Genomic DNA, 71817 nt, shown 5'->3' with positions numbered 1-71817 from the left:
TATGTTATTTATCTTACCGTGTAATGGGTCTATTATATTTTTTAAAAATTCTGAACAATTTTAATCTTCCCTTAGAAGTTTCTTCTTTTTTTTTTCGTTCTGCTGCGTGGCACATGGGATCTTAGTTCCCCAACCAGGAATCGAACCCATGCCCCCTGCATTGGAAGTGTGGAGTCTTAACCACTGGACCACCACGGAAGTCTCTAGAAGTTTTTTCTTTAAACAAGAAATTCCATTCCTTGCTTAGTTAAATTCAAATTCCAATATTTTGTTCAATAAGCATTTCACTGCTATTTACTGGCTGCATGTAGGGTCAAATTTGTATTGTCCTAAACTTGTAAACATTCACCATGCCTCATGCATGTTCTAAGTAATGGCTAGTGTACACAGTGATCTCTCAGTTGTTTTAATTAATGGTAATTTTTTATGAATTAATAATTTTTTAATTTATAAACAATACTGTATGGGGTTCTCAAAAATTTTTAGGTATGGTAAAGGGCTTTATATGGATATTTTTTATTTCACATTTTTATTAGTGTTTTTTAAAAAGCAAGAATAAGCACAATTATGAAATTTGATAATTACCTGGAGTTGGAAAGAATAGTGAATATGCAGGAAGATAGAATCAGAAATCTCAATTAGCTATAGCAATGGTCTGAACCCAACAAAATGAAAAGAATAATTGAAACATCCTTGGACTTAGAGCTAAAAATCATCCACAGGAAGAAAAGGGAGAGTCTAGCAGAAGTCCGTGTGAAAAATGCTTATTCCCTGGAAACCCTAGGGAATACTTGGGAGCACACACACCATAAATGAAACACTCTCAAAAAAAGAAAATAAAAGAAAAATGCTTAGATTTTTTCATTGACAAGCAGTGGTCAGAAAAAGAGTGAGTAAAGTCTTAGGTTTGTTTTGTTTTGTTTTGTTTGCTGCTTTTTTTTTTTTTTTTGCTGCATTGGATATCACCTATACAAAATGCTGACTAGAATGCATAACCTCAATCCAATCACAAGGAAACATCAGACAAAAACAAATGAGGAACATTCTCTTAAAGCAAAAATAGGGAGGACTGTATTATTCAAAAATTACAATGTTATGAAAGACAACGAAAGGCTGTAGAAATATTCCAAATTGAAGGAGGTTAAAGAGATAAGATAAACTGAAATAGGCCTTACTGGGTGTTATCGACTGAATATTTGTGTCCCCCCCAAAATTCATATGTTGACGTCCTAACCCCCAATGGGACTGTATTTGGAGATGGGGCCTCTAAGGAAGTAACTAAGGTTAAATGAAGTCGTAAGGACAGGATCCTGATCTGATAGATTAGTGAACTATAAGAAGGGACACCAGAGAGCTCGCTTGCTCTCTCTCCATGCACGAGAGAGAAGGCAGCTCACTGCAAGGTGGGAAGAGAGCTCCCACTACAAACCAACCGTACTGGTACCTTGATCTCAGACTTCCAGCCTCCAGAACTGTGAGAAAATAAATTTCTGTGTTTAAGAAAAGAGAAAGAGAGCTTCCAAGTTGGTGAACACATGGAGATTCAAGGAGGGTAATATACTCAGAGAGCATGTAACTCTGCACCCCTTCCCACATACCTTGCCCTATGCATCGCTTCCATCTGGCTATTCCTGAGTTATATCCTTTTATATATTTCTCCTTTTAGGAGAAATTAGGGAAATAAATCATCACTAGAACATCAGAGTAATAAACAGTGTAGGCATGATCGATCCACAAATCAATACTAAAATTAATGGGTGCAAGTTTAAGAAGAAACAAGATATTTGCATAGTCTCAAATTATCACTTTCCCAATCCCAACAAAAAAATTATTAATTGCAAAGGCAAAAACAGTAACTAAATAGTAACTATACAGTGGAGAAACCTGGCAGATACCACCTTAACCTTGTGATCAAGGTAAACATCTAATAAGACGTATCTATAACATGTACCCCAATATGATACATTAAGAAGAGACAGTACTTCTATGGTATTCTCCCCAATAATGCATAACCTCAATCTAGGTATAATATCAAACAATACCAGAAAATATCAGACAAACCAAACCAAGGGACATTCTGAATAACTGGCCAGGATGCTTCAAAATTCTCAAGGTCATGAAAGACTGAATAACTGTCACAGATTGAAATGAAGAAGACATGACAACTAAATGAATGCCATCCTGGTTGGGTCCTGGAACAGTAAAGGACATTAGTAGAAAAGCTGGTGAAATCTGAATAAAGTTTATGGTTTAGTTAATAAAAAAGAAAATAACTGATAATCTAGTAAGAAAAATGTTTCTCTGAGTTCTGTGAGCCACTCTAGCAAATTATTCAAACACAAGGAGGGGGTCATGGGAACCTCTGATGTATAGCTGGTCAGTCAGAAGCACAGGTGACAACCTGGACTTGTGAGTTGCATGTGCTGGGATGGAAGGGGAGGTTTTGTGGGACTGAGCCCTTAACCTATGAGACCTGATGCTATCTCCAGGTAGAGAGCCTCAGAAATGAGTTATTCGCTTGGTGGTATTAGAAAACACACAGCTGGTGTCAGAATTGGGATTTACTAGAACAGCCCTAGATCATGAAAACATGTGGCTTGAGAAGAGAAAGGATGAAAGGACAGGGGATGAGGAACTTTTGATTCCTAGGTGGCCGTGTGGTCACCCACGGTATAGAGAAGCATCCGTGCCACAATCTGTTACTAAAGGTAAAAGTTATCAGTGGAATTTAGAGATAAATCCAACTCCCAGGGAGTTCATTCACCGATTGCATAAGGAAATAAAAACAAATAAGAGAAAGGCAAAATACTCAATCCCTTGGTGGGAGGAGGACAAAAGCAAGCAACTATTGAAAACAGGGAGTACAGTATAAGGAGTTGTTTCATTGTGAATCAGTAGTATCAGCTTCCTGAGGAACCTTTACTAAAATGGATTATGAGAATACTAACTTAGGAGCTGTGTCTTTGGTTTTGAATGGTGCAGATTGGAAGAGTATGTTTGGGTTGATCAAGGACCCACAGCTCACTACGGAACTGAAGGGGAGCAGAGTTTGCCACCCCAAAATGTCTCTTTGGCAGGATTACTTTCGGCTGATTATTTTTAAGAAACCATCAGACATAGGAAAAGCTCTGAAAACTGAGAAGTTACCCTTTTGTAAGAGACATTTACATTTATAAGGGAAATCACCATTTGTGAGGGTGTTTCCCTTTCTGTACCTACCAGTAAGAGACAGATGACTCTAAACCTAGAAATTCTTATCAATGGAAAAGACAGTGACTTAAATCTGCACAAGAACCTTATCCTTGTTTACTGTGCTTTGCTTGATAATCTCCCATAACTGGCTTCCCCCACTCCCAACATCTTCTTTGGTCCTTAGCTGGAGGTATTTAAGGTGGTGTCTTGGGCCATTTCCAAGAGTTACTCTGTTTTCCTGGACACCTCCCATGTATATAGGAGGTATATGTGTTATTAAACTTCAGTGTGTTTTTTCTCCTGTTAATCTGTTTCTTTTGTTTTGGGTTTTTTTTGTTTGTTTGTTTGGGGGTTTTTTTGCGGTATGCGGGCCGCTCACCGCCGTGGCCTCTCCCGTTGCGGAGCACAGGCTCCGGACGCATGGCTCACGGGCCCAGCCGCCCCGCGGCATGTGGGATCCTCCCGGACGGGGGCACGAACCCTTGTCCCCTGCATTGGCAGGCGGACCCGCAACCCCTGCAACACCAGGGAAGCCCTGTTAATCTGTTTTTTATTACAGAGGAGGGTCTCAGCCAAAAACCGAAAAGGGTAGAGGGAAAATTATTTTTCATTCCCAACAGAGTAATCACAGATGGTTATATGTGATCCAGACACAAAGCACTTTATTCCTGAAGGAAGAGCCAGCCCGGTGGACTGGATAAAAGACACAGTAAGGTCTGTTTACCTTGAGAAGGGGGAACTGTCCCCTCCCCCTGTGAACGCCAAGTGGAATACCAGATGAAGCAGCTGATATGCTTTGTATGAAAGCCATGTGGGACTGGCTTTATGTTGACTGGGATATTCACCTGCAGATTGCCCAGGTCATGGTAAATGTTGTGGTTAAGGACGCCCTTTTCACGTCAACACCCCATATAAGCTTGTTGCAAAACCAGAAACCAGTTCAAATTTGCTGGCTCAGTTTCCCCTCATAGGTATTACAGATAATAATAAAAACTTGTTCGATTAATGAACAAGAGAATGGGGAGAGGCTGAGGGGAGAGTGGGGACTCTTCCCAACAAGGTTAAAATTTTTAAAGCATTCTTAAGAAATAAGGTGAACAAAGCAAATACTGATAGCCACAAAACAAAGAGGAAACAGAAAGGGGAGAGTCTCGGGACTCCTCCCAGCAGGTGGAAGTCTTTAGATGGTTATTAAGAAATGGAATGAATAAAATGGACCTTGATGAGTTAAAACCAAGGCTTTAATGCAGCACCACCAAAGGCTGGGTGAGACACAGGGACCCCCTGCTGGTCCCCCAACATTAAGGACCCTAAACAAGTCTGCTCTTTTTACCCAAGTTTAGAGAAATTTTAAAAGCTGGAAGGCAGATATTGCAATGGGAAACCTGACCCACAATCCCCTGCGACAGAGGTTAAGCAGATTAATCAAAATGAAGACTGACAAAAGAGTCAGGGATGCGGTGCTGGGTGGCACCTGGGGGAGTGTGTATGGTCCGTCTTAGTTGCCCAAGAACTACTCGAAGATATGTGTTAGATTGATATGTATAGCCCTTGAGGAGGAACTAGGACTCTGTTTTATTGCTGAACTATTGTCAATACTTTTTAAAGTTTTTCTGTTTTTCCTTTGTTTCTGCATTCCCTCCCTTTCCTAATTAGCAGCTGCCTGTGCCTGCTCTTTGGAACTCAGGAAAGGCCTAGGAAACTAAAGGGTTTTTTCGGTAAACAAGAAATGGGAGACAGAGGGGCTTTGTACCTGGGAGGGGCCCTCGGGGCTCTGCTCAGTTTCAATGAGAGTATTCATACTGAAACTCAGGCAAAAAGTAATATTCCTATAGAAACAGCTTTTCTTTTTCCAATCATGAAAGTGCACATAACCTTTCCCCCAAAACTCAGACATTATACAGAAAAAGACATATAAACAGGTGCTTCTTTTCAAAGATTAAATCATACCAGATGTATAAAATCATGCCATATGTATATTTTGTAGCCTATCTTTTTACCCTTTACAATCATTTCTAATGACTGTATAGTGTTCTATTATATTCTATAATCTGTTTTTTAAAAAAATATTTATTTATTTTATTTTTATTTGGCTGCACCCAGTCTAGTTGCAGCTGGCAGGCTCCTTAGTTCTGGCATTAGAACTCTTAGTTGCGGCATGCTAACTCTCAGTTGTGGCATGCATGTGGGCCCATGGTGGACACAGAGTGCTGAGCCAAAGTCCTCAGATTTGATCAGAAGGTGGTCCCTGGTGTATGAATGCAAAATACCCTGTCAGTAGCAACCATTATTTTCCCTTTAATGCTTTTGGAGAATGATTTGACTCTTTTTTTTTTTACCCTGGGTTGACTGATATTGACAAGTTTATATTCCCTGAGAACAAATGAGGCAGAAACACCATTAAAAGAGAAGATGTGGGATGAGCAAGAATAGCTCCAATTCCTCATTCAAATGTTCAAATTCCTCCCTGACAAGGAAGACCTGGCTCCCCAACCCCCATTTTCACCCATACATTCTGTGGTACCAAGTATAGCAAATGACAGGGCTTAGCTAGCTGCAAAGGTGCAGACACTGGCGAAGGCAAAGAGCTCTTCAGCGTTCCCAGGGGCCGTCCATCAAGGGAAATTCTGTCTCCTCTTCAGAGTCCTTCTCAAGCCTCACTTGCCTGATATCTCAAGCATACATCTATCTGAGGGATAAAAAGCCCCAAGCCCGGGCTTCCCTGGTGGCGCAGTGGTTGAGAATCCGTCTGCCAATGCAGGGAACACGGGTTCGGGCCCCGGTCTGGGAAGATCCCACATGCCGCGGAGCGGCTGGGCGCGTGAGCCATGGCCGCTGAGCCTGCGCGTCCGGAGCCTGTGCTCCGCAACGGGAGAGACCACGACAGTGTGAGGCCCGCGTACCACAAAAAAAAAAAAAAAGCCCCAAACCCTTAGGGACCTCCCTGGCGGTCCAGTGGTTAAGAATCCGCCCTTTCGCGGCAGGGGGAGAGGGTTTGATTCTTGATTAAGAACTAAGATCCTGCAGCCTTGCAGTGTGGCCAAAAAAAAAGCCCCAACCCCTTGACAGTCCCTCTGTTGTTTCTAATCTTGAATTCTCCATCTTTTCCTCTCCCTTGCAGCCAGTGGGGGTCCCAGGACACCGTAGGATGCAGTGCGGCTCCCTGGAAAGAACAATGTTCATGTGTGACAGGTACAAACACTGCTGTGTCAAAGGCTTCTTCGTGGCAGAGCCCATGGTGCCACCACCTGTCCATAAACCTAAGAAGCCATACAAAAAACACACAACCTGCCAAAACAAGAAGTAAAAAATTTCTACAACGATATAACCCCTAGAATCTCCAAGGATTCAAAGTACTATCACTTCCCCATAAATTGTTGGGCTTCCTCCTTCTGGGGCTTCAATTTATGACCAGCCTCAAAGCTCCTGTTTTTTATACCTCTCTGTCATTCACTCAATAAACAATTTGTATCTACCCTACAAGAAGGACTGCCATTTGGACCCATCCGTGCGGTGTTTGCCAGCTTGGGTCTTCCAAGAGCCAATGCCAAGACAGAATTAGACCCGAAAATATTTATTAAGGGGAAACGCCTGTGATGGAGGGCAGTGAGAGGGAACAGGCGTAGGCAGCAGTAGGCAGGAGAGGCTTCAGACTGCCATGCTGGTCTGATACCTGTAAAAGGAGAGACTGACAGAAGACACATTGGATAGGAGGAGCCTGAGGCTGCAGATCTAAGAAAGTCTCAGCCGGGCCCATAGAGAAGCCCAAAACAAGAATTGCTCCTCAGAGGAGCCCCACCCAGGGCAGGGCTGACCAGGCACTGGGTTCAGTCACTGGCTAGCCCCTGGAGAACATGACCTTGGGAGAACGCTATTGTAGAACTGGAAGTACGTCAGCTGAAGGCTCTCCACCAACTACATCCTCAAAGCAGTTCTCCTGAAGGGAGATCTGAGTGGTATACCCCATGGCTGCCACAGAGCATAAGAGAGAGAGAAAGGAGCTGAACGTGTATATATAGCCTGCCACGTAGGTTGACTGATGAGGTACTCATTTGTGTAATAAAATGGACAACATACATAGATCCAACATTGGTAATAGTCTCTGACAGCAAGGCAATGACTTTGGTGACTCAGATGTGCCCACGCATAATATAAAATTGGCATAAACCTGTCGGAAGGCTGAGTGGAAACATGTACAACGAAACAGGACTTCTATTCATTCAATCCAGTTAGTGCTGCTTCTGGGAATCTATCCAATGTAAGTTATTCAAAAGAAGCAAAAAAGCTCAATACAAAGTTTTTTAAATGGCAAGAAAATGGGAAATTTTTAAATGATGAAATATTATATACTAAGAACATGTATAAGTATGGGCAAAAGGAAATGTATAGCATTATTCAAAATAGCTTTTATACCATGGTCACCATTATGTCAAAATTGTCTCTGCAAGTGATACACTGAAAATTATGGCAGTTTTATTTGGTTGGAAAGGAGTATCCTGCATAAATTTCCTCTTACACTTATTAATTTTGTATTAATTAATTATTAATTTTGTATAACATTTATGTAACAGGTACCAGATTCCATCTGAGAAGAAAAAACCACGACACTCAGACCTAAACAATCCAAGGCAATCCTGGAAATCAGCCAACCATGCAAAAAAAAAAATTTTTTTTTTTTCTGTTTGGACTGGCACATGCCACTCTAATTTCCAATCAGGAAGAGGAATTTTCCAAAGGATCATGTTGCCCCAATAACCAGAAAAGGGTCTGAAGCAATCCTGAAGCTTTGTGGCCGGTTCTTTTTTTAAAAAATATCTTTATTGGAGTATAACTGCTTTACAATGTTGTGTTAGTTGCTGCTGTACAACAAAGTGAATCAGCTATAGGTATACATATATCCCCATATCTCCTCCCTCTTGAGTCTCCCTCCCACCCTCCCTATCCCACCCCTCTAGGTGGTCACCAAGCACCGAGCTATCTCCCTGTGCTCTGTGGCTATTTCCCACTAGCTCTCCATTTTACATTTGGTAGTGTATATATGTCCATGCCACTCTCTCACTTCACACCAGCTTACCATTCCCCCTCCCCGTTTCCTCAAGTCCATTCTCTACATCTGTGTCTTTATTCCTGTCCTGCCCCTAGGTTCTTCAGAAACATTTTTTTTTTTTACATTCCATACATATGTGTTAGCATACAGTATTTGTTTTTCTCTTTCTGACTTACTTCACTCTGTACGACAGACTCTAGGTCCATCCACCTCACTACAAATAATTCAATTTCATTCCTTTTTATGGTTGAGTAAAATTCCATTGTATATATGTGCCACATCTTCTTTATCCATTCATCTGTCGATGGACACTTAGGTTGCTTCCATGTCCTGGCTATTGTAAATAGAGCTGAAATGAATATTGTACATGATTCTTTATGAATTATGGTTTTCTCAGGGTATATGCCCCATAGTGGGATTGCTGGGTCGTATGGTAGTTCTATTTCTAGTTTTTTAAGGAACTTCCATACTGTTCTCCATAGTGGCTGTATCAACTTACATTCCCACCAACAGTGCAACAGGGTTCCCTTTTCTCCATACCCTCTCCAGCATTTATTGTTTGTAGATTTTTTGATGATGGCCATTCTGACTGGTGTGAGGAGATACCTCATTGTGGTTTTGATCTGTACTTCTCTAATGATTAGTGATGTTGACCATCCTTTCATGTGTTCATTGGCAGTCTGTACATCTTCTCTGGAGATATGTCTATTTAGTTCTTCTGCCCATTTTTGTATTGGGTTGTTAGTTTTTTTGATATTGAGCTGCATGAGCTGCTTGTATATTTTGGAGATTAATCCTTTGTCAGTTGCTTCATTTGCAAATATATTCTCCCACTCTGAGGGTTGTCTTTTCATCTTGTTTATGGTTTCCTTTGCTGTGCAAAAGCTTTTAAGTTTCATTAGGTACCATTTGTTTACTTTTGTTTTTATTTCCATTTCTCTAGGAGGTGGGTCAAAAAGGATCTTGCAGTGATGTATGTCATAGAGTGTTCTGCCTTTGTTTTCCTCTAAGAGTTTGATAGTGTCTGGCCTTACATTTAGGCCTTTAATCCATTTTGAGTTTATTTTTGTGTATGGTGTTAGGGAGTGTTCTAATTTCATTGTTTTACATGTAGCTGTCCAGTTTTCCCAGCACCACTTACTGAAAAGTCTGCCTTTTCTCCACTGTTTATTCTTGCCTCCTTTATCAAAGATAAGGTGACCATATGTGTGTGGGTTTATCTCTTGGGCTTTCAATCCTGTTCCATTGATCTGTATTTCTGTTTTTGTGCCAGTACCATACTGTCTTGATTACTGTAGCTTTGTAGTATAGTCTAAAGTCAGAGAGCCTGATTCCTCCAACTCCGTTTTTCTTTCTTAAGATTGTTTTGGCTATTCGGGGTCTTTTGTTTCCACACATACAAATTGTGAAATTTTTTGTTCTAGTTCTGTGAAAAATGCCAGTGGTAGTTTGCTAGGGATTACATTGAACCTGTAGATTGCTTTGGGTAGTAAAGTCATTTTCACAGTGTTGATTCTTCCAATCCAAAAACATGGTATATCTCTCCATCTGTTTGTGTCATTTTTAATTTCTTTCATCAGTGTCTTATAGTTTTCTGCATACAAGTCTTTTGTCTCCTTAGGTAGGTTTATTCCTAGGTATTTTGTTGTTGTTGTGGCAATGGTAAATGGGAGTGTTTCCTTAATTTCTCTTTCAGATTTTTCATCATTAGTGTATAGGAATGCAAGACATTTCTGTGGGGCTTCCATGGTGGCGCAGTGGTTGAGAATCTGCCTGCCAATGCAGGGAACATGGGTTCGAGCCCTGGTCTAGGAAGATCCCACATGCCGCAGAGCAACTGGGCCCGTGAGCCACAGCTACTGAGCCTGCGTGTCTGGAGCCTGTGCTCCACAACAAGAGAGGCTACGACAGTGAGAGGCCCGCGCACCGCATTGAAGAGTAGCCCCCACTCACCGCAACTAGAGAAAACCCTCGCACAGAAAAGAAGACCCAACACAGCCAAAAAAACAAACTAAATAAATAAATAAATTTTTGTTGTTGTTTGTTTTTTGTTTGTTTGTTTTTTAGTGGTACGCGGGCCTCTCACTGCTGTGGCCTCTCCCTTTGCGGAGCACAGGCTCCGGACGCACAGGCTCAGCGGCCATGGTTCACGGGCCCAGCCGCTCCACGGCATGTGGGATCTTCCCGGACTGGGGCATGAACCCGTGTCTCCTGCATCCGCAGGTGGACTCTCAACCACTGTGCCACCAGGGAAGCCCCAAATAATTTTTTTTTTAAAGACATTTCTGTGTATTAATTTTGTATCCTGCTACGTTACCAAATTCATTTATTAGCTCTAGTAGTTTTCTGGTAGCTTCTTTAGGATTCTCTATATATAGTATCATGTCATCTGCAAACAGTGACAGCTTTACTTCTTCTTTTCCAATTTGGATTCCTTTTATTTCTTTTTCTTCTCTGATTGCTGTGGCAAAAACTTCCAAAACTACATTGAATAATAGTGGCGAGAGGGGACAACCTTGTTTTGTTCCTGATCTTAGAGGAAATGGTTTCAGTTTTTCACCATTGAGAATGATGTTGGCTGTGGATTTGTCATATATGGCCTATATTATGTTGAGGTAAGTTTCCTCTATGCCTACTTTCTGGAGGGTTTTTATCATACATGGGTGTTGAATTTTGTTGAAAGCTTTTTCTGCATCTATTGAGTTGATCATATGGCTTTTATTCTTCAATTTGTTAATATGGTGTATCGCATTGATTGATTTGCGTATATTGAAGAATCCTTGCATTCCTGGGATAAGCCCCACTTGAACATGGTTTATGGTCCTTTTAATGTGATGTTGGATTCTGTTTGTTAGTATTTTGTTGAGGATTTTTGCATCTATGTTCATCGGTGATATTGCCCTATAGTCTTCTTTTTTTGTGACATCTGTGTCTGGTTTGGTATCAGGGTGATGGTGGCCTCGTAGAATGAGTTTGGGAGTGTTCCTTCCTCTGCTATATATATATATATATATTTTTTTTTTTTTTTTTTTTTTTGCGTTATGCGGGCCTCTCACTGTTGTGGCCTCTCCCGTTGCGGAGCACAGGCTCCGGACGCGCAGGCTCAGCAGCCATGGCTCACGGGCCCAGCCGCTCCGCAGCATGTGGGATCTTCCCGGACCAGGGCACGAACCCGTGTCCCCTGCATCGGCAGGCAGATTCTCAACCACTGCGCCACCAGGGAAGCCCCCCCTCTGCTATATTTTGGAAGAGTTTGAGAAGGATGGGTGTTAGCTCTTCTCTAAATGTTTGATAGAATTCACCTGTGAAGCCATCTGATCCTGGGCTTTTGTTTGTCGGAAAAATTTTAATCACAGTCTCAATTTCAGTGCTTGTAATTGGTCTGTTTATATTTTCTATTTCTTCCTGGTTCAGTCTCAAAAGGTTGTGCTTTTCTAAGAATTTGTCCGTTTCTTCCAGGTTGTCCATTTTATTGGCATATAGTTGCTTGTAGTAATCTCTCAAGATCCTTTGTATTTCTGCAGTGTCAGTTGTAACTTCTCCTTTTTCATTTCCAATTCTATTGATTTGAGTCTTCTGCCTTTTTTTCTTGATGAGTCTGGCTAGTGATTTATCAATTTTGTTTATCTTCTCAAAGAAACAGCTTTTAGTCTTACTGATCTTTGCTATTATTTCCTTCATTTCTTTTTCATTTATTTCTGATTTGATCTTTATGGTTTCTTTCCTTCTGCTAACTTTGGGGTTTTTTTATTCTTCTTTCTCTAGTTCCTTTAGTTGTAAGGTTAGATTGTTTATTTGAGATGTTTCTTGTTTGTTAAGGTAGGATTGTATTGCTATAAACTTCCCACTTAGAACTGCTTTTGCTGCATCCCATAGGTTTTGGATCGTCGTGTTTTCATTTTCATTTGTTCATAGGTATTTTTGATTTCCTCTGTGATCTCTTGGTTATTTAGTAGTGTATTGTTTAGCCTCCATGTGTTTGTGTATTTGACCGATTTTTTTCTGTAATTTCTATCTAGTCTCATAGTGTTGTGGTCGGAAAATATACCTGATACAGTTTCAATTTTCTTAAATTTACCAAGGCTTGATTTGTGACCCAAGATATTATCTATCCTGGAGAATGTTCCATGAGTACTTGACAAGAAAGTGTATTCTGTTGTTTTTGGATGGAATGTCCTATAAATATCAATTAAATCCATCTTGTTTAATGTGTCATTTAAAGCTTGTGTTTCCTTATTTATTTTCATTTTGGATTATCTGTCCTTTGGTTAAAATGGGGTGTTAAAGTCTCCTACTATGATTGTGTTACTGTCAGTTTCCCCTTTTATGGCTGTTAGTTTTTGCCTTATGTCTTGAGGTGCTCCTGTGTTGGGTGCATAAATATTTACAATTGTTATGTCTTCTTGGATTGATCCCTTGATCATTATGTAGTGTCCTTCTTTGTCTCTTGTAATAGTCTTTATTTTAAAGTCTATTTTGTCTGATATGAGAATTGCTACTCCAGCTTTCTTTTGATTTCCATTTGCATGGAATATCTTTTTCCATCCCCTCACTTTCAGTCTATATGTGTCCCTAGGTCTGAAGTGGGTCTCTTATAGATAGCGTATATACTGGTCTTGTTTTTGTATCCATTCAGCCAGTGTGTGTCTTTTGGTTGGAGCAATTAATCCATTTACATTTAACGTAATTATTGATATGTATGTTCTTTTTACCATTTTCTTAATTGTTTGGGGTTTGTCATTGTAGGCCTTTTCCTTCTCTTGTGTTTCCCACCTAGAGAAGTTCATTTAGCATTTGTTGTAAATCTGGTTTGGTGGTGCTGAATTCTCTTAGCTTTTGCTTGTCTGTAAAGTTTTTAATTTCTTCATCAAATCTGAATGAGATCCTTGCTGGGTAGAGTAAACTTGGTTGTAGGTTTTTCCCTTTCATCACTTTAAATATGTCCTGCCACTCCCTTCTGGCTTGCAGAGTCTCTGCTGAAAGGTCATTAACTTACTGTGTTTGGGGTCTCCTTTTCGAAGCCTGCAGGTTCATAGTTCCCGTTGTTTTTGGTGTCTGACCCCAGTGGGTAAGGTTGGTTCAGTGGGTTGTGTAGGCTACTGGTGAAGGGGACTGGTGCCTGTATTCTGGTGGTTGAGGCTGGATCTTGTCTTTCTGGTGGGCGGGACCACATCTGGTTGTGTGTTTTGGGGTGTCTGTGAACTTATTATAATTTTAAGCAGCCTCTCTGCTAATGGGTGGTGTTGTGTTCCTGTCTTTCTAGTTGTTTGGCATAGGGTGTCCAGCACTGTAGCTTTATGATCATTGAGTGGAGCTGAGTCTTAGCATTGAGATGGAGACCTCTGGAAAGCTCTCACTGTTTGATATTCTGTGGGGCTGGGAGGTCTCTGGTGGACCAATGTCCTGAACTCAGCTCTCCCACCTCCGAGGTTCAGGCCTGACACCAACTGGAGTACCAAGACCCTGTCAGCCACATTGCTCAGAAGAAAGGGAGGAAAAAACATAAATAAAATAAAATAAAGTTATTAAAATAAAAAATATATTATTAAAAATAAAAAAGTAATTTAAAAAGAAAGAAGAGAGCAAACATACCAAAAAATAAACCCACCAATGTTAACAAGCACTAAAAACTGTACTAAAAAATAAAATAAAATAAAAGAAGAGATCAACCAAATCAATAAACAAATCTACCAGTGATAATAATCTCTAAATACTAAACTAAGATAAACATAAAACAAGAAACAAATTAGATGCAGAAAGCAAACCCCAAGTCTACAGTTGCTCCCAAAGTCCACTGTCTCAATTTTCGGATGATTCGTTGTCTATTCAGGTATTCCACAGATGCAGGGTACATCAAGTTGATTGTGGAGATTTAATCCGCTATTCCTGAGACTGCTGAGAGAAATTTCCTTTTCTCTTCTTTGTTCGCACTGCTCCTGGGGTTCAGCTTTGCATTTGGCCCCTCCTCTGCACATAGATTGCCTGAGGTCATCTTTGGGGAAGTTGAGGTCTTCTGCCAGCGTTCAGTAGGTGTTCTGTAGGAGTTGCTCCAGATGTAGATGTATTTTTGATGTACTTGTGGGGAGAAAGGTGATCTCCATGTCTTACTCCTCCACCATCTTGAAGGTCCCTCTCTGTGGCCAGTTCTTAAACAACAAGTTGACAACCGGTGCTCAGGGGCACTGCAATTTACAAAGACTGCAGAGCTGTAAATGACACCTATCCTCGAAAAATGCCTTCAAATAACAGTTACTAAGATTACCTAGACATAAGAAAAAAGAGTTACCCTGATAATCATCAGTGACCCCATCAATCTTCCTAGGTTACTATCTAGGGAGATTCTGTGAGTCTAAATTTGGAAATAAAAGAGCATTTGCTGCAGAATTTTTAAAAGTAAAGAATTTTTACTTAATGATGTACTTATGTGTAGAAGTTACAAAGATTTAAGCAGAACTCTTTACTCAGGACTTCCCTGGTGGTCCAGTAATTAAGAATCCACCTTCCAATGCAGGGGATGTCGGTTCGATCCCTGGTCAGGGTACTAAGATCCCATATGGTACACCACAACTAGAGAGAAGCCTGCATGCTGCAGCTAAGACCTGAAGCAGCCATAAATAAATAAATGTTTTTTAAAATAAATTAAAAATGTGGTTATAAAAAAAAAAAACTCCTTACTCTTCTTTTTTTCCATGGCATTTATCACCTTTTTTTAAAGCACTTTATTAGGATATAATTGACATACAAAAGGTGTATATGTTTCATGTGTACAACTTGATGAGTTTGGAGATAAGTATGCACCCTTGAAATCATTGTCACAATAAAAGCCATAGGTTTCTCCAACATATTACCTTCTAATATAACATATAATTTACTTAATTGTGATGTTTATCATTGATTCTCTACCTCCCCTTACTTATTAATAATCAAGATTCACAAGAGCAGGAATCTTCATCTGTTTTCTTAACAGGTATATCTCAAGAGCCTAGAACAGGGCCTTGCAAATAGTAAGTGTTTGTTGAATGAATGAATGAATACCCTCTTCCAACTGTAACATCCATATACAAAAGCCTTTAATTTCTAAGTATTAGATCTTCTCTCACTTGCCTCATAAAACTGAGGGCTAAATCCTCATAATGACAGTACCTACTGTCTGAGATAATATGAGTAATAATTAAACAGCCAGAGAGAAACACTATAGGTCACATTCTGAAGATGATACCAACCAAAAGTCTCCAGCAAAATAGCTTACATATACCAAATTACACCAGAGAAAAAGTTAGGATCCATACCTAGGACCAGTAGATTATCAGGAAGACAAGGAAAAATTACATAAAGTATATTATTAATAATGGTAATAAACTATCCTATAATGCTGATTGCAATAAACCAATCCAGCCACACTGGGCTCCTGGGTATTTTGAACATAACCAGTGAGCTCCTGCACTTCCTTGTTACTAAAGTGACCTTTCCAAGCATCCACATGGCTCCATATCTCACTTGGTTTAGGTCTTTGATCACATGTCACCTTGGCAAGGCCTTCGCTGGCTGCCCTATGTCAAATCAAATACCCTTTCACTCCATGAATTCCCTATTCCCTCTTTCTGTCACATTTTTCCCATAGCTTTAATGACATCTAACATGTTAGAGATGTTACCTATTTGTTTTGTCTATTTTTTGTTCCCGCCTCCACACTAGAATGTAAACCCCATAAAGGTGAATGGTTTTATCTCTTTTATTTAATGCTGAAGCCCCAGGGCCTAGAAGAATAACTGGCATGTAGTAGTGCTCAATGAATGTTTGTTAAATGAATATGTAAATGATCAAATAAAAGAATATTTAAGCTATGTAGCTAAAAATTATAATTCTATCAGTCAGGATAAGCAGGGGCAGCAGGTCTCAAATATTTTTGGTCCAGAGACCAAAAATTATTGAGGACCTAAAAGAGAGCTTTTGTTTATATGAGTTATGTCTATCAATAATGACCACATTTGAAGTTAAAACTAATAAATTTTTAATATCTCTTTATTAATTGATTTTTTTTTTTTTTTCCGGTACGCGGGCCTCTCACTGTTGTGGCCTCTTCCGTTGCGGAGCACAGGCTCCGGACGCGCAGGCTCAGCGGCCATGGCTCACGGGCCCAGCCGCTCCGCGGCATGGTGGGATCTTCCCAGACCGGGGCACGAACCCGTGTCCCCTGCATCGGCAGGCGGACTCCCAACCACTGCGCCACCAGGGAAGCCCCCTAATTGATTTTAAATAGCAATAATAAACTCATTACTTGCTAACATAAATATATTATGAAAAATGCGAATATTTTAAAATAATTGAAGGAGAAAAATGGCTGTGTTTTAATTTCTACAAATCTCTTTCCTAGTTTTCATAGAAGACAGCAGTACTCTCATGTTTGTTTCTGTATTCATTCTGGGGCCATATGTCATTCCGGTTGAAAGATAAGTAGTTGGAAAAGGGAAAAGTATTTAAATAGCCTTTTAAGATATTTGTAGATAGTCTTCTTTGATATTACATACAAACCCAAATAAGTGGTAGTTTCTTAAAAGCTATTTGTAACATGGAGTCTGAAACCATGTCAAAGAAATTTCTTGTACTCTGTTACGTTAAAATGCATTGGTCTATTTTTTTCTTTAAATGGACCTGTTACCCATGCAAGATTTGGTCACTTCATGCATTGGTCATTTGGAAAAGATTGATTTAATGAGTTATACAGGTCTTCCACATTCTGACATGTTTCATTATACACTATCAAAATTTTATATTTGTACCGTATGCTAACGCACATATATGGAATCTGAAAAAACGGTACTGATGAACCTAGTGCCAGGGCAGGAATAAAGATGCAGATGTAGAAAACAGACTTGAGGACACGGAGGAGGGGGACGGGGAAGCTGGGACGAAGTGAGAGAGTAGCATTGACATATACACACTACCAAACATAAAATAGATAGCTAGTGGGAAGCTGCTGCATAGCACAGGGAGATCAGCTCGGTGATTTGTGACCACCTAGAGGGGTGGGATCGGGAGGATGGGAGGGGATATGGGGATGTATGTATATGTATAGCTGATTCACTTTGTTGTACAACAGAAACTAACACAACATTGTAAAGCAATTATACTCCAATAAAGATATTTAAAATTTTTTTTATATTTGTTAATATCACCACTGATCAGAAAAGTCTTTAAGACCTGAGAAGCTTCAAATTCATAGTGGTGGATACAGTTTGGATTTTGTCAAGACCAACATACACTATCTGTCATTGTCCTTCAAGTGACTGGCTCGCTTGAATCATTTGTAAAAAAAAAAAAAAAAAAAATAGTCTAGCAAATACCAAATTCTGGATAGCTAGAGCTTGTCTGCAAGCCATTTATCCCAGTGAAAATGAGGTTTCATGAACAGAGCAGCTAGTCCAGCTCACCACTCAGTGGCACAAGGGCTCTTTCCTTGAAACACCATTATATTTCAAAATGGTTTTTGATGTACTTTCCATTTCATCATACAGAATAGTAAAAAGATGTATACTCGAGGAATGAAATTTGATTTTAAAAAGTTATCATTTTCATCAAGGATATTCTTAAGTAAAACTAGTTTTTGGGGTTTGTTTGGGTGTTTTGCTTGCTTATTCGTTTTACTGGGAAGGAAGTGATGAAGAATAGAGCTGGATACCACCACCTTGATTCATGCTAGAGCTCCAGCAGTTTTATTCACTATTGCTTTTGCACCATGAGTGCAAATGTCAGCAAGGCAAAACAAGGCAAATAATGTCTTTGTGTCATTATGAACATAGTTTGGTCCCTCCGAGGACCACCTTAAGGGGTTTGGGGGGCCCTCAGAAGTCTACTGACCACACTTTGAGGACAGCTAGGCTAGGGTATGCTGTAGTAACAACAATCTTAAAATCTCAATGGTCTTAAAGAAAAAGGTTCTTTCTTGCTCATGTTATATGTCCAATACATGTCAGTGGGGTGCTCTGCTCCTCATTGGACCCAGGCTGGTTGTTAATATTGCCAACTACCATTCCAGAAGGAAAAGGAACTCTGCAGAGCCTCACACTGGCATTTAAATGCTCCAGTGCTCAAGTGATTGCAGGCACCTCTCACAATTCATTGTGAACTAGTCACTTGGTTCCATCAACCACAAGAGACAAAGAAGTAAAAACCTACCTAATTACTACCACAAGGCTCATACACCAAAATTTTTGTCATTATAGAAAATATGAATATTAAAATGATGTTTTAAACCTTAGATTTTAAAAAGTATGAAATTTATTACAGATTTTTGTTTGAAAAAAATTGAGGTTGTAAAAAAGATATAGATAGGATGTGGGAAAGCTCCTTTTATTGTTAGGATTACATCCAACTTCATATAATGGAGAAATCAAAAAGATATAAGCAATATAGAAGTTTATTTCTCTCTTATGCAAAATATTTCTGTAGAAATCAATCAAGGGAATGATTTGACAGGCCAACCATGTCATCAACAACACAGGTTGCTACTTTGCTCTCTCACCATCCCTGATGAATAGCCTCCATACTCAAAATCACCTCATGACACAAAATGGGTGCTGGGTCTCCAGCCATCACACGTTTTTTTACAAAGAATAGAAGGAATGGGAGAGAATGGGTCCTTATCACCACCCCTTTAAGAGACCTTCCCAAAATACCCACACAACACTTTTGTGTGTGTGTGTGTGTGTGTGTGTGGTATGCGGGCCTCTCACTGTTGTGGCTTCTCCCATTGCATTGTGGAGCACAGGCTCCCGACGCACAGGCTCAGCGGCCATGGCTCACAGGCCCAGCTGCTCCGCGGCATGTGGGATCTTCCCAGACCGGGGCACGAACCCGTGTCCCCTGCATCGGCAGGCGGACTCTCAACCACTGCGCCACCAGGGAAGCCCCCACACAACACTTTTGATTACATACCACTCTCTAGAACTTAGTTACATGGTCACCCCAGCTTCAAGGGAAGCTAGAAAATGCTGTCTTTATTCCTAGAGGCAATGTGTCGAGCTAAAATTTGGGATTCTGCTACTAAGGAAAGAGAGACTCTGTCTTTGCCATGGTCCTTCTAGATAGAACGATGGATGGATTAAGGAAATAGAAAACATATTTTAATACACTTTAAATATATACAATTATATCTGTCAATTATTCCTCAATGAAATTCGAAAAAAAAAAAAATTGAAAGCAGGATCTTGAAGAGATATTTGCACACCAATATTCATAGCAGCACCATTCACAAACAACCCATGAGTCCATCAACCAACAAAATGATAGACAAAAGGTGGTATGTACATACCATATGGAATATTATTAATCCTTGAAAAGGAAGGAAATTCTGACACATGCTACAACATGGTTGAAACTTGAGGACATTATGCTAAGTGAAAAAAGTCAGTTGCAGAAAAGACAAATACTGTATGATTCCACTTAACTGAGATATATATCTAGGGTAGACAAATTCATAGAAACAGTAGTAGAATAGTGTTTGCCAAGGGCTGGGGGAAGGGGAATTTGGAAAATTGTGATTTAATGGGTATATAGTTTCAGTTTGCAAGTAGAAAAGTTCCAGAGATTAGTTGCACAACAATGTGTATATACTTAAAACAACTCAACTGTGCACTTAGAAATGGTTAAGATGGTAAATTTTGTTAGAAATTGTTAAGATGGTAAATTTTACATTATGTGTTTTTAACTGTTCTTTTAATTCATAATCAATTTGAAATAAAAGAAATTCATCATGAAAAGTAAATGGATGGATGGGTGGATGGACAGATGGATGACGGACAGTATGGTAGCAAGTAGAGTAAATTGTCAAGAGTAGAATCTAGGTGGTGGAGAAAGGGTGTTCACCATAAAATTCTTTCAAATTTACTCTATGTTTGAAATTTTTCATAAGAAAATGTTGGAGGAACTGAATCTCGTATTAAATGAAGGCTTTGAATAAGCTAACCACTTGTGAGGTTATTTCTCAGTCACAAGTATATTTTCCTTCCACGTCAAAAGGAGTTTGAAGGTCTCCTAAGGCACTTCCGGTTCTTTACTTGTGCCTCCCGGGCAGCTACCTTTGATCACTGCCCCCTACAAAAGATGTCATGGCTTCCAAAAACAACTCTGTGAAGGAGGGGAGGGTGCTTGGGGAGTCTCTCCCATGTATCAACAGTTAGAAAGAACCATTCTCTCACCTGGCATTCAAACTCTCCCAGGTCCCATCATTGGTGCCATTTTTACTTAGACAAAGGATCCCTCTTAGAAGTATCCAACTTGTGAACTGTGAACAAAGTGTGTCCATCTTGATATTTTTAGCAAAAGCTTTGGGCCTTATTTTAGCACCCATAACTCTTTGGGCATGCCAGTAAATAATTACTAAATTTAGCATGAATGTGAAAAGCTGAGTTCCCTAGAGCAATGCAAACCAGAAGAGAATGTTCCAGAGGTTATTCAAGCTCTTCTTCCACAGCATCATTTATCAGTCAAGCAACATGATGAAACAAGTGAGAGATGTGACATTGCTCTATGCCCGTGCCCTTAATCATCATCCAGTGTGTCCTGAGGCTATGAAACACAACACAGAAATTCACTCATTTTCATAGAATCGGGTGGTAGAATTGCAGGCCGATGGCATAAATCTGATGAAGAATGCATTGAGCTGCTTCTGCAAATCAACAAATGGGGGGACTTAAAGAATATGAGATTCAACTTGTTGGATTCCTGTCAGTCCAAGATACATAATTCACAGGGCCCAGTACAAAATAAAATGCAGCTCCCTTGTTCTAAAATTATTAAGTATTTCAAGACAGCTATAGTAGAATATTAAACCAAGCAGAGAGTTCTTTTGAGTATGGGCACCTGTGTGACTTCACAAGACACCCATGAAGCCAGCCCTGACTCCCATGGTTAATGAGGTAATTATTTTTACTGATGTGACAAATCAGAAGATCTGAACTTGAAGCCATTGTAGTGGTGAAAATTGCTCATTTCTTCACGGGGGTGCTGACATTCAGACTGAGTTGGCACACCAATGAAGCAAATGGAAACATTTAGAGGGACTTCCCTGGTTGTCCAGTGGCTAAGACATTGCACTCCCAATGCAGGGGGCCAGAGTTTGATTCCCTGGTCAGGGAACTAGATCCCACATGCCGCAACCAAGAGTTTGCATGCCACAACTAAAAGATCCCACGTGCCACAACTAAGACCCGGTGCAGCCAAATAAATAAATATTTATTTATTATTTTTTTTAAAAAAAGGGGCTTCCCTGGTGGTGCAGTGGTTGAGAGTCCGCCTGCCAATGCAGGGGTCACGGGTTCATGCCCCGGTCCGGGAAGATCTCACATGCCATGGAGCAGCTGGGCCCGTGAGCCATGGCCGCTGAGCCTGCGCAACCCCCGCATACTGCCAAAAAAAAAAAAGGAAAAGAACGTTTAGGGACTGCTTTTATTTCCCATGGCTGAGGCGCCCTGACCTTGCTGAAATGGGAACCTAGCACTATCATAGAGGAGGCTCATAATGTTGGTTGGATTAATCACAGAATGTAATAGCCATGAAGCTGCACTTCCAGAATTTATTCAAGTATTTTGATAAGTAAGAATGCTTCTTTAAACTTTTGCATCTTCCTTTCCTAAGAATGCAAACTATAGAAAGTGCTTGCTATCAACTTGCAGGCATAATTACACAAGGGAGTGATTAAGCTATGGATCAGTCAAGGCTCTTCAGGTAATCTATTGGCTCACACAACTGAAAGGCCAGGGACAGTCTTCAAGGGCAGCTGGTCAGGGCTCACATGATGTCATTAAAACCCATCTTCCTTTCACCTCCAAAGGTAATATGCTACCTCCTGCTGTATTGGATTCACTGTCAGGCTATACATGATGCTTCAAGCAACTACAAGAACACATCAACTCTGAAATCAAACCCAGTGGGAAAGAGAGCTCCCTTCCCCAGTGGAAGTCCAAGACCTGAACCTCATTAGCCCTATCTGGCCTGACTTGGGTCATGTGTTCATCGTTGAACCAGTCAGTGACTTGGAAACAGAATGCTCTGATGGCCTCAGTCTTGGTCATAAATCCCACCCCCAAACCCAGAAATAGAATCAGCTTCCTCATGGACTGAGAATGGGGTCCGGGTGGATTCCCCAAATGGAAATTTAGGAATTGTTATCAAGGGAGTAGAGTAGATGCTGGACAGCAAAAGCAGCACATGTTCGGCACAAGCAGAGAGCAAGCTACCCCCACCGAGCACATACTGTGTCCCCAGAAACCTGGGAATGAGATATGAAGTGAAGAACCATCCTGAATTCTCTGGTTGTGTTTGTGTTCAACTGACTCTCTAAAGCACCTTTTTTTATCTCTCATGAAAAAACTGAAATCAAGGCTGATAGCCAGTATTAGGGACACGAGTCTGGAGTCACACTGAGATGCATCACGATGGAATACACCCCACTGCCCTCAGAAGTGACTCAGGACCGTGAGAGCCAAATGTTCTGATTTGTTTTTCATTTAGAATTGTTTTTACAGTACACATTTCAAAAGAGAAAATTGTTTAGTCAATGTTATACCTTTGTTCTCATTGAGTTGTTCAAAACGACTCTGCCCACAACTATGCACATCTACATAAAACTTTAGTTATTTAAACACTTATTTTTAATCTATAATTTTAATGTTCCCCTTCTAAAACTAAATAAATAAATAAAATCCACCCCAGCCCTAAGATATTGACTAGTAATAACCGAATCACCATCTTAAGCAGCAAGAGCTTGTATCTGCTGATCTTCCCTCTTGCATTATCTCCTCTATTTATCCTCCTACGAAAATCCTAATTTGCATAAGGCAGAAGTAAAGCAGAATAAATTCCATGTGTGCAAGGGCCAATTCATAGCTAATAACAATGATGAACATTCACAGGAGGTGGAGGTAATTGAACCCTGCCCGGGTTGGGGGTGGGAGGGAGGAGGTTCTCAGGAGACGATTCGTAGGTTCAATCCAAGCAGGGAAAAAAAGCTGCACAAAAAAGATTCTGCAATGTGTAACACAGGGACAAACCACTGAGAAGATGAGGGACAATTCAGGGTCACAAGTGTTCTGTTCATTGCCCCAGCACGATGGGAGGCATGCCCAAAAACCAGCCTGCCATCACAAGCTCACAGACTGGGGACAATCTTCTAAGACAGTATCTTAGCCATATACTCCATTTTGCCTCTTCATTGGATCGTTTTCCTTGGGTGGGGGCTTCATTTCCATGGCGATGTGAGTGTCTCTGCAGAAACCTAGCTTTGCAATAGATAGAGTCATTCACCCATTTGATAATTTAATAAATATTTATTGATCACCAACTATGTGCCAGGAAGTGCTCCCCACACCACAGGTAGCAGTAAACAAGCATGACAAATTGTTTACCTTCATGCAACTCACCTTATGGTTGGGGAAATCAGACAACAAACATAAAAAGAAGTAAATGAATGTGTAATACCAGATAGTAACTGCTGCTATAAAGAAAATAAAACAGAGTGATGCGATGTAAAGAACTACCTTAGAAATGGTGGTCAGGTAAGACCGACCCTGAAAACAGCCTTCAGAGCAGCGGACCAGCCAGTGCAAAGGCTGAGCAGGAAATGAGCTTGTTTGGCGGGAGGAAGGAAGGCTTGTGGGACTACAAATAGGGACGCGAGAAAAATGGCGACAAATGAGGATGGAGGCCAGCCCAAGTAGGCAGGGAGCAGGCCATAGCAATGGGCGCATAACGAAAGCCTCCCACTCACCACACTAACGGCCCAAATGTCCAATTGTAAAAACTCACCAAGAGCGATTTACAACCTGGGGTTTCATTCCCGGAGAGCCCGCCCTGAGAAGCCGTTAACAGGTTCCTTTTATTGGGTCTTTACCGCCATCTGCTGGCAGTATTCGGTATGCCCAGGCCGTGGTCAACACAGCGGCTTAAGGCGGGCATATACCTGACACTCCGGGTGGGACGCCACTGTTCAGGGCCCTCCTAATTCCTACTGGTGCCCTAAACTGGATTCAGATCAAGGGTCACAATGCACTTTACAAGATACACAGAGTTGGGCCTGAGAACAGGAAACTTCCATTTATCCGATTAACTGGCCTCACTGAGCATCAGAATAGGCTTTTCAAACAGCTCCTATTAAAATTAAAAAATAGTGCCTGGTCATATAATAGCACCTGGTTCGTGCCTGTACGCAATCCTTACTATGCTAAATTCTCCCCCTTCGGGGCGTTCTTCACCTTAGCAAAACGCTCTGGAGACACCCCAACTGCCTGTTTTTGCCCTCAAAGGTGATACCTAGTCCTTATTTTCCCCTCCTCCTCCGGATCCCCATACACCCATTCTCTTTCACTCCTGTCGCCTTCCGCCGATACTCCAGTAAAGGATGGTGGACAGAGGACAGATAACAGGGCAGGATTCTTTCAGTACCCAGTGCTCCACCTCCTCCCACCAGTACCACCACCCCAAGTATGCTGATTTGGAAGCCTAATCTGCCTAAGGCAGAAGCTTTGCCTAAATTCCAGGATACAAGGGCCACTCATAGCTAATAATAACGATGAGCTTTCACAGGAGGTGGAGGGAATCGTACCCAGTGATTAGGGAGCAGAATAACAAAACTGACACATGTGGGGCTTCCCTGGTGGCGCAGTGGTTGAGAGTCCGCCTGCCGATGCAGGGGACACGGGTTCATGCCTCGTTCCGGGAAGATCCCACATGCCGCGGAGCGGCTGGGCCCGTGAGCCATGGCCGCTGAGCCTGCGCGTCTGGAGCCTGGGCTCCGCAATGGGAGAGGCCACGACAGTGAGAGGCTCGCGTACCCCCCCCCCCAAAAAAAAAAAAACTGACACATGTGAGAAATATCCTCAAATAATATCACCTGGACTCTCCCTGCAAAGTGGTGTCACCAGGATCCACACTCCTACTGGAGCCCTGGGTGACTCCCCTGGCCCCCTGCCCCCTTCCCATGCTCCTGACAACAGTGAAAGAAGGAGGGAGTCCCCTACAATGTCCAAGACCACGAAAATGCCTTTTTTTGCTACGCTTAGCTGCGTTGAGTCTCATTTGGCTCCTGGCATGGGTATGGGACAGTCCCAAACCAAACTGTTAAGGCCACTGGGCCATCTCTCATCCTGCCAGCCACTCTCTGGAACCAATTCTACCAGGTAGATGGGCTTCTCCCACCCACACTAGGAACTCCACAAGCCTGAATGCAAGAGTGACCTCCCAGACAAATGGGAAGGTTATTAACATGCGGAGTAAGTGTGCCTGGGTCTGTGACTCCCTGTCTAACAAAGACTCTATGTCTCAAGGTCGTTCAGAGGCCAATTCCCGTTATTACTACACCTAGGCTCAACCAGGCCCTAATGGCCTCCATTCAGGACCTGTCCAACCTTGCACCTGAGATGACACCCCCTCCCCATAGGATTTCACCTAAGGTGACATCACCCCTCCAGAAGACTCCACAGGAGACAGCATTGCCTAGGACCCCACCCTGAGCTGGGACCCTAATTTGGACTTTGGCACAAAAGCGACCCTGCCTCTCGAGCGCCCCTTGCAAGCCCTCTCTTTCCTCACAGGATCTTCTGCCTGTTGGGCTTTCCCACCAGATGACACCCTGGGACCACTGCAGCAGTTAGATTGGCCGGGCTCTTTTCTCAACCAGTCGAGCATGTCCCACGTCTCCAGCAATGGGGAATGGCCCGTGCCATATGCCAGCACAGATACACTCAGTTAAGACAGGTAGAGTCCAGGCACAACTGTCTGGCAGCCCTGCTGCCCCCGATAAATAGTGACACTTTGGTGCATTGGACCATCGTGTATTTAATCCTTGGCTTCTGCACTTAGCCTCTGAAGATGTGTCTGCCTGCCCACCCAGGGTAGCTTATTGTCCTGCCTTTCTGTTCAGTGCCTCTTTTGTGCAAAATTCTGAAAGACAGAATTCCCTAATGGGATCCCTCCATGGACACAACAGCCCCTAGGCAGAGAGAGGAAAATGGAAAAAGCAGACCCACACGGGCTAATGACTCCCTGCTAGAGTGCTTTACACAAACCTGTTCTACAGATCTACCCCAGAAGACCTAAAGGCTTTAAAATGTTTGGAGGCAGATCTAGATCCTCTAGATTATCTAGATAGGTGTGACCACCACTTCCCTTCCTTTTAAAGAGCAAACCAACTGCTGCTCCCTTCTGTCCCTGGTGGATGATTTCCAAAAATTAAGAATTTCCACTACTTTTGCCCCTCTACCTCCCATTCTTTGCAGGCTACCAAAGACCACTTGACTGCCGATCGCACACCCCTGACACTGCCTCCCTGAAAACTCTGGCCTCTTCTTCTGCCCTCTTCTTCCATTTTTAAGGACCCTGTGATGACACAAGCCCAGAGGACTATTCCCAGGCCTAGAAAGGGGCTGAATTTTGAAATCCCTTGGGACCAGTGACCCCTTTTTGCCTTTCATTTTCTCCCTTTTGAATGGGAGACTCTATAACCTTTATGCCCACCCCACCATTGCATTTTGGTGGCAGATAACTTGTTTCTTGAGTTTCACACGTTCACAGGTGGGAAGGAATTGTGCCCAAGGATGAAGTCTTCTCAGAGCCTCCCTCTACCTGGTTTAGATGATATTTGGGACTTTTAAGCTGATAAGATTTAGATGAGTTGTTTTTACTTTGAGTCGATGCTATAATGGGATAAGACTTTGCGATGAGGTGAATGTATTCTGCTTGTAGGATGGACATGAATCTTTGGGGCAGACTATATATAGGCAGACTAATAGCCCCTAAAGATGTCCACATCCTATCCCCAGAATCTGAGAGTGTGTTATGTTACATGGCAAAGAGGAATTATGATTGCAGATAAAACTAAGGTTGCCAATCAGCAGACCGTAAAAAAGAGAGGGTACCCTGAATTATCCTGGTCGGCCCGGTGTCATCACAGAGTCCTTAAAAGTAGAAGAGGCCAGAATGATGTGATGGGAGAAAGACTCTACCTGCAGTTACTGGTTTTGAAGGTGGAGGAGGGCCCCACAAGCCAAGGAACACAAGTGGACTCTAGAAGCTGGAAGAGGCAAGAAAATAGATTCTCTTCTAGTGCCTCCAGAAAAGAAGACAGCCCTGCTGACACCGTGATTGTAGCCTCCTGAGATCTGTCAGACTTCTGACCTACAGATAACTCAGATAATACATTTGTGTTATTTTATTTCAGTTTGTGATAATTTGTCACAGCAGCAACAGAAAACTAATACCAAGAGCTCAGTCCCTGCCTCTATAGGCAGAAAAGCACGATAGTTTGGGTTACTGTTCAGCAAACATCCACTCCCCTTACCCTCCCATGGGTGGGTAAGAGGAGGTGTGGGGGGAGAGGGGGAGCTACTTCTCTGCCTGATTGATTTGGGACCTGGACATGTGACTTCCTTTGCCCAGTGAAATGCTAGCACATAGGCAAGCAGAGGTCTTAAGTGTGGGCCTGACTCGTTTGCTCCTGGGACTCTCCTTGAGAAAAGCACACCTGAGATAGCCCCAGAGCCCAAGGGCACCCCTGAGCCTAACCCACAGTCTGAAGCCAAGCCCAGCTGACCCACAACCTAAAGCAGAGCCACCCAACCAGCCTAGCTGAGTTCAGCCAAAGTGCAGTGGACCTGAGGACCCCGAGTAAATAATAAACTCTTACTGCTGCAATCCACTGAGTTCTGCAGTTGCTTCTCATGCAGCAGTGTTATTGGGGCTAAAGCTGACTAATACAGAGAATTCCTGACAAGACACACAATCAGTCCTTCTTTTATCATGAAGGCAGAACTGGTGTGTATCCGCGTGCGTATGCATCGATACCTGCGCATGTGAGGATAAACCCACGTGCAACTCTGAAAAGTGGGAGCACATCGACGTACAGCTGTGCACGTGTGGGGTTACTCTCTGTCGCATCTGGAGGCACGATGGCTGTGTGTGATGTGAGGGAATCTGTGTGTTCTTATGTCGTTTCTTGGTTTTCCTCCTCAGAACTCAGTCCAGCTTCTGGCCAAAAACCTATGTCTGATTTTCTAAGTATTTCTTGATTGAAGCATAGTTGATTTACAGTGCTGTGTTCACCTCAGGTGTAAAGTGATTCATATATACATGTATACACTTTTTCAGATTCTTTTCCTTTACAGGTTGTTAGAAGGTATTGAATATAGTTCCCTGTGCTACCGGGTAGGTCTTCGTTGTTTACCTATTTTATATATAGTAGCGTATACCTGTTAATTTCTTAGGCACAACCGTAGGCCATTACAAAGGCTCTCCCCGGCAGGCCTGGCAGGAAGGGTTAGCCTCCCCACACCAGCATGGTACACCGCCAGTGCACGCGGTCTCTCAGTGGGTCACAGCCAAGGACTCAAGCCCCTGCCCCAACCTGCATTCCTATCCCAGCTTTCTTCAGAGACCTTTAGTGGGAAGGGGACTGCCTGCGGCCCAGGCCCTCCTCGGGTGCTTCACCCTTATGCGGGGAGGGGGAAACCTGGAAGACACGTCTCCACTCTGCCTCAGGAGTCAGGACCTTCCTGCTCCTAGTCCTTCCCACACTCCTTTACCCGCCCCAATCCCCCCTCCCCGTGGCCCCCAGGTCCATAAAACTGAAGGAGCCCTTTGTTCGGGTCTCCCCCAGCAGTGACAGCATCCCCAGTCTTGATCCACCCGACGGGATGGTGCCATTCGTTCCAAGGGGAAAAATCCAAGGAAGGGATGTCAGTGCTTCTCCAGTTTAGCCTCTTCCTTACATGTGGAAGTGAACGATTGAAGCCTGACTGTTACTTTAATTTGGACTTGTCTTAATTGGCTCCTATGACACCTGGCGGCTCAGCTCTCTCCACCACTTACTGACGTTAGCCTGGTGACTTTCGAAAAAGTCACTTTACCTCTTCATGCTTTGGGTTCTTCATCTGTGAAATTGAAATGCTAACATACTTACCTCCTGGGGTTGTTCCTGTGAGGATGTGATGAGTTGACAGACGTAAAGCATAAGTTCTAGCTAATAAGCATTTGCTATTATGATGTTCAACACTGTCCATTTCTGTTTGCAGATCCATAGGGTTCTGGGGGTGCCTACTGGCTTAGCCTGGGTCATGTGCTCCACGCACCCCTGCTCTAGGGGTCCAGCACATGATCTAGACTAAATTAGTAGGCACTCTCCACTTCCTAGGCTGGTTCCCGGTGGGCATGTGATATGACCCTGTTCAGGCATAGCAATCTTTTTTTTTTTTTTTTTTTTTGCCGTACGCGGGCCCCCCACCGCCGTGGCCCCTCCCGCCGCGGAGCACAGGCTGTGGACGCGCAGGCTCAGCGGCCGTGGCCCACGGGCCCAGCCGCTCCACGGCACGTGGGATCCTCCCGGACCGGGACACGAACCCGCGTCCCCTGCATCGGCAGGCGGGCTCTCAACCACCGTGCCACCAGGGAAGCCCCAGGCATAGCAATCTTAAGACTTTGGCTTAAAGTTCTGGGACAGAGACACTCTCTATTTCCAGCAGGACAAGAACAAGGAATCCTACACCCCAGGAGGTGCTGGCAGCCACACTGGGACCACAGGGAGTGCCGACCTCAGCAAGAGGAAACACCCTGGAGAACAAAGTAGAGAAATTGAAACTAGGTCCTTGGTGGCGTCACTTGATTTCTGGTTAAAGCCTCACCTCACCTAGAATATGTACGTACCTGAGCCCTTTATTGTTTTGGCCAATTTGACTTGGATGTTCTGTTACCTGTAACCGAAAGCCTCCCAACACACAGAGTGGATCTGTGAGCGGCCAGAGGCTCTTGGGTGTAGTAGTAGTGGGAGTAGTCTGGGTCCCCAGGGAGGCCAATTCTGAGACAGAGCATAGGGTACAGGACGCTGACTACTGAGAGTCCCCGGGATCGGATGAAGGAGGGAGGAGAGAGAGGTACACAGGGCCGCGCAGAGGCAGGAAAGCCGCAGTGCAGGTGCAGGGCAGTTTCAGCCAGCCCTCCAAGGAGCCCCGGAGCGTGTTGGCACACTAAGCATCGTGGAAGGTGGGAAGAGGCCCGGCTCTCTGCAGCCAAGGCAAACCCCGAAGGCACTGGCAGCTGGAGGCCACCTGCCAGTGGCCCTCCCGGTAACCGGAGCCAAAGCCCTTGCTTGAGGGGGGTCCAGGAAGCACCCCTCTTAAGTCCACCGCGAAAGGGTATGTGGCAGGGAACAGTGTCTGACTAGGCACGTGAGGATGAGTTGGTGTTCACGTCCATACACCGTTGGGGTGGAAGCGGTGGACAGACAGACGGCTGGACTGGAAAAGAGATGGCCAGCAGCAGTGAAGGTCCAGCAAGTTCCCAGGTGTATCAAACTCAAGGAATCCCCCCTCCACCCCGGAACTGGCCCCAACAGGTCTGGGCACAAATCAGGTGGGAAACTGGAGTCGCACTGCCCCAGGGAGGGGGTGGCCCGGAGCCACAGAACTATGGAGACTCAGGCAGGGGGTGGTGCTCCAGCACTTCTCAAGAAGTTTGGAGCCCCAGATGCAGGCAGCACGGTTGCCCACCCTTAATCTTAAGACAAAATCCATTCCTACCTAGGCTTCTCAGGAAGCCCCAGGCACTGGTAAAGAGCAAAGGCAAACCCAGCTTTATTGGTAAAAAGGACTTGACTAGGAATTCCTACCTGGCTCAAGTAGCAGCACCAACCCAAAGAATGGAGGGAGAGGGGGACGCAGGAAGCGGAAAGAAAAAAAAGGAAGAATGGAAGGAAGGAAAGGAGGGAGGGAGGGAGTATGAGGAAGGAAGGACCTGCAGACCAGGGTCTGAAAGGGGACGTGGTCTTGGAACGAGAGAACTCAAGGCTCTGGGTGTGGGGATGAGACCAGGGTGGGACGGGTGGCCCGTGGCCCCGCCATCTAGAAGGGCAGCAGCTCTTCCACAGGGATGTTGAGGATGATGTCCATATCAGGGGTGCACCTGGTAGGAAACAGCAAAGAGGGGTGTGAGACACTAAGCAGGGGCGCCAGAGCTGCAGGTAGGGGAGCACGGCCTCAGAGGAGTCCTGCTCTTTAGAACGCCGGTACTTCCTTGGGGAGCCCAAAACACAACCTGTGGCCTTACAGCAAACACACACACACACACACACACACACACACACACACACATACACACACACACACGTCAAAATGAAAAAGGAACTGGTTTGGCAGCACTCATGTTGCACAGAGCTCTGAGGTCAAGAGGGAGCAGGAAGGAGCTCAGCTCTGAAGTGCTGGGGCCCCTCGGGACGAGCTCTCGTCTGGAAGCCTAACTCTGTGTCACCTTGAGCACACTGGTTCTCCTCTCTGAGCCTCTGGACTTCACTGGGCACCTATGTAACAAGCACTCACTATGTGACAGACCACAGGCGAGCCTCGTTTCCCCATCTGTCAAGTGGGGCGGGTCCACCTTCAGTCACTGATGGGAAGATTAAATGAGACCGTGGCAGCACGGAATAAGTGCGCAGTAAATAACAGGCATCATTCTTTCCATAAAAGAAGCAAGAGCAGTGGGTTCCCATCGGCACTATCTTCCCGTCTCAGTGACCAGCACGAACATTTACAAGGCTCCAGGATCACATTCTCCCTTCCAATTCTCTCACCCACTCTCATGGTACGTACTGATGCATGCTTATGTATTTAGACATGAAATGTCAGGATGTCTGCAATTTACGACATTTCAGAAAAAAGAAGGGAGAGATGAAGATGAAGCCAATGTGGCAAAAATGTAACTATTTCTAAATCTAGATGGGTAACTGGGTATTCATTATAATACTCTCTCGACTTTTCTGTATATTTGAAATTGTTCAAAATAATAGTAAAAAAAAAAAAAATGCATCTCTGTACTGGTAATGCCCAAATTTCCATCTCCAGTCAAAACCTGTCTTCTGATATCTACACTCATACCCCCAACTGCCTACCTGACAGCTCCACGTTGAGGTCTCTGTAAATTAAACTCAGTGTCCCAGTCAACTGCTGACTGACCTGCGTAAGCATCCTTCACCCCCCCGGCCCCAGCCTTCCCTCTCTCTGGATCTGGCACCACTACCCACCCTGTTACAAAAGCCAGAAACCCAGGGGTCCTTCTTGACACCTCCCTGTCCTTGACTTCCCGCATCCAAATATCACCAAGGCCTACGGATTTACCTTCTTCAATACTTCTCCACTCCATCCATCTCTCCTCTCTCTTCTGCCACCCCCACTGGCCAAGCCACTCCCGAGCACCCCCTACACACGCGACGGCCATCACACCCGACCAGACTCCCAGCACCTCCTCTGGCCCCTCTCCAATATCTTCTCCACCCTCCTTTTCAAAGTGACTTTTCTTGGAGTGCAAATCTGATGTCACCACTCAGCTTAAAATTTCTCTGCTTTCAGGGTCAAGTACCAAACTCTTCCCTTGGTCTACCGGGCCCTGCATGGAGGTTCCTGGGGACTGAGCTGTCCTGCTTCCTCCCGTTACTCTCCCCATCACTCTGCATTCCAGCCTCATTCAGCTCCTGGTAAACACCAAGTTCCCGCCTCCACAGCCTCGCTGCTCGGCTTGTGATCCAGGGACCGGCAGTACCAGCCTCGGCCAGGAGCTTCTCAGAAGTGCTGACTCCTGAGCCCCGCTCCAGACCTACTGGTTCAGCATCTGCTTTGTAACGAGATCTCTAGGTGATTCCTGCGCACATTCTGGTTGGAGAAGCTCTGCCTGGGGATGCGCCATTCCCACATTTTAGGAGGAGAAAGCTTCTTCCCATTCCTGGTGTCTCCCTGCCCGTGGAAGGGCATCAACAGGCCTACTGCTCCTGGCCTCTCTTTACTCACTCTGTCCCTGGAAAGGGGTACAGCGACCGGAACAGTGAGTCTGGAGAATAGGATGGGGCATGGGTAGCCCTGCCCTGTTCTCTCTCAGCAACGAGCAGCCTGCAGGGACTACACTCTCCTCTGCTCCAACACAGCTGGCCAAGAAGCTCGATTGGCCTAATTCTGGGTTCAGTGTTCAGAAGCCAACATATCTGGAGATAGAAGCTGTTGATACATTCTCTTTTTTTTTTTTTTTTTTTTTTTTGTGGTACACGGGCCTCTCACTGTTGTGGCCTCTCCCGTTGCAGAGCACAGGGTCCAGACACACAGGCTCAGCGGCCATGGCTCACAGGCCCAGCCGCTCCGCGGCATGTGGGATCCTCCCGGACCAGGGCACGAACCCATGTCCCCTGCATCGGCAGGCGGACTCTCAACCGCTGCGCCACCAGGGAAGCCCGATACATTCTCTAAAATCAGCTTTATCAGAATAAAAGTGAGAGTCTGGCCCATGTCTGCCTTGCCCCTTTCAGTCTTATGTCCATGTTTTCAGAGCTCAGATAAGGACAACGGTGCCTACTCACCACACCCCCAAGACGCCAGCACCACCACCTGGAAATGGTCTTCCTTCCCCCTTCAGCCCCTTTTGCCCAGTGAACTTCTATGCATCATCCTTCAGACCTTGGTTTAAACTGTCACATTCTCAGGGAAACCTCTCTTGACCCTCCAGACTCCTCTCTGTCCGGGCTACGCTCCGCCAGCGCCACATCCATAACTCTGCTTCAGCAGCTCTGGGGTCAGTAGCCATGGGACATTTGTCGGTGGCTCGTTATCAATTAATGTCTGGTCCCCTCCTTGGCTCCGCGGAGGCAGAGCCAAGGGCTGCTTTGCACTCACAGCGCCTGGCCCTCCATAGGCACATCATACATTTGACAGTACTTTTGTGGGGTTTTTTTTGCGGTACACTGGCCTCTCACTGTTGTGGCCTCTCCCGTTGCGGAGCACAGGCTCCGGATGCGCAGGCTCAGTGGCCATGGCTCACGGGCCCAGCCGCTCCGCGGCATGTGGGATCTTCCCGGACCGGGGCACGAACCCGTGTCCCCTGCATCGGCAGGCGGACTCTCAACCACTGCGCCACCAGGGAAGCCCGACAGTACTTTTTAAGGAAAATAAGAGGAGAATGAAGAATAGGAGGTAGAGGAGAAGGAAGGAAAGGGAGAGGAAGAGAAGGAGATAGACATAGAAGCTAAGAAGAAGAAAAATAATTTGCAGATGGTAAGATCTGCCCCACATAGAGAGGCATGGCCTGGTGGGATCCTCACCTTCAGACCCAGAGGGTCTGACCCAAGGGAGGGCAGGCAGAGAACTGGTTTTGGAAGGAGGGAAGTCCTTCCTTTGGGGCCCGGAATTCTGCCCCACAGAGAGAACACCCTTCTCTCCCTGCAGTGTGCCTTCCAGGCGATTCTTCTCTAGAGCCTACCACCCCACTCAACACTGTCTTCCTGCACACCCCAGGAGCTTAGGGGCATACCCACTTGGTTGAAACGTGGAATCTGGAATTGGAAGGGTCCAGAGAGATTACCTAACTCAGCCTGCTGTGCAGAGATGGGACACTAAGGCCCAAAGATGGGAAAGGTCACATCTGCTACACAATCAGTGGCAGAGCCAAGGCAAAAACCCAGCCTCCTGCCTTCTCCACCAGGCTGCCTTCCCCGAGAACAGACAGCTTCTTCGATTCCAGAGCATGGCTAGTTTAAGAGATAGCTACACAAGGATCACATACTTGGATCTCCGAAGCAGAACGTCCGCAAATACGATCTCTCGGGGTTCCCAGATCTGAAACTGGAGCTGTTCTATCTCAGCCCTTAAAATGGGTATTTCCTCCTCAAAATGGTCTATAAACTGAGGAGAGCAGGGGAAAGTGAGAAACAAAACATTCCGCAACCAAAGCGAGAAAAGGGCAAAGTGAACAAGGATTATTCCTCATTCATCTATGGAAATGGTCTGGGCTTTGTCACTTTTGTCGCTGGGACTTCTGGACTCCAGAGGGGGGCGCCTCACTGTGCAGGGCAGGGCTGGCTCACAAGTTACCGGCGATGTTTGACGGTGCTGGAAAGGGTGAGGGGATCGTGGAGAATGGAGACAGGTTGCAAATGGGTGGCAGCACTTGACAGTGAGAATTAATGGGGGCTGGTGAAGATGAGGAAGGCCATTCACTCGGATAACTGATGAAGGTGCAAGATAACGAAAATTACCGCGAGAGGGTGGTGAAGGTGGACTTCATTAACACTGGTCATGAGTGATGGTCAATGGCAATAATTAAGAGGTGAAGACCGGGGTTGGGTAGTGAAATTAAAGTGATGGTCGTGTGGTGATGCTTGGTGATGTTGCTGACGGGTCATGGCTGGTGGTGTTGGTTAATGAGGCAAACCCTAGGCCAGCACCAATCCCCTTCTCAGACGAATGACAAGTGGCATTAATGGCACTGCCAAGGAGGAAGGCTAACACCAGAGTCAGAGACCTCATGAGCGCCAGATCAGGACAAGCCTGACTCCCACAGGTCCTGGGGACCACCCACCCTCCTGCTCTAGCACAGGGGTGACGACCACCTTTGCTGCCCACTCACTTCTCGGACCTTGTCCATGTATTTCAGTATGACCCGGCTATTCCAAGTCTTCATCAGGAGCGCCTCCTGATGAGCATGCTGTATTTTCTGCAGAGGAAGGAGAGGTCTGGCCCCCAAGTCTGGCCCCAGGGGCTACCATGCACTGGGTAGCATGGTGGTGGGGGGGGGGGCGCTGGAGGCAGAGGACAGGGAAAAAAGCAGGGCTGGGGGCAGGACCTGGATACCTGCCACAGTGGCTGGCTACTCACCACCACCAGAGACCTCAGTAGGTTTTTTTTCTTATTCTGAATCTGGTTGGACATGGATGCCAGGACCATTCTGCACATCTCACTGAGGTCATCCAGCTCATCCTGGGGGTCAGCGGGAGGGTGTTGGCCACCAGCCCTGCCTCCCACATGGTCTGGCGAGGCAAGGCCATGGGCTCACCTACCTGCTGGCTGTCCTTAACCTGCTGCAGCTGGCGCACAAGGTTGGCAACCTGGACCGACTTGATGGGATACTCACGGTCCATGTAAGTGCTCACGAAGCTCACTTTCTTGCGGACCTTCTCGATCTTGGCATCCAGCTGTTCCACCTGCTGTTCCAGGTCTGAAGAGATCAGGAAGGACAGAAGGCAGGAGCCCCTCAAGAACCCCTCTGGGGAGACCCAAGAGGCAAAGCTCTCCTTGACCAATGAATTGGGGTCTGGGCTGAGGCAAGTTCACACAAGGCTGGGAGGTGGTAGACAGTTAAGCCCCTAGAGAGCTCTTTACCTTCACAGGAGAAGAGGCAATGCTGGGTAGGAAAGAAACTATCCCAGTGCAAGATCCCGAGGCAAGCCCCCAGCTCTGCCACTGGCACTTCATGACCTTCACCAAGACCCTCCCTCTCTGGACTTCAGTCCCCTCATACACATGCTCCCAAGGCAATGAGCCCAGTGAAATGGGGCAACACTGACTCCCAAGACATGACCAGGGCAGGATTAAGACAGTCGATCCTGCCACCCTCCATGGAGGGGATCCCCAGCGTCTGAGGCTGCCTGACACACCACCCCTCCCCTCAGAAGGCTTCTAGTCTGCTCAGAGGAAAGAAACCACAGGCTCAGCAGGTCTGTGGCCAGTGACCTGTCCCAGCCACTGACTCCCAGAGGGACCCTGGCAAGAAAGAGGGAAGCTGGGATTGGATGCTGGCTCCTAGCTGTATAACCTCCGACAGGCTACTTCACTTCCCTTACCCTCAGTTGCCTCATCTGTAAAATGGGAGAAAAGAAAAACTTCCCTGCCTTACAGGCAGTCGGAATGACGGAGAGTGAGCCCATAAAAACAAAGCATGTAGGGCCTGCAAGCACTAAGTGCTTGCTAAGTAAGCTGTCAGCTGTGCATCTTAGCAGTCTCATCGGCCTCAGAAGGGAGGTGATGGGCCTGATGGTTTCCGAAAGGGAGGTGCAAGGGGAATGCCCAGCAGCTGACCTCCCCAGAGGACCAGGCGAGGGTCAAGGAGTCAGCCCCAGGGATTCTTACTGTGTATCTTGGATTCCTCCTTCTCCTCCCATTCCTGAAGCTCACATGTCATCTGGTGCAGCTTCTTCTTGTTTGAGTACTCCAAGGTGTCAGCTATGGTCTGTGGGAGTTGGGGGTGGGGAGGGGGGTCAGCTCACCCCAAGCCTCCACTGGTGCGGCCAAAGCACGGACTGTCAGAGGACTCAGCACTTCCTCAGAGGAGTCTCCAAACCCAACCCCACACATACTGTGTGCCAGGCACAACTCCTCTTCGGGGTGGGTGCCGTTGTGCCCCAGTTTTACAGGGCTCAGAGGTTAACTCAAAGTCTTCCAGCTAATATGTGCTGATGGGGATGAGTCCCCACCACTCCCCCCCACCCCCAGTCTGATTCCAAAGCCCACGTAGGTGGGCGGGCGTGGGGGGCGGAGTGTGTAAGAGATGTATCCTCCACATGGAGGAAGCAGCTTGCACAACGGGCCGGGAAAGGCCGGGAGAAAGCAGGAGAGGGCGCCCAAGCGCTCAGGAGGGCGGCGTCGCGGGCTGGACCGCAACACAGGGCAGAGGCAGGGCTGCGGGGCCACGGTGGGGGCTCACCGTGAAGACGTCCTGCTGCTGCAGCATCACCCGCACTTTCAGGGCCGAGCTGTCGTCCGTGTCCTGGATGGTCTTGATCAGTTTCCCACAGAGCTTGGTGAGGAAGTCCTCGTGGTTGCAGAGCTCCTGATGCGCGGTTCGCCGGTTCCTGAGCATCGTCTGCAAGCGGAGGAACAGGGAAGGTGGGGGCAGTGTTCCGTGATGCGCGGAGCCGGCCGGAACCTCCGGGAGCCTAGGGACCACTTCCCTCCCTCCGCAATCCGCCCCCTTGTGGCCTCGAGTGGTAAATGCCACCCGAGCTGGGCGGCGGTTCCCCATTGTCTGCGGGTCAGAGCACCTTGAATTATTTCATCCTTTCTGAAACACCCATTTTCCCATAATTTTACACTCTGAGATGGGGATATATCTTACAGTTGGTGGCGTGTTACAGTCTAATTGACAAATATTTTATTAGTGCGTAATTAAGATAAAGGTACGCCTTATTATCAATGGCTTCTTAGAATCGATGAACTATATAGTACTAGCAATAATAGAAAACTCCCAAGTGGGAAAGAAGATGGCCGAGGAGACGGGCCTTGTCTGGAGAAGAAGCAGGAGAGGCAGAGTGGATGACAATCGCTACCATTTCTCTGTCAGGCAGCTGAGCTGAGTGAGGATTGTTTCATACAACAGCCCCTGGGGAAAGAATGAGCCTCTAAGGGATTAAGGGACTTGCCTAAGGGCCCCCAAGCAGGTACACAAAACCTACAATAATAACAAGAAGAACAATTGCTGAGGGCGCCTCACTCGGCAGGCGGCTCAGGATATCAGCTTACCCTCCAACAACCCTACGTTCCCCAGCTCTATTTTACTGATAGGTGGATGTTCAGGCAGGTTACGTGACTGCCCCAAAGTTGCACAGACAGGAAGTAGTGGCACCGAACTCGAAAGGCAGACTTCTGACCCCCAATGTCTATCTTTCCACTACACTAAGATGAGGAACTGAGTGGGCCTAAAGCTGCAAGGCGTGGCGGAACCTCACAGTGATCAAGACTTGAATGTCAGGCCTCGAAACACCTTGGTTCAAATGCCAGCTCTGCCACTTCCCAACTAAGGGAACCTGGGCGAGTTAGTTAGCTTCCCAGAACCCTGCTATACTCATTCCGTAGGTTAGGAAACTAATACCCGCTTCAGAGAGCTGCTGCTATAAAAAACAGACGAGGTAATATTCACAATCCAGCCGCTTAGTGGCGCAGTGCACACACTCAGAGACTAGTCACCATTCTCACCGGTTCTCACCCTCCACCTCTGCCAGGCTACGTGCTCTCTTCTTTATGCCTTCCGTTCTTCCTCATTTCTGTCCTTTGCTAGAAACGACCTCTTCCTAGCCCTCAGCTTCCATATTCTTCACACAATACTGAGTAATAGTGCAAATGCATAGAGTACTTATTATGAACTCTAAAGCATGCTAAGCACTTCTCATGCACTACCTCACTTGGGTCTATTATTATCCCCACCTTAGAGAAGCAGAACTTGAGGGTCAGAGAGATGCAGTACCTCACCCAAGGTCACAAATCGCAGAGCCGTTGTCCTTGAAGTCTGGGCTCCTAGCCACTCCACCATCTTGCCTTCACATCTCCAGACCAAAACATCTCCAAATATAGCCCACAGGGACCAGAAGCATCTTGTGAAAAATGCCAGTCTCTGAGTCTCGGGCCCACTGAGCCCCACTCCCAGGTGATTCTGATAAAGTGTAGAATTAATGACCTCTGCTCTAGAAATGGATCTTCCCTGACCACCAGCTCTAGGGTAGAAACTGCTTTGTGTCGGTCCTGACCCTTACCCAATCTGTAATTACATAATTACAGTCTGTAATTATGTCTCCCCTTTTCCCAATTTATTTTTCTCCTAGGACTCATCACTACCAAACATAACATGTTTTTCTTATTATCTTGTTTCGTGTCTGTCTACTCAAATAGAATTTTACAGCCAGGAGGGCAGGGGCTTTGGTTGTTTTGTCACAGCTGTATGTATCTCCAGCACACGGACAGTGCCTGGAGCTCCGTAAGTGTGGGTTGAATAAACTGATGAGTACTATTCTTTGGGGGTTTTAACTCATTTATTATGTGTCTCCCCACTAAAGTATAAGCTCCATCATAGCACAAATTCTAAGGGCTGTGTTCATGCCTGTGTCCCCAACACCCGGCTTGGTGCTTGGCATATCGTAGGCATTCTCTCAGGAGTTGTTGATCGAATAAGTGACTGTCTTAAGGCTGAGAGGCAGAGTCAGGATCCTACTTCATATCCAAGAGCAAACCAACTGAGTCATTTCTGCTCCCTTGCTCTGTTTCCCCCTTGTCCCTACAGCCCGTTTTGCACACAGCAGCAGCAGCCCAAGGACTCCTGTAAAAATCTAAGTCAGATCATATCCCCACTCTACTCAGAATCCTCCAGGGTCTTCCTGCCTTACTCTATACAAACACAAAGCCTAATCATGGATTACAGGGCTGTATACAAGCTGTCTCCTTCCCCCCACAGCCCACCATCTTTCTTCCTCATCACCTGGCCCATCACTGACCTCACACCAACCTCAGGGCCTTTGCACTTCCAGTTCCTTGGCCTGGAACATTCCCCCTCAGATGTCACCACCTTAGCAGCCTTCCCTGACCACCCTCCTAAAACAGTTATGGCCACTCCCTTCTCTGTGCCTCTTTAGCCCCTAACCTTATTTTACACTTCTTCATAGCTCTTACCCTCACTATACATATTACATTTTTATCTGTCTTACTTATTGTCTGTCTCCCCCAGTAGAATGTGAGCTCCCTAAGGTCAGAGGCCACATCATTGGTGAATCCCCACACCTAGAACAGGGTCTGACACATAGTAGGTGCTCAAATATTTGTTGACTAAACAAATGAATGATTACAAGAGACAGTATTAGGAACTGGTTAGGAGCACAACTTTTAGAGCCAATTGTCCAAGTTCATGTTTCAAACAAAAACATATAAACCCTTCTAAAGTCAGGATAAAAATAACATCAGAAATATGAGTTCCTACTGTACGAATGCAGGGCTGCCTCTAAACCATTTTTGCAAAATTGAAGGTTAAAGGAAAAAAAAGGTTTCAAGGCAAATAAATTTTTCCCTATTTCTTTATATAACAGTCATTGTTCATTGACTCATCACATTAGAAACTTTCCTGAAGAAATTAAGAATTCTTCTATAGTATTTTGTAGTATTTATAGTATTTGGTATTTTACTTTCCCCTATGGACACAAAAGCCCCCTCTTCTTCTAATAATTTCAAATACTTTGAAACAATGTTCAGAAGCCATAAAAAAACAATGGATGGTAAGAAAATCAATTATCAAAAGTTCTATTAGTTGATGTGAAAAAAAATTTTTTTAATTGGGGGTAGGAGTTTATTAATTTTATTTATTTTTGCTGTGTTGGGTCTTCATTTCTGTGCGAGGGCTTTCTCTAGTTGCGGCGAGCGGGGGCCACTCTTCATCCCGGTGCACGGGCCTCTCACTCTCGCGGCCTCTCCCATTGCGGAGCACAGGCTCCAGACGCGCAGGCTCAGTTGTTGTGGCTCACGGGCCTAGTTGCTCCGCGGCATGTGGGATCTTCCCGGACCAGGGCTCGAACCCGTGTCCCCTGCATTAGCAGGCAGATTCTCAACCACTGAGCCACCAGGGAAGCCCGATGTGAAAATTTTTAATAGTAAGCTCCTAAGCCTTGCTTTAAGATGCACTGTATTCCACGAAAGGCTAATTTACTGGAAATGTTAAAATGAACAAGCCACTAAAATTGTGTTCCTAATGCAGTAAAATATAAAGTGATTCTGCTCAGAGGGAGCACAGTCCTGCCAACACCTTGATCTTGGACTTCTGGCCTCCAGAACTGTGAGACAATAAATTTCTATTGTTTTAAGTCAAAAAAAAAAAAATTAGTGATTTGTTTCCCTGGGATCCTCGAAAGGTGAACAGTGAGTTGGTTTTATTTGTTCTTTCATAGACGTTCATATATTTCATGTTTTAATGCATTACAGTCATTAATGTTAAAAAAAAAAGTGATTCTTATCATTTTCCTGAGTCTTAAACACAAAGGCAAGGGACTTCCCTAGTGGTCCAGTGGTTAAGACTCTGTGCTCTCAATGCAGGGGGCGCAGGTTCGATCCCTGGTCAGGGAACTAAGATCCCACATGCCTTGCGGCGTGGCCAAAAAATACAAAAACAAAGGCAAACTGCTGTTTGCCTTACTGGCTTTGACCCCTGGTACTGCATTTTCTAGCTGCGTGGTCTGTGTCATCTCCCTGCACCTCGGTTTCCCCATCTGTAAAAGAGGGATGAGGATAAGAGTGCCCACGGGGTTTGCTGTGAGGAGGAGGAGTCAAGTCAGGCACCCATGAAGTGCTCAGGGTGTGTTTGCTATCACCATGCCCCACCCCCTGCCCTGGGCCCTGGTGCCTGCGAAAGATGCTCCTCATACCCTCATTAGTCGGATTTTGGTCTGTGTCTTCCCCGAGTCCAACTTTCCTCTGCGCAGTTCTAGTGGATTCCTCGGCTGGCTTGTCATCCACAAGGTGGGCTTGGATTGCAACCCTAGGGTACAGGCAAGGACAGAGAGAGTGTGAGGGTAGAGGCAGGTCTGGGGTCAGGTCCCAGCGAATGCACCAGCCATGAGAGACCCCAATGCCATCCACTCATGTCCTTATAATGTATGACAGTGAGACTGAGGAATGAAGCTCACATCCATCAGTTAGCTCCCAGGCCCCACTCTGAGCCTTGTTATAAAGGACAGAGAAGCCCAGGAGACTTCCACATACCACAGTCACTGTGGGGTTGAACAGAGGGGAGGAGAGGGTTAGCAGCAGGAGATGGCCAGACATCCCCAATCTCTCCCACCAGGCTGGCCCGTGGCAAGCTCAGAAGGGGTAGGGGTTAACAGCAAAAACTAATGAACCAGACAGCCTGGGTTTGAATCTGGATTCTGCCTTCTACTAGCTATATGACCTTGGGCAGGTCACATGACCTCTCTGTCCCTCAGCTTTCCCATCTGTAAAACAGAAATAATCACCATGCCTACCTCACAGAGTTGTAGTGAAATTAAATAAGAAGTTACTATAAAGTATTTGGAATAGTGCCTAACCCATATTCAGTGCTAAATATAAATTACTAGCTGTCACTGTTATTACCAATGACCTGAGAATTGGGATCAGGACCACAGCATCAGATAAAGGCACAGGAGCCGTGCAAAATGCTAACCAGCTGTCTCCGGAATACCTGCAAAAGTTGTGGTCATGTCAGATGAGAAGTACATGAAAATAATTCAGATCAGAAGAAGGCATTCGGAGGGCATGTTCTGAGAATCCCTGCTTCCTCTCCACGTGTCCTGCACAGTTATGAGGCAAATCACACAGATCATCACAAACGCTGCTGCTGCCTTGTCAGCCCCCGCCAACATCTCTGTTGGAGGTGCAACCCAGTTCATTTTTGAAAAATATTATTTCTTTTATGGATCAATATCCTTAATTTAGTATTGTGTTGAAGTGGCCAAGTAAAATTAGAGTAATTTTGTGTTAAAGTTATGAATTATCTGTATGTATCTGGTATTTAATTGTATTGTTTGAGAGATGGAGTGATTAATAGATTAATTTTGTGGTTCTAATTTAAAATGTGTAAGTGAGATTTTGATTTAGATTTAAGTTGAAAGGTTTAATACACTTATTAAATGCGTATAAATTACCACAACTTTTAAATGAACATAAGATTATCCATATTTAGAAGTTTATTTATTAGATATACAAGAATTACATTAAATACCCAATGGTTTTGTTAATCAGAACAAGTGAACTTTTTGAAAATGAAAGTGAATATATTAAATTTTAAAGGTGGCTTAAACGATTTAGGAGAATTTAATTAACCAACTTCCAAAACCCCCTTCACAAGGGTTTTTAAAAATTATAACATTTGTAAGCTGAACTTAAATACTTAGGAAGATTTGTCGCTTTAATAAGGAGTATTTCTTTTCATTAATGGTGGTGGCCCTGATTTATCTTTTTTGTAATTAAACTTTTTATATTTAAATAAATTCAGATTACATTTACTTAAAAAATAATGCAGAGAAATCCTATGTTCCCTTAACCCAATTTTTCCCGACCATAACATCTTGCAAAACTAAGTACAATATCACAACCAGGACACTGAAAGACAGAACATTTCCACAACCACAAGGATCGCTCATGCTGCCTTTTATTGCCACACCCACTTCCTTCCCCTTCCATGCTCCCCCTACCTCTGTCAATCACTAATCTGTTTTCCATTTCTAGAAATTCTGTCATTCCCAGATGGTTATACAAATGGAATCATACAGTATGTCACTTCTGAGATTGGCTTTTTTCACTCAGCATAATTCTCTGGAGATCCATCCAAGTTAGTGAATGTATCAAAAGTTCTTTCCTTTTTCTTGCTGAACAGTACTACATGCTATGGAATGGATGTACCATAGTTTGTTTAACTACTCACTCATTAAAGGACATCTGGATTGTTTCCAGTTTGGGAGTATTATGAACAAGGCTACTCTGAAACTTTCATGCACTTTTTTTTTTTTCACTTTTTTAAATTGAGGTACAGTTGATTTACAAGTTGTCTTAGTTTCTGGTGTACAGCAAAGTGATTCAGTTATACATATATATATATATATATATATATATATATATATATATATATATATATATATATATACTTTTCATATTCTTTTCCATTATAGTTTATTGCAAGATATTGAATATAGTTCCCTATGGTATACAGTAGGACTTTGTTTTTTATCTATTTTATATATAGTAGTTTGTATCTGCTAATCCCAAACTTCTAATTTATCTCTACACCCACCTTTCCCCTTTGGTAACCATAAGTTTGTCTTCTATGTCTGTGAGTCTGTTTCTGTTTCGTAAATAAGTTCATTTGTATCATATTTTAGGTTCCACATATAAATGATATCATATGATATGTCTTTCTGATTCACTTCACTTAGTATGGTAATCTCTAGGTCCATCCACGTTGCTGCAAATGGCATTATTTCATTCTTTGTTATGGCTGAGTAGTATTCCTGTGTGTGTGTGTCTGTGTGTGTGTATACACACCACATCATCTTTTTTTTTTTAACATCTTTATTGGAGTATAATTGCTTTACAATGGTGTGTTAGTTTCTGCTGTATAACAAAGTGAATCAGCTATACATATACATATCCCCTCCCTCTTGCATCTCCCTCCCACCCTCCCTATCCCACCCTTCTAGGTGGTCACAAAGCACCAAGCTGCTCTCCCTGTGCTATGTGGCTGCTTCCCACTAGTTATCTATTTTACATTTGGTAGTGTACATATGTCCATGCCACTCTCTCACTTCATCCCAGCTTACCCTTCCTCCTCCCAGTGTCCTCAAGTCCATTTTCTACGTCTGCATCTTTATTCCTGTCCTACACCCCTAGGTTTTTCAGAACCTTTTTTTTTTTTATAGATTCCATATATATGTGTTAGCATACGGTATTTGTTTTTCTCCTTCTGACTTACTTCACTCTGTAGGACAGACTCTAGGTCCATCCACCTCCCTACAAATAACTCAATTTCGTTTCTTTTTATGGATGAGTAATATTCCATTGTATATTTGTGCCACATCTTCTTGATCCATTCATCTGTTGATGGACACTTAGGTTGCTTCCATGTCCTGGCTATTGTAAATAGAGCTGCAATGAACAGCAGTAATTCTTTTTGAATTATGGTTTTCTCAGGGTATATGCCCAGTAGTGGGATTGCTGGGTCATATGGTAGTTCTATTTGTAGTTTTTTAAGGAACCTCCATACTGTTCTCCATAGTAGCTGTATCAATTTACATTCCCCCAACAGTGCAAGAGGGTTCCCTGTTCTCCACACCTTCTCCACCATTTATTGTGTGTAGATTTTTTGATGATGGCCATTCTGACTGGTGTGAGGTGATACCTCATTGTAGTTTTGATTTGCATTTCTCTAATGATTAATGATGTTGAGCATCCTTTCATGTGTTTGTTGGCTATCTGTATATCTTCTTTGGAGAAATGTCTATTTAGGTCATCTGACCATTTTTGGATTGGGTTGTTTGTTTTTTTGATATTGAGCTGCATGAGCTGCTTGTAAATTTTGGAGATTAATCCTCTGTCAGTTGGTTCATTTGCAAATATTTTCTCCATTCGGAGGGATGTCTTTTCATCTTGTTTATGGTTTCCTTTGCTGTGCAAAAGCTTTTAAGTTTCATTAGGTCCCATGTGTTTATTTTTGGTTTTATTTCCATTTCTCTAGGAGGTGGGTCAAAAAGGATCTTGCTGTGATTTATGTCATAGAGTGTTCTGCCTATGTTTTCCTCTAAGAGTTTGATAGTGTCTGGCCTTATATTTAGGTCTTTAATCCATTTTGAGTTTATTTTTGTGTATGGTGTTAGAGAATGTTCTAATTTCATTCTTTTACATGTAGCTGTCCAGTTTTCCCAGCACCACTTATTGAAGAGGCTGTCTTTTCTCCACTGTATATTCTTGCCTCCTTTATCAAAGATAAGGTGACCATATGTGTGTGGGTTTATCTCTGGGCTTTCTATCCTGTTCCATTGATCTATATTTCTGTTTTTGTGCCAGTACCATACTGTCTTGATTATTGTAGCTTTCTGGTATAGTCTGAAGTCTGGGAGCCTGATTCCTCCAGCTCCGTTTTTCGTTCTCAAGATTGCTTTGGCTATTCAGGGTCTTTTGTGTTTCCATACAAATTGTGAAATATTTTGTTCTAGTTCTGTGAAAAATGCCAGTGGTAGTTTCATAGGGATTGCATTGAATCTGTAGATTGCTTTGGGTAGTAGAGTCATTTTCACAATGTTAATTCTTCTGATCCAAGAACATGGTATATCCCTCCATCTGTTTGTATCATCTTTAATTTCTTTCATCAGTGTCTTATAGTTTTCTGCATACAGGTCTTTTGTCTCCTTAGGTAGATTTATTCCTAGGTATTTTATCCTTTTGGATATGCTTTTGCACTGGTTTTTGTGTGACCATAAGTTTCACTTCTCTGGAACAAATGCCCAAGAGTGCAATTGTTGAATCATTATGAGAAATGTGTGTTTAGTTTCATAGGAAACTGCCATATTCTTTTCCAGAATGGCGGCTCCATTTCACATTCCCACAAGCAATGTATGCATGACCTAGTTTCTCCTCATTGCCAACATTTGGTGTTATTGCTATTTTTCATTTTACCCATTCTGATAGGTGTGCAGTGACACCTCATTGTGGTTTAATTTGCATAGCCCTAATGGATAATGATGTTGAACATCTTTTCATGTGCTTATTTACCATGTGTATTTCCTCTTTGGGTGAAATGCCTCTTCATGTTTTTTGCCCATTTTCTAACTGAATTGTTTTTCTATTGAGTTTTGAGGGTTCCCAATATATTCTACAAAGCAGTCCTTTGTCAGATATGTGGTTTGCAAACATTTTCTCCAAGTCTGTAGCGCGTCTTTTCATACTCTTAACAGAGTCTTTAAAAGAAGAAAAGTCTTAAATTTTGATGAAGTCCAACTTGTCCATTTATTTCATTTTTCTTTTATGGATCCAGCTGTTTGTGTAAAGTCAAAGAACTCTTCACTTGGCCATCAGTCCCAAAGGTTTTTCTCTCTTATGTTTTTTTCTAAAAGTTTTACTGTTTTACATTTCATATTTATTTTTTACTTCATTTCTCCAGTGGTTGACTGTGGGTCCTGGAGCCAAACTGCCAAATATCACAGCCTGGATGTGCCCCTCCTACCTGTGACCTTGGGAGTTACACCTGTCTGTGCCTCAGGTTCCTCATCTGTAAGAGGAGGTGATAACAACAGCACTCACCTCATGGGGTTGTTAGGAAGATTAAATGAAGTGATAGGTGTAAAGTGTTGAGAACAGTATCTAGCACGTAGTAATTGCTTGGTATATGGTAACTGCTCTTGTTCTGTTTGTGGGTGTGTCTGTTACATACCTCACCGCTTCCCCAGTGAAAGAAAAGGCAAGAGTTTCCTTGTAGATGCTATTTGAATAGGGTCTAGGACCAAAGACAAAAATTCTGTCACTACTACCAGGTCTTGTGCTCATCACTTTATATCAATGACTCTCAATAGGGGTGTTTTAGATATATTGGCAGGGGAGGATTTGTGGGTTCTCATTGGGGGCCCAACTGGCATCTACAGGTGGGGGCCAGGGACACGAGACATCCCCCAGAACAGGACAACCCCACAGAACATAGAATTCTCCTGTCCTGCATAACTTTCCTAAGTCCTACTAGATATGACATAGGTAAAACCCCTATTTATAACAATCTGATCCCAGAACCTGACTCTGTTTTACATATAGCCACAAAGAATATTTTTCAGGTTTTTACTATAATGCTGAATTTTCCAAGAAAGCAGCTACAATCAAGGGAAGATTGTGCTTTTTTTGTTTAGAACTTTACCAAGAGATGGGCACCACTTTGGAAATCGCAGTTGCAATGAAAAATCCCTCTTGGTATTTTATTTGAGTCCCTGATTTCCCACTGAGTGTCACTCTGCATTTGCAACTGTTATGTTCACCATGACTCCACATCTATGAGTAAGCTTCTAATGACTTTCTAATGTCTTCTAGTGGACTCCATCCTGAGCATTTACATACTGAAATATACTTCATTTAACTATAAATAACTTTCCATTTCCTTTACAGTTATGGTATTAAATTAGTATTTAAAAATTATATATGTAGGTAGGTTATATTATCTATGAAGTTTATTTCAGAATACCAAAGGAATATTACAAAATATTTGTAGTATTTGTCATTAAAAGGAGTGTTGGGTCTGAATAACAATGCTTTACACAGATCTTCTCATTTAATTCTCACAACAATCCTATCAGGTAAGGATTAGTGTCCTGACTTTACAAATGAGAAAACAAAACTCATTCATCTCCCTCACTTTCCCAAGAGAGTAGATGGCAGAGCCAAGGTCTGAAGCTGTGTCTGCCTGAGCCAAGACCTCAGAACTCCCCTGGAAGGCATGACAGTGATGTGGCAGAGATTATCCCAAGTTCACCAAACCCTGTTTTCTTTTCCTCCTGGACACACAGCTGGACTATATTTCCCATCTTCCCTTGTGGTTAAGGGTAGGCATGTGACTGAGTTATGGACACTGGAATATGAGTAGAAGTGATGTGTGTCACTTCAAGTCTGTGCCCTGAAAAAGAAATACCCACAGGATCATCCATAATCTTGCTCTCTCTCTTCTCTCTCTGCTGGATGCAAAAGTACCCAGCAGAGGACTTCAAGGTCTTAAAAAATGTCATTGCCACAAGATGAAGGAGCCTAGATCCCTGAATGATCCTGTGAAAAAGATTACTCCCTCCCCGCTAGATCCACCAATGTACTTCGACATAAATGAGAAATACGTTTCTGTATTAATACTTGAAATCTGGGGATTGTTTGTTACAGCAGTTAGCCTACCCTGATATAAATGTTGTCACCAAGGGCCAAAAGCATCCACTCCATCCTGTCCCCAACTCCACCAGCACCCAAGTGCCTCTTGCCCACCTGGCTGGATGGTAGTCCAGGTCTTCATTTTGCTTTTCTTAGTGTTGACAGTTCGTGGGATTGGAGGCAGAGTAGATGGCTTGGCTTTCTGCTTGGACCGCTGCCATGGAACATAATCCTACCAGACATAACACAAATCAGTCACACAGCAGCTCATGGGCTCAAATCCCAGCTTCCCCCCTTACAGATATCTGTAACCTTGATCAAGTGGATTTACCTCTCTGAGCCTCAATTTTCTCATCTGTAAAGTGGATCTAATTATAAAAGCTACCTCCACAGGTTGGTACAAAAATTCCAAAAGATGATATTTGTAAAGCATGTGGTAAGTGTTCCATAAGTGTTAGCTATCACTTTTTCAGCAGCCAGCCATAATTTACTAAGCACATCGGCTGGGAGGTGCTAAGAACTGTGAGAAACAGAAGGCATGGAAAAGACCCAACAGGAAAGCAATCAGAGATAAATAAGAGAGCAGCATAATACACCCTTACATCCTACTAGGTGGTGAGAAAACTGAGCTTCAGAGCCACGTCCCGGGTCCCACAGCAAATGCGTGACACAGCCGGGCCTGGAATTCAGGTTTCTGGATTCTATTGCCCAGGACAGTCACCGCCGTGGGCGTTGAGAGCAAGCTGACTGCAAGCCCAGGGTAAGCAAGCCCCACCCACATACCTTCCCTAGCCCTCCTGGACTCACCAGAACCTGGAACTGGGAGACTGTGGAGCAAATCCCAGCGTGGTTGAGTCTGGAAGGAGTTGAGGCGGGAAAGAACTCCCATCATTCCCAACCCACGGGATGCAAGCAGCAAACGTGAAACTGGCATGGGGTCTCGAAGCCGAAACCTCACGCACTAGGGACACAAGCCAAGCAGCATCTGGAGAGCCCGAGGGAGAGGCGGGGCTCGGGAGATAGGTCAGGGGGAGGGCGGGGTCAAAAGACCTTGGGACAACACCCGGCGAGGACCCAGACAGAGATAGGTTGGGCACACGCATGCGCGGTCCACCGCCCCTCCATACGCCTTTTACGTACTTCGGAAAGACGCGCGCCATTAGGGAGAATGGAAGAAGAGTCCGGAGGCCTTGGGGCCCCGATCTTTTGGGATGCCTATTTTTTAGGCTTCTCCAACTTCCTTGTCTCAGCGTGGGTCGCGCGGTAACCAAGGCCACTCAAACTTCCCAGCGAGACCTGCCGCTATCTTGCCTTTCTTGGTCTCCAAGGAAACGGACGCAGACTACCGAGCGCCTAGAGGAACTAATATCGCAAGGGAAAAAGTACCTCTCTCCACATTCTTCTCATCGTGGTTTCAGATTCCCCTCAGCTGGCCCGGCCTATCATGCTAAAGAATTATGTCATATTTCTCCTCTCAGCAAACCTCCATCACTTCCTTCTCCATCCTTACTCTTGGCTAATGACGTTGCTTCCTATTTTACGAGGAAAATCATGGGGCTCGGTAAACTCACAATTTCACATCACTTCATTTACCCACCTACATGCCTCCCTCCTGAGACTTTGTGTAAACTGCCTACTGACACCGATTCCTACAATTGTGCACTGAATCCTGTCCTCACTCATTTTCTCTACGATATTCCCCGGGCAATTCTCCCCGTTTTCTCCATCACCGTTTCTTCTGTATTATTCTCATCGCTCTACCAACATATTTTAATTTCTCCTGTTAAAAAAAGTGACCACTTAGCATCCAGCTACCCTCCCGTTTCTGCTTCACTTTACAGCAAAACGTCTAGAGAGGTTTGCCTACTGTTTCCCATTCCTTTCCGCCTGTTCAGTCAGGCTTTCACTCTCCACCTCTCCTCTGGAACTGCCCTTGTCAACGCTACCAGTGACCTCCGTTTTGCTAGTCCCATGGTCACCGCTCAGTCTTCATCTTACTCAGCCTGTCTGCAGCATCTGACACAACGGATCACTCCCTCCCTGACACGCTTTCTAAACTGGTGTCCAGCAAACCACTCTCTTGTGTTGCTTCCTACCTACTTCTCTTCTCCTTTCCTGGTTTCTCCTCTTTTCCCTTTACTCCCAGGTCGCCCCAGGACTCAGACCGAGCCCTCTCTTTTCCTCTGTCCATTCTCACTACATTTGTGCTCCCTTCCGGTCTTGTGACTTCAGATGCCAACTCTAGATGCCTCCCAGACTCACTTCTCTAGCCTCTCCATCGAATTCCAGACACATACATCCAACTGCCTACTCAACATCGCCACTTGGGTGCCTAAGAGGCAACTCTGACACTGAATATTTCCCCAAAAGCATTCTTCCCCAACTCAAAGTGGCAACTCTCTTTCCGGAGTCATTCTTTTTCATTCTCCACCCCCACTCTCCCGCTCCACACGGCATGAGGGATCTTATTTCCCCCCACCAGGGATCAACCATGCTGCCTGCAGCACGGAACCCTAACCACTGGACCTGGACCTCCAGGGAATTCCCCCGCAGTCATTCTTAACTCATCTTTTGACTCATCCTCATCCCACAACCAAATCTGTCAGCAATACCTTCAAAGTAATCTGGAATAAGACCGCTTACTACTACCACCACCCGTACAAACATATACCCCACTTTCACTCTGGGACTACAGTACCAGGTCCCACCCTTACCCCACTCCAGTTCTCTCTCCACACCCCAGATTTGCTAGATAGAGCACAGATTTTAAAGTGCATTCCAGTTTAAAAAATAAATTGGAGGGAGCAAATAATTTGAAAGCACTCCCACTTCAATAGTGGAATGTTACTATAGAACACAAGGCCAGAGCTCCCAACCTTCTCCCCCTCTTAAAAATTATAGGAAAATGTTATAAATAGCACTGAACACTGTGGTCAACAGAAGGGGCTGCTATGGCAAAAGCAATCAACATGGATACTCTGGCCATTCAAGACCCTCCCAGCTGCCCCTAGGGCTGAGGGAATCACTATGTCAGGCACCCCATTTGCAGAGCCACAGCACTGCAGCAGGGAAGCTCTGCCAGGAAACCGATAATAGGAGGTAGCAATATGTGGTAGACCTGGGGTGTTGTCTACCCAACAGCCATTCCTCCCCTTCATCCCAGCTAATGGACCCTCATCTTGTTCAGGTGCTCACTTGCTTTAGAGGAGGCAGGTCCCAGCCCCAGTCCCAGTTCCAGCTCCAGTTCCAGCTCTGGTAGTCATGATTGGTCTGAGCTAGGTTTGGTGGGCCCATTTCCCTTGCCATTACAGGTTTGGTCATAGGCATGGGATAAAAGTCTGACGAAGGAGACAGGGTGGGAAGTCTACTCAGCAACTTTGGGGAAAGACTGTCATCACACTTTTATAAAAAGACATTGCAGAAAAACATTCTCTTGTCTATTACTAGACATCATCATATCTGTGTGACATTGCTGGAGTTGTGGGACTGTGAGGACAGTTAGCTGAAGAGGACATCCTGGAAGTGGAAGAAGAAAGTTGAAGAAACCTGTTCCTTAATAGCAATGCTGAGTCATTAAATTAACCAATCCTGTCACTTATCTAGAAAATAGTGGAGATTAAATAACAAATCGCCTTACTTAGTGTGCCATTGTGAGTTGAGTTTTCTGGTACTTTCAGGCCAAAAACTACCTGTGAAAGAACAACATTGAATTCACTCCCCGGTCTCATCTCTCTGTTGTCTTCTTGTTGCACATGGATGCTATTCTTCAGTTGTCTCTGTTCCCTCTTCAAATCCTATCCAGTCCTAAGTGTGAGCATAACTTCCTGGGGTGACTTGGAGTTGCCAGGCCAAGCTTGACTTTGCAGACAAACATGGCTTCATGGGGACTGTGGCAGATAACCTTGTGGTAAGTTGAGTTTTTCATCATCTGAACAAACTACAGACCCTGGGGCTAGTGCTGTGTGTCACTGCTCTGCATCTAAGCAGTCAACAGTGCACTGGGTTGAATGGTGTTCCCCCCACGTTCATGTCCTTCCCAGAGTTTCAGAATATGACCTTATTTGGAACTAGGGTTGTTACAAATGTAATTAGTTAAGACGAGGTCATACTGGAAAAGGCTGGGCCCTTAATGCAATATGACTAATGTCCTTATAAGAAGATAAGAGACCCAGACACAGTGAGAATGCCATGTAACGAGAGAGGCAGAGATCAGACTGGTGCATCTACAAGCCACAGAGCCCTGTCATATTCATGGGCCATCTTCAGCTTGGCCACATCTGTGTGAGCCCTTGTCAATCTGGATGAAGAAATATCATCAATACTAGTCTGCAAGATTCTGGGTTCCCTGAGCACAGTGAAGATGTCCAACAGGGTGTCCTCCTGGACCCACTTGGTGGTGAGAGGATATAGGAGGACAAACTTAGTCAAGTAGTCCTAAAGAGCCAGAATCAATGTGCATAGCCTGATAGGATTTGCTTGCATGCTGATGAGATAGATTTGGCATCTTCAGTTGAGCATCTTGGAAACTATCAGTTTGGACCCCAAGTCATACTCTACAAGGTGCACCTTTGCTGGCAGGGTCTGCTGAGAGTCCAGTACAACCTGATGATATCACAGTAGATGCTCTTGTACCTGTGTTCCAGCTCACTCTCCATGCACATGCACCAGCCACACGCAATGCCAAGACAGGCCTCAGAAAAATGTCAAAGAGTTTGTCCACGTGGACATAATACTGGGCTTCTGATCATGTCCCCTTCATGGACTCTACCGGCTTCTCATTCCCATGGAATAGGCTGATGTTGATCCAGGTCCAGACCCTGAGAGTCAAGTGGCTCTTTCTTCTCTTGGTCTTGGCCTCCTTCTCCTGGGTCAGCTGGCTACACTGCTCTTTCATGAAGAGGTTGCAGTTTATAGACTTGCTTTCCAACATCTGTTGCAAATACTGAAGTAACAGCTCACACATGTGGCCCCACGGCACCCAGCCTTTGCAAGTCCACTATCTTCTCCCTCTGGGACATGATTATTATGCCAGAGAATAAGCATTTGGAGGAAGGCTCACAGCCCAGAGAGTGTAGATATCCATACTAACATTGTACTACCGAGTGAGAAGGAAACAAAAGACAAGCAGCAAAACTCACAAAGGAACAATTTCATTGGAGAGGGAGTAGAACATGGTGAGTCAAACATGAGTCAGGGTTCCAATCCCAGCTCACCCGTAAGCAAGTTGCTTCATTTCTCTGAACCTCAATATATTTGTCAGTAAAATAGGCATAATAATGCCTAGTTCACTGTTTCGTTTTAAAGACTGACTAGCACCATTGTGGTAAAGACTGCTAATGGCCTCCAATATCCACTCTACCTTCTTCTGTAGTATTAGAATTTTTACTGGGCGCATGGGCTGACCATTTCACGATCTCATTTCCATGGATGGACCTAGAGATGATCATACAAAGTGAAGTAAGTCAGCCAGAGAAAGACAAATATCATATGATATCACTTATATGTGGAATCTGAAAAAAAAAAAAGATACAAATGAACTTATTTACAAAACAGAAATAGACCCACAGACATAGAAAACGAATTTATGGTTACCAAAGGTGGGGAGGGATAAATTAGGAGGATGGGATTAACATATACACACTACTATATATAAAATAGATAACCAACAAGGACCTACTGTATAGCACAGGGAACTATACTCAATATTTTGTAATAACCTATAAGGGAAAAGAATCTGAAAAAGAATGAATATATGTATATGTATAACTGAATCATTTTGTTATACACCTGAAACTAACACAAAATTGTAAATCAACTATACGCCAATAAAATTTTTTAAAAATTTTAACCAAAGAAGTGAAAGATTTGTACAATGAAAACTACAAAACACTGATGAAAGTAACTGAAGAAGACACACACGGTGTGTGTGTGTGTGTGTGTGTGTGTGTGTGTGTGTGTGTGTGTGTGTGTGTGTTGGAGGGAGGGCAAAGTTTTCCCAAAGTTAGGAAGACTATTTAAAAATAATTATATGGGCTTCCCTGGTGGTGCAGTGTTTGAGAGTCCGCCTGCCGATGCAGGGGACACGGGTTCGTGCCCCGGTCTGGGAAGATCCCACATGCCACGGAGCGGCTGGGCCCGTGAGCCATGGCCGCTGAGCCTGCGCGTCTGGAGCCTGTGCTCCACAACGGGAGAGGCCACAGCAGTGAGAGGCCCGCGTACCGCAAAAAAAAAAAAAAAAAAAAAAAAATTATATGGATAACTTCCCTATGTGGAGGAAATCCCAGGGGAAATACTTTTATGACTGTAACAGTTGAAACAAAGTTTTTTACCTGAAAAAATATTGTAATAATGTATGATGGAAAATCTTTATAAACAGACTCCTAATAGCAGTAGTACCTCAATGTGTCTAATTAAATAAGTTTCAACAGCCTTTCTTGTCAGTATCTGGCTATCAGAACTTGGAGGACTTTCTCGTGTTAGGCAGACTCTGTAAAGTGATGAGGTTAACAGGTGACTCCTGTCCATCAGGCAGTGGGTGTGCCTCTGTTGTCCTGAACACTGTCTTTGATTTGTATGTGCTAGTTATTTACCTGACGACCTCACCATAAGGCCCTCCTTGGTTCTGGGTCCCTAAACATTGAGTGACAGTTTATAGTTTTGTCTCAGTTGTCAATATAAAAATAGCCCAATTATCACCTATCTTAACAAATATTTTTAACCTGAAATTTATCTGTCTCAATATTGATTAGTACCACCTCCCTGATGGAAACAGCTACTGGTCTATTCTTATAAACAAACACACCCAGCCCTTTACTGTCCTCCCAGATCTCTCCCAGAAAACAGAATAATGTCTACATGCAGTTATTTTTGCTGGAGATTAAAATTTTTCAACAGAAGTATATTAATATGTCTATATCTCCAGAAAAATAACTTCTGGTTGAATATCATTGTGTAATTTCTTTATAATTGCTTAGGCTCTAATTAGCAATGATTTAATAAAGTACATTTGAAACATATATGTTATAATGAAACCTTTTAATTTTAAGGAAAAATTTTTAATGAAGTATCAAGTGCATAATGTAACAGTTTTCTCTGGACCATGTTACCCTATTAAAATTGCTGTATTGTTAATTAATTAAACAGGTGTAATCAGCATCTGGGAAAAAAAAATAAGGAGCCTAGCTTGTGTGCTAATACAACCATGAATGTAAGTTGTCAGTACACAGTAACTTTGACGTAGCTTATCTCCATTTCACAGACATGAGGCAGAAGCACGTAAGTGGCTAACCATTTAAGCTTTAGAGTTGGCTTGATGGGGCTTCAGATTTTGACAATCACTAAGCTACTACAAGCTTTGTGACACTGGGCAACTCACTTCCATGATCGAGCCTAATTTCCTCATCTGTGAATAGGAACAATAATTCTAACCCACAGACTTTTTTTCTCTCTTGCTCTTCAGAACCTGTTCTTTCAAAGTCCACCTCAAATCATGCCTCCTCCCCAGTCTCCCAACTAGCTTTTTTTTTTTCCCAACTAGCTTTTTAAAAATAGTGCAAATTCCAAAACTCTGTCCATAAGAACCCAGACTGAGATGCCAAACTGACCAGTTCTGATAACCCTCTGTGGTGATAATCTGCCAGAAATGAGTAAAGGCTGCCATCTTCAGATGGCTTCGGTGCCCATCTGCACTGCTTTGCTCACAGGATACCTGCCTGGCCCCGCAGCTCCTGGTTTAGTGATCTCTACAATAGACCAAGGTGACTGCTGGAGCACTGCTGAGGAGAATGGCTGACAATTTTCGAATAAATTCAGTGAGAAATAAATATAAATGTTCAGTCTTTTATCCAATTCACAGTGCTGATAGGTGATCATCAACAAGAAATAAAAGTAAAAAGAGAATATAGAAAACCTGGATCTGCAAAAGTTGACTTGAGAAAAATGGCATTGATGGAAACAATGGCCATACCCATACCAACAAAAACTTATAATAGAAGAAAATATGGTTAGTAAAATTGAGATGGAGCCAGACCCCAGTCCACAGATCAAACCTTTTCAAAATACAAACAGATATTTTAATAGTCAGAAACAAAACAAAAATGCCTAATATATGTTGGTTACATGAGGGGTCCTGTCTAGCGCAGTAAGACAAGAAAAAGTGTAAGATCTAAACAGAAAAAGAAAACAACCTTCGTTATGTGCAGACAATATGATTGTCAACATAGAAAAGCAAGTTGATTCCAAAAGCCATTGGAAATCTTAAAAGATTTCAGCATTGTTGTTAGATATGAGTTCAATAATTCAATTGTGTTTCCTTTAAATACTGAAAACAAATATGTGATTTCTAAAGATACCATTTACAACAGCAACCAAGGCACCTTGGAATAAATCCCCCCCAAAATTATACAAACTCTTTAGGAAGAAAACTAAAATGTTATTGAAATTCATAAAATAACACTTACATAAATGAGAAATCCAGGAGGGTCACTGATGGGGAGAGTCAGCATTACAATATGGCAATTCTGTATAAATGCAATGAAAACCCAATTAAAATCCCCAAAAGTGGTTTCCTGGAATTTAGTAAGCTGGTTCTAAAATTTATACAGAGGATCCAAATATAGCTGAGACAACCTCGAAGAAGGAGAAGGAAGAATGTTTCCCATTTTAAAAAAAAAGCAACTAGAGTTAGGCTTCACTTTAAAAACAGGAAAATCTGGCCACAGTGGGAACGATAATTAGCTGGAGTTGACTAGCAGCTGCCCCTTCAGGTAGAATATGTGTCCTCCAGTTCTCCCAGCACTTTTTCTTATTTAAGGTACCTGTCTTGTAGATATTTGATTGTGTGCTAGTTACCTGGGGTGGGGAGTTAGGGTGAGAGGAATAAAAGAGATTATTTAAAATACATGGGTTCTGTTTGGCTATGTAAATACCCTCACCATGGAAAGATCTGAGCAGGCAAGCAGAAGGAATAAAAGAGTGGAATGTGTGAATCTAGGACTTTGATGCTTCTGGTTAATGATCCCAGTACGATCCTGGGGATGTGTGGCAGAGAAAGGATGGATGAGAGCACGTCGGGAGCTATAAAGGGAGGGAATCGGAAGGTCCAAATAGCACAAGAGTTGGAGATGCTGTCTTCCTGAAACCAGTACTGTAATCGGAGTAAAGGGAAAGATCCTAAGAACTCACAGGGACTCCCAGATGCTAAGCAGAACTGCAAGAGAAATAGGAAAAAGTCCAACACCGGCAGAAAGGAAGAATAACCTTCCCTGGAAACCTATTGTGGACTAAGCTCTTTGACACAGGTTATCTCCTTGGACCCCCACATTCGTCCTCTGAGAGTAGATATTAATATTCCTTTGTTATGGATGAGCAAATTGAGCTATGAAAACTGAGGTCATTGACCCCACGTGACAAAGCTGAGATCTGAAGCAGTCAGATTCAAACTAGGTTCTCCCTGACTCCACAATCCTTTTCTTTCACTAAACCCAGAAAGATCACTGGAGCACCCTGAAACACAAGCAGCTATGGTAAAGAAAACAAGATGACAAAAGGTGGTATTAACCCCACCCCCTCAACTACCCAAATTTTATCAATGCTTCTGAAGCACCAGTTGAGACAGATGAGGGAGGAATAAGGATTGTGTCCAGTGCTAACTTTAGTTAGGGAATCTGTGTGAACGGCTTTCCTGGAGAGTCTGATCCAAAGAGTCCTTTATCCAAAATGTCAAAGCAAAGAAGTAGAAGAAGTATAAGCCACCTACGCGTGGAGGCTGCCTGTTAACTCTGCCACTTGGCCAAGTGATTTAACTCCCATCTCCAAGCCCCTGCCTCCTGTAAAATGGGTATAATTACAACATTGTTTTGGAAGATTCCATGTGATAAAGCTTGCAGTGTGCTTAGAACAGTATCGAACACTTAAGCGCTGAATATAATTGTCGTCATGAACATGATGGAGGTCTTTTTAATAAATAATTCAGTATGACTTACTTGGAAATGTATCAAAAAATAAGGAGTGATGGATACAGGCGTAGTGTGATAAGGTAAAGTTTTAATGAAAGATAAAATAGTTTAAAAGTTAAAATGTTCACTGCAAAATTCTTTCCACTTTTTGTATGTTTGAAAATGTCCATAATCCAACATTGGAAAAATAATGCATTGCGATCTGCTTTGGGAGGAGGAAGGGCTAAGTTTTGTCTTTGTTTTTTTAATAGAAAAGGTACAAAAATGAAAACAAAATGGGCGAAATCTTCCTCAACTCTCTCCCGCCTTCGGGCTGTGGGCCGTTAGTAAAACTGCTTGAATGAAATCATCGAGGACCGCTTGCGAAATACCAAATCCTCGAGAGCGAGGCCCAAGGCTGCCAAACCCTCGCGAGGGACAGGGACGCGCTCCAAGCTCCGCATCCCACTTCGGTGCCGAGGAGGTAGGGTTGGAGCGAGCACTAACGGAAACGCGGCCAGGCCGTTACCAGGGGGTTCCCGGCCCGCGGCCGCTGACCGCCGAGCGCCGCAAGTAAATACCTTAGCGGGGCGGGGGAGAGAAGCGTCGAATTTCAAAAAAAAAAAAAAAAAAAAAAAAGCCCAAACCCCCACAGCCCCGGGCGGGCGGGCGCGCGCCATGGGCGCCCTTTGGCTGCGGGAGCGAGTGGAGGATGCTGGGAAGGAGGTAAAATGGCCACCGGCGGCGGCGCGGAGGAGGAGAGGAAGCGGGGGCGGACGCAGCTCCTGTCTCTTGCGCGCCCGGCTGCCCGGGCCGAGGAGGCCGAGGGCGGCCGCGAGAAGATGGGCTGGGCCCAGGTGGTAAAGAACCTGGCCGAGAAGAAGGGCGAGTTCCGCGAGTCGCGGCCTCCGCGGCGGGAGGAGGAGGGCGGTAACGGCGCGCGCGGCGGGCTCAGCGCCCCCACGGGCCTGGCGGCGCCGGGCCTCGGTGACTTCCCCCCGGCCGGCCGGGGGGACCCGAAGGGCCGTCGGAAAGAGCCGGCCGGCGAGGCAACGGACGCCCGCAAGAAGAAGGGCGCAGCCGAGGCAGGCAGGAGGAAGAAGGCCGAAGCGGCGGCCATGGCGGTCCCGGCCAAGCCCGACGCGGCTGAAGACGCGGCCGAGCGGCCCCCACAGGACGAGCAGGCGACGGCGGCTGGCCCCGCGGCGGGCCCGGGCAAGGGCCGCTTCCTCGTGCGCATCTGTTTCCAGGGAGACGAGGGCGCCTGCCCAACCCGGGACTTCGTGGTGGGCGCGCTCATCCTGCGCTCCATCGGCATGGACCCGAGCGACATCTATGCGGTCATTCAGATCCCTGGCAGCCGGGAGTTCGACGTGAGCTTCCGCTCGGCGGAGAAGCTGGCCCTATTCTTACGCGTCTACGAGGAGAAGCGCGAGCAGGAGGACTGCTGGGAGAACTTTGTGGTGCTGGGGCGGAGCAAGTCCAGCTTGAAGACGCTCTTCATCCTCTTCCGGAACGAGACGGTGGACGTGGAGGACATCGTGACCTGGCTCAAGCGCCACTGCGATGTGTTGGCCGTGCCGGTGAAAGTGACCGACAGGTTTGGGATCTGGACCGGGGAGTACAAGTGCGAGATCGAGCTGCGCCAGGGGGAGGGCGGGGTCAGGCACCTGCCGGGGGCCTTCTTCCTGGGGGCCGAGAGGGGCTACAGCTGGTACAAGGGGCAGCCCAAGACGTGCTTTAAATGTGGTTCCCGGACCCACATGAGTGGCAGCTGCACACAGGACAGGTGCTTCAGGTGCGGGGAGGAAGGGCACCTGAGCCCTTACTGCCGGAAGGGCATCGTGTGTAACCTCTGTGGCAAACGAGGACACGCCTTTGCCCAGTGTCCCAAAGCGGTTCACAATTCCGTGGCAGCTCAGCTAACCGGCGTGGCCGGGCACTGAACACCCGCCTGCCTGCCAGGGTGAACACAGAGCCAGCTTACCCCTCTTAAGTGCCAAAACTTTTTTTTAAACCATTTTTTATCGTTTTTGAAGGAGATCTTCTTAAAACTACAAGAGACATCTCACTTTGCCTTCCTAAACTGAGTTTACTCCATTTCAGCCTTTCCTGAATTTGGTGACTCTGTCATCAGTAACGACTACCGACCGAGAACTGTAGTGTGCAGATATGTCTCCCCTCCCTTTTTTAAAATTTATTTTCATTTTTGTATTTGGAGATTTTTTTTTCTGGTACTTTTTACTCCCCACCCCTTGTCTTCTCCCCGGATTTTCATTCTTCCAGCTGCCTTGCTCATCTTTATGCCCCAGTGCTAGGTAGGGGCCCGGCACATGGTTGGCACTCCATCAATGTTTGTTGAATTGAGAACATTGTTGACCCTGGCTTCTGTCAGGGTGTCTATCTTTTGCAGCTCATCCCGTCCCCTTTTAATTTGCTGCTTCTAATCTATGTGGTCTGAGAATTTGTGAAACCAGTGTTGTTAGAAGTGTATGTAACCTGAGTCAATAAGCTCTGAATGGTGGCCAAGGGCCTCTCTTATGGCATTAAAATGCATGGACTTTGTGACAGCGCTTTAAGTGGCTCAGAAACCATTCTTCACAGAATCATGGAATCTCGAATTTTCCTGCTGGAAAAGACCTAAAAATTGGTCTAGACCAATCCACTGGTTTTCCAACAGATGAAACAGGACCAGAGAGGTTAAATGACTGGGTCAAAATCACATAGCTGTCTGATGCCCGAGCTAGCCTAGAGTAGAGTTCCCTGACCCCAAGCCCGGTGCTCATTCCACTACCTCTCACACCTCACAACATTTTCCTCAACACTTGAGGGCCCAGAAAGTCTGCTCTTTCCAGAATAATGAGCCCAGGGGAATGCTAAGAAATCATCTGGGGAAGGAAGCAGAAGATTTGGCAGGAGCTTCAGAATACTTGGGAGATACGGAAGGGACAAAGGAACATAATCAGGGTGTACTCCTTGCCCCCTGGGGTACCATATTTGGATTAAAGTGGCCCTGCTCCTTTGTGGCCTTCCCCTTCCCTGTTCATTGCCATCAGTGAGAAATAGACGTGCTCCTGAGTAAAGAAAGGTTTACATTTGCATCTTAGCCTCACTAGCTAGCGTCCCCAGAGAAGCAGCTGACTGGAGCTCATCTGCAACCTGCAGACTCTCAGGAGAAAAACGGAATTCCAAGGGAGCTGTTAACTCTAAAATGTACTTGCGAAATAGGCCAAGCTAGAGGGCATTGGGTCTACTAAGTGTTATCAGGTTAAAGTAGAAAAGACAGTACACTGCTTTTCTTTTAGTTTTTGTCTTTCCTTTATGTTTTGCTATTTCCTTGTGGCTTAGAATGTAAAGTCGATTGTTTAAAGTTTTGTTCTGAATAAATATTTATCTTTTGTATTGCTAACACTGCTGCACTATTTCCTTTCAAAATGTTAGATGCATAGGTTCACAGACCCTAGTTCAACCGAGCCTTCCCACACACCATTTGTTTACTCTGCATATACATTTCGAGCCCTGCAGGGAACACTTAACACCTACTATGTTTTCCCAGGCCCTTGGGAGTTGTTACCTAAACCTTTGCATCAAAATCACTTAGCATACTGTTAAAACTAAAGTGTTAAGTCCTAATTCAGTTCCCAGCAATCGGAATCACTGGAGTGAGTGAAATATTTTTAGTAAACACCCCAAGCAACTCTGATGAGCAGCCAGGTTTGAGACCACAGTTCTGAATGGTACTAACATGACTGAGAGGGATTGCCCTCATGAGATTACAAACCAGTGCGAAAAACTGAGGTAGGATGTCAGTTTCATCATCTTAAGAGTTCTTGTAAGTGTACTGAATTGGATACAAAGTATTCATGGGCTTTAGAAAAAATGCCATCTCTTCCAACTATAAGGGAGGAAGAGAGAAAGGGTCCAGGAAATTTCCCATAGAGCTGACTCACTCCTCCAAGCTAACCCTGGTGACTCCAGACACAAACCCTCTGAGGGATTTTCTAGCCCTGAGATGCTAAGGTGATCCGATCCTAAGAATTAATGTTCCCAGTGTATTCGTTCTCTGACTCAGTGATTTGAGGGTATTTCCAGAGCTGATGTGGTACAGTTGAGGCCTGGTTGGCTCTTCAGAATCCTGCTTTTCAGAGCCAGCTCAGCCTTTCTCCTTCCTGTCTCCCAAGGCAAACACAGTCTTCCCTCCTCCTTCCTTCCCTCCCTCCCTCTGTCCTCTCTCTCCCGCTCCTCTCCCCCTCCTCTGCCACGGGTTTCCCTCCCTCACAGTGCTGGAGGCCTGAAGTGGGGGGAAAAAGCCTGTATTCATCATAGTCCCCTCCCCCTTCCTCCTAGCAGGCACTGTGCCAAGGAGCCTCCTTGGAAGGAATCTTCCCTCTCTCTGCCCCTCCCCCCCAACTCTACTGGAGAGAGCAGAGGAAGAAACTGTTTCCCTGCCCTTCCCCTCCCCGCCCCCCCATCCGCTCCAGGGCCTCCAGCCTGGCAGTCTGGGGACTGAGCCACGGGCTGGAGCAGAACAAACCTCCCCCAGCTTCCTCTCCTGATCTAGCAGCCCCCAAATTACAATCCCTCACTGTTCATGGGCTCCTGGGAAGTGTGTTGAGATCCCCAGCCTGAGGCTGGCTGACTAGCTGACATTCATTCGTTCAGCTTACAACAATGCTGAAGGCCATTAAGAGCCAGACCTGACACAAGGCACTCTGCATACACCCGTGAATAAGACTCTGCGTTTGCAGAGGGAGCTACAGATAAGTAATAAGGAAGCAATTTTTAAAATAATATTAAGGATTTTTTAATGTTCTAGAAAAGAGTATAGAATTGTCTCAAATGCAGTTCTACTGGAAGAGATGATGTCTGGACTGAAACCTGCAAAATGAAGGAGTCAAGTGAAGAAGGAAAAGATATTCAAGCAACAGAAGCAGCCTGTGCAATGACCTGGAGGCTAGCGCACAGGGTGTGTTCAGGCTGGCTGCAGAGTCACAGGAAGATGTGGTTGGGAAAAGGCCAAGAGGAAGTGACGGGGCTTGTCAGTGTAATAAGAGGCTTGATTTTTGTCCTAACACCCTCCACTCTGGCCGCCTTCATTCCCTTCATTTAACACTCTTAACACTCTTTAAGCACCAACTCTTTCAAGGCAATGGATTGCAGCAAAATAGTCAAGGCCTTTGGGGCTGGAATTCTAGAGTCACACAAATATATAATCTGTAATAATGCATTGAAAGAAACATACAGAGTGACATGTTTAATAAGGAAAACTGATCTGTACTTGGGGGGGTCAGGGATAACTTCCCAGACAAAATGTTTGAACTGAGATCAAAAGACTATATAAGAAGTTGATCGAAAGGTGGGAGTGGGGGTTAAGTAGTGGTAAGGGTGTGAGCCTAAGTTTGCATACGGATAACAAGTATAACAACCCTATAGTGGGAGGAGGCACAGTGGATTCTAGAAACCAAACGAAAGCCAATGTTTAGAAACAAACCACTCTAGGTATCTAGGAAAGTGATGGGTCTAGGCTGGATATTAGGAATGATTCCTAGAACACCATGGAACTGACCTACCAGGGGAGCTACTGCCTCTCTCACAGTCAGAAAGGAGCCAGGAGGCCATCACTGGAAAGGCCGAGTTTGAGGACACACTGCAGAAGCTGCCACTCAAGGACAGGATGCCACTGCCAATGCTACTGCTAGAACAGTGGAATGTTAAGCCCTTGAAGCCAGAGATCATACACTAGAGTCTCCACAACCTCACTTAAAAGCAAAAACAGCCAAAATTGTTTGACTTCTGCCTACTTTCACCTTCCAAACCTCATGTAAGTGTACCTAATTGCTGGAGCCCTAGCTGCAAGGGAGTCAGGAAATGCTTTTGCTTTCCAGCATGAGTAGCACAGAAAGCACATTAACAGTGGGAATGGGAGCTGTCTGCTGACCAACCACATCTGGCACAGCCAGTGTGGCTACAATGCAGAGAGGGGGAGGGAGATGATGGTACAAAATAAGACTGGAGATCTCTTGGGGAGGTCTGGTCAGCCATGTGTAGAATTTGAGTCTAAGAATGATGAGGTGCCATTGAAAAATTTTTGAGCAAGGAAGTGACATGATCAGGGTTATATTTTTTAAAGACCATTCAGGATACTTTGTAGAGAATGGGTCAGAGAGAAGCCCAAGTGTAGAGAAGTCCAGTTTACCAAGGTGACAGATGAGGGTGCCTTGGACCTGGATGATGCAGATAGAGAAAAGCAGGCAGGGTAAAGAGATTTTTAGGAGTTTAAGTCAACAAGACTTAGACATAGGCTGGAGGAAAAGTAAGTACCAAGGATGACACCCAGGTTTCCAGCTTCTGCAATTGGATAGATAGTGGGGCCACTCCCTGTGGTGTAGAACAGAGGAGAAAAATCCAAGTTTGGGATGAAGGTCTTCAGTTTGATTTTGGCTGTGTTGAGTTTGAGATCCCTGTAGAGGATGTCTAAAAGAAGGTGTGGGATGGGTGGTTCAATATCCACAGGCCTTAAATTCTAAGGAGAGCTCTGGGCTTGAGATATAAACACAGGTGTCCTATAGTAATGGTTTTCAAACTCTTTAACCACATTCCACAGGAGGTATACATTTTACATTGCAGCCATCATATACATATACATGTGTATACTTATATATAAATAAACAAATTTATATATAGAAACAAGTTTATATAGAAACAAGTTTATATAGAGAAAGAAATAATATCTCTGTGGGTGGTATGCTCTGATATTTTCTATTCTATTGCTTCATTCTTTTATAAATGCTTATATGACCCATTAAATTGATTTTATAATCTCCTAATGGGTCATGAGAAAAAGCATAGGGAAGAAAGATTATAGCAACTCGGACCATACCTTATGCAACTCTGACATGAGAGTTTTCCCTGATGGAAAAAGATATCGTGACAAACTAATAAAGGATAGCCAGAAAGGGAGAAGGAAAACAAGAGTGTAGAGACATATAAACCAAGGGAGGATAGTTATAAGTAGCAGGGATTAACTGCATTGAGTACTGCAAGAGGTCAAGTAAAATTGCCCTTGAGAAATGTCAAGATTCATAAGTCAGGATTGAAGAGTGCCCATTGGATTGAATAATGTGGAGGTCATTGGTGAAAGCCTTTTAGAGTGTTGGAAGAAAGAGGTGGACTAAGGGACAAGTAATCTTCCTAAAATGCCAATCTAGCACTCTGACCCTTTTACTCCCTCTGGGCCTTCTCTACTGTTCTAGGGAGTCAGCCTAGCATACAACTCCTTTTGCAAGAGGCTTCTGGGCCCCTTTGGGACTTTATTCCCAGCCAGAGTGCCCATTTCCCTACTTCATGTCAACTTCAGGTATGGCTGACAAAGAGTAACCAGAAGGAGTTCAGTATGATGGAGTGTGGAATGGTATAAGAGGAGGCTAAGGAGTCAGATCATACCAAGTTGAAGGTGGAATTCCACAAGAGCGTTACCAGACGTGGGCAGAGCCAGTGGATCCATACAGCACCACTTGCTGGCTTGTCAGAGTGACTAAGAATATTTGGGGGAGGACATGTTTCATGAAAATAAACAGATATATTATAGAGGAGAATGCAAGCTTTGCAGAGTTTTAAAATAAAACATGGACCAACATCTTTGGAAAGCAGTTTGTTTGGCACTATCAAAATTTCAAATTTACATAATCTTTAACACAGCAGTCATAGGAAATGAATCTATAGCTAAACTTGGACAGGTGCACAAAGATGTTATATATCAGATGTTATGTATGTTCACTGATGCATTACTTAAGGTACCAAGGACTGGAAACAACCTGATTATCTATCAGTTATGTATCAATAGTAGTTGGCTATAGCACATTCAAATAGTGTAACTCTATGCAGCTGTTAAAGAGAACAGCTATTAAAAACCATCTAAGACACATTTTAAAGTGAACAAAGCAAGATATGGTATGCTACTGTTTACATTTTAATTTTACTTTTTTCAGCTTTGTTGAGGTGTAATTGACAAATAAAATTGTAAGATATTTAAAGTGTACCATGTGATAATTGATATACATATTACATTTTAAAGTGATGGAATAAATATATACATATGCTTATTTATGTGTAGAATAATCTGGAAGGATATTAGTGAAATTGATAACTGTTGCTTCTGAGAAGAACTGGATATTTGGGACTGGGGCTGGAAGGAAAATGTATTTTCCACGGTATATCCCTGGGGAGTTTCTTTGGTTTTGTTTCTAACTATTTCATGTATTATCTCTGGCAAAAAAAAAAAAATTTTAAAAAATGCAAAACACAACACAAGACTTCAAAGAAATTCCTGTAGACTCTGTAGAAACAGGAGTCCATTTCCTCTATCTTTAAAAATAAGACATTTTGATGGGAAAGTTTAAAACTCTAGAGCAGCCAAGCCAACTCACTTGTCTCCCTGCTTCCAAGCTTGGTCTCCTTCCACCCAGGAAAATCATCCCCAAAACAAAATTTGATCATATTAAGCCCCAGCATAAAAGACCTTCAAAGACTTTGTGTCCTCCCTGGGGCCCACCAGGCCCTGCCTGGCCGCCCAGCCTCCTCTGGGCCTCACCCCTCACCCTGGCTGGGTTTCTGCTAGTCATTCCAGGAATTCACCCTCCCAGACCCGTGGTTAACCCTTACCTTCCCTGGCACTCGACTCTAATGCCACTTCCTAACGGCAGCCTTCCCTAACCTTCTGAACAAAACCCTCTTACACTCCCCTCCTTTTAGTGGTCACTGCAGGTACAATGATATGTGTATTTATGCCATGGTTTGATTAATATCTGCCTCTGTCTCTCAATTTTGAGCTCCCAGAGGGAAGAGACCAGGACTTTTTTTGCTCTTAGTTATAGTTCCAACATTTCACACGTGTGCCTGGCACATAGTAAAAGCCCAATAAATATTTACTGCATGAATGATCTAGAAATTACTTGGCTGTGGTTACAGATCAGGATATGTACCTCCTTATCCTTTTTTTATTCCTTTTTTTTTTTTTTTAAGTATGCGGGCCTCTCACTGTTGTGGCCCTTCCCGTTGTGGAGCACAGACTCTGGACGCGGCGCAGGCTCAGCGGCCATGGCTCACGGGCCCAGCCGCTCTGCAGCATGTGGGATCTTCCCGTACAGGGGCACGAACCTGTGTCCCCTGCATCGGCAGGCGGACTCTCAACCACTGCGCCACCAGGGAAGCCCTATTCCTTTTTTTTAATTGAAGTGTAGTTGATTTACAATGTTGTGTTAGTTTCAGTTATACAGCAAAGTGATTCAGTTTTACATATAAATATTTTCAGATTCTTTTCCATTATAGGTTATTATAAGATATTGAATGTAGTTCCCTGTATGGTAGGTCCTTGTTGTTTATTTTATATACAGTAGTGTGTATCATTCTTGTCCTTTGTAAATGACAAAGTATCCCTTAGCACACCTGTCACTAACTCTCTACTGAATAAGGGCTTATTCATTTATCTTCAAAAAGCAAATTCAAATTTTGGGATTAACAGATACACACTATATATAAAATAGACAACAAGGACCTACTGTATAGCACTGGGAACTATATTCAATAACTTGTAATAACCTACAATGGAAAAGAATCTGAAAAAGTTATATACATAACTGAATCACTTTGCTATACACCTGAATCACGGTAAATCAACAATACTTCAATTAAAAAATAATAATTAAAAAAATTTTTTTAAATCAAATTCAGTCTTCTCACTTTTGGTAAGGGTTTCCTTCAGCCTGGAGGTCAGGCCCATCCTCCCCTATTCCTCTGTCTCCCGCACTGTGAGGCACAGTGGATTGTGAATGCATAGCTTCAACAAAACACTCCCTTATCCCTGGCAAGAGTAGCTCTGGCCCTGAGCCCTGCCCCTCCTCAGGGGGTGGGGTGGGAATCTGTAGGCACAAGAGGAACTGCCCACCCAGAGTCTGTGCCCTCCCTTTCCAGAACATTCTCTGAAACCCCAGAATTCCCTTCCAAAATACCCCGAAGCTCAATTAGAACCTTTGTGGCCTCAACCCTGGGTTCATCTCAGCTGAGGACAGGCTGCACAGCCTGATGCACCCCTTACAGACCTGAGGCTGAGGTCTCAGAGTAGCTGTTTGCAAGAGACAGCTGGATGTGGTGGCTGGGGTGTCCACTCATACGTGCTGGGTCCCTCACTGATGGGATGGGAGGTAGCTGGACAGGGGTTGGATGCAGGATCCAGGGGGTAGCCCTCCCTGGGCCAACACACCCTGGCACAGACCTCCAAGGGTCCTGGAATTCTAATTCGAACCTGGCTCTTCCACGTTGTTGTGAAAGTAGATCCGTCAAGGAGAAGAATATAACATATTTCATTTAACACCTTAGATTGATGATGCACGTATCACTTCTAACTACAGAGACGTGTGGTATATGGACCTCCAATTGAACTCTTGTCCTGGGCACTACAAATGCCCCTGTTTGGTTGTACCATTTCTTAGCTCAGACAAGAAATGTAAGCTCTCTTGGGCCTCTTTCCTTACCAGAAAAATGTGTTTAATGGTAACTGCCTTATCAGGACTGATGAGAAAATGAAATAAAAATTCATGTAAAGGGCTTGGCAGAGAGCCAGACCCTCAGTAAACAGTAGCTCTCATCGTTATTTTTTCCTTTTTGTCCTCTGGCTATCATCTCCCATGATTTTCTATATGGCATCCAAACTGGTCTCTTTTGTAAGATTTCCACACTGCTCCTCCCTCCTCACCTACATAAGGATAACCCCCTATTCTCTCCACCTAGTCAAATCCTACCCTGTCTTCAATTAAGGTAATAGCTACTGGTGACTGCAGTTTACTATGTTTCAGGCTTCGTATTTAGAGGTTGACATGCATTATCTCAACTCAGTTCTGACACCAACACAACGAGGTGGGTACTGTTTATCATTCCCCAAATACAAGGACACTGGTATCTGGAGAGTTGAAGCACTGGCATCTGGTAAATGGCAGGGCCATTGGCAATGTGAATCCGGTCTTGCTACAGAGATAGGTCTCCCAAATGCCTAGTTACGATCCTGTTTGCCGCCCCTCCGTCCTTCCAGTGCGCTGGCGAGACCTCTCTCCTTCAAGCCCCCATACTGAAGGCTGTCATACCCCGTCAGGTCTGTCTGCGGACTTTCGGCCTCAAAGGGCGGGCACTTGTCTCACGCCACGTTGCCCACATCAGGGATCCTCCCTCCTTCTCTCCTCTTTCTTCCTCCCTTCCTCCCTTTCTCCCTCCCACTAAGTATCTCGTTCCTACTCTGTGCTAGGCTTTGTGTTCGTTCACATGCAAAATGTTACCAATGGAGAGGTCAGGGGAGGATGGAATTTTATATTTCTCTCTCGTCTTTAACTCCTTTCTGTTTGTCTGATTTTTTTTCCAGTGAGCACGCAGGCCAGGTTTCTCGAACCCAGTTCTAATGCTGCTTTGCTAGGTTGGTTTGGTCGGAGGAAAGCCCTGTCCCCTTAACTCCCAGCCCCCACGCCTCCTCCACCAGCCCTCAAATCCAGGCCGCCCATCCCCCCTCCGGAAGGGGGGGAGTAGGGAATGAACGCCGAAATCTGAGTGGTTCTTTCAAGCCTCCGTTGCCATGGAAACCGGCAGCACAGGCCTTGGCGGTCCTTTACACCATCCTTCAGCGACGCAGCCAATGGGCTATGAGCTCCATCCCAGGCATCCCCGCCCCACAGCTGCCCGGCAGCCCACCAATGGGCAGGTCCCTTGACTTAGAGTCCTGCCTTCCGCTCAGGGACACCGCCAGTGAGCTTCGGTCCTGCTCTCCCTCCAACTTCAATGAAGCAACAAGACTCGATTTTTCAAAAAAAGGAATTCTCCAAATTAGAAAGAACTAGCAATAAAGCCTCTGTCAGTTGCAGCCTGAATAATCTTTGGCTGGTATTTTATTTAAGAGAGGAAAACTGTTCCAATTAGACAACAATATATGTCGTTCTCTACTAAAACAATTTTAGGCAATGAAAATTTAAGCAATGAAAATTTAGGCAATGGGGTTGATATCTGCTCTACGTGGATTTCTTTCAATATAGGTATTCTCATTTAATTTTAAATGATCAAGAAGCTAGTCATCTTTCCTTGTTTGTATTTCAAATGCATACAAATGAAAGACGCTGAGACAATGTCATTGAGACATTGACCTAAGCAATTGGTAGCTGACTTTTATTGGACAAAACATATTAAAACTGTAGGATAAATGAATATTTCTCTTAATCCATTGAAGAAATTCCATTTTTAAGGCAGACTATGTAATTGCTTTAACACTCTAAAGTCTAAATAAACTAAATGTGTTTTTAAAAACCTGCCATCTTTTTAAAAATGAACTTTATTTTTTAGAACAGTTTTAGATTTACAGAAAAATTGCAAAGATAATACAAAGTTCCTATATCCCCCACCCATCCTGTTTCCTCTATTATCAACATTTTTTGATAATATCAACTCCCTAAAAACTCCTCTATTATCTTACATTAATATGGTGCATTAGTTACCATTAATAGTTTATTCTGATTTCCTTAGTTTTTACTTAATGTCCTTTTTCTATCCCGGGATCCCATCCAGGATGCCACATTGCATTTATCTCATGTCTCCTAGATTCATCTTGGCTGTGGCAGTTTCTCAGACATCAGCAGGACTTATCACTGTTGGTGTTGAC

General features: G+C 44.4%; 2 protein-coding genes across 6 annotated transcripts; one reads left to right on the top strand and one right to left on the bottom strand.

Annotated features, from left to right (window-relative positions):
- Positions 1–30782: 30782 nt before the first annotated feature.
- Positions 30783–50299, bottom strand: C14H20orf96 (chromosome 14 C20orf96 homolog). Of its 5 annotated transcripts, none has more exons than XM_059038808.2 (10): positions 50002–50299; positions 49309–49426; positions 42201–42313; positions 37733–37891; positions 37159–37258; positions 36090–36247; positions 35908–36009; positions 35660–35746; positions 34817–34935; positions 30832–31183 (listed from the first exon to the last, which is right to left on the bottom strand). In XM_059038808.2, exons 2-10 carry the CDS (start codon positions 49334–49336, stop codon positions 31123–31125), a joined length of 927 nt encoding a protein of 308 aa, XP_058894791.2. In that variant the 5' UTR covers positions 49337–49426; positions 50002–50299; the 3' UTR covers positions 30832–31122. The 5 variants fall into 5 exon arrangements, with proteins under 5 accessions (XP_066868775.1, XP_058894791.2, XP_066868774.1 ...); XM_067012673.1 differs by having other exon boundaries at positions 35669–35746; positions 50002–50280; XM_067012675.1 differs by lacking the exon at positions 34817–34935 and having other exon boundaries at positions 50002–50244.
- A 9200-nt stretch (positions 50300–59499) lies between these two features.
- Positions 59500–62538, top strand: ZCCHC3 (zinc finger CCHC-type containing 3). The gene has a single exon (XM_059036455.2). It carries the CDS (start codon positions 59861–59863, stop codon positions 61073–61075), a length of 1215 nt encoding a protein of 404 aa, XP_058892438.1. The 5' UTR covers positions 59500–59860; the 3' UTR covers positions 61076–62538.
- Positions 62539–71817: the final 9279 nt, after the last annotated feature.

Source organism: Kogia breviceps, chromosome 14 (assembly GCF_026419965.1).
Source record: "Kogia breviceps isolate mKogBre1 chromosome 14, mKogBre1 haplotype 1, whole genome shotgun sequence".
Classification (NCBI taxonomy): Eukaryota; Metazoa; Chordata; class Mammalia; order Artiodactyla; family Physeteridae; genus Kogia; species Kogia breviceps.
This window is presented reverse-complemented; position numbering and strand designations above follow the sequence as displayed.

Coding starts and splice junctions, on each gene's coding strand:
- ZCCHC3 (XM_059036455.2), top strand. CDS start 59,861: ATGGCCACCGGCGGCGGCGCGGAGGAGGAGAGGAAGCGGGGGCGGACG.
- C14H20orf96 (XM_059038808.2), bottom strand. CDS start 49,336: ATGAAGACCTGGACTACCATCCAGCCAG. Junction 37,259..37,732: donor AGCAGCAGGACGTCTTCACG/GTGAGCCCCCAC, acceptor CAACTCCCACAG/ACCATAGCTGACACCTTGGA. Junction 36,010..36,089: donor AGGTTAAGGACAGCCAGCAG/GTAGGTGAGCCC, acceptor GCTGACCCCCAG/GATGAGCTGGATGACCTCAG.